Source organism: Micrasema longulum, unplaced genomic scaffold (assembly GCF_059751315.1).
Source record: "Micrasema longulum isolate JH-2025_06_02 unplaced genomic scaffold, ASM5975131v1 h1tg000260l, whole genome shotgun sequence".
Lineage (NCBI taxonomy): Eukaryota > Metazoa > Arthropoda > Insecta > Trichoptera > Brachycentridae > Micrasema > Micrasema longulum.
In genome coordinates, this window is record NW_028277464.1 from 178,241 (window position 1) to 250,329 (window position 72,089).

The following is a 72,089-nucleotide window of genomic DNA, read 5'->3' on the forward strand; positions in this document are numbered from 1 at the left end:
CGAAGTAATTTAAAAAATCTAAAACTTTAAAAAATCATAGCGCTGATAATACGATTCATTAAAATTAAAAAAGAAAACATTTCGGCTTAGATTAGTAGTCTATTAACAAATAATAAAAATAAAAAAAAACACTAAACTTCCATATTAAAGTGGTTAGTATTTTTTTACATCATTAAAAAAGGATGCTTTTTGTATGAAAATTTGAGATTTTAAGTTAATAAATACACAATCAAAGCGCTACGACTGCCGGTTTGCATACATTTTTAACAGGTTCAAATGGATTAAAATTATATAATTACTACAACTAGATCCTAGGTATTTAAAAACTTCGGACGCAAAGCGCTTCTATGGGGCGTAGAGTAGTTTAAGTTGGATGCAAAATGAGTTAGAATATTTTGTCGAGTTCTCAACTCATCTGCAGACCAGAATAGAGAAGTACCACTAACTAATTGAGATGTTGATTGTGAGAAAATTTACAGGTAATTTTAAGCTAGATGACTTAATTATTAAGAGATATAGAGATATTATTTTTATTTTGAATCTTGAAATAGGGCACACATTACTATATTTTTATGTGTGCTCTAATAATAACAATGTACATATTTTGAGTTTGTCCAAATTTTTGTAGACAAGGACTGGATTCAACTTCCTGGGGAGCTGTTTATATTAACACAATACAACAGAGATGAAGAACATTTAAGATAAGGTAATATAGAAGTCTAGGTATCTACAGGGTTTTACATCTACTGGTCCATGAAAAAGTATAGAAATTGAAAAAATAACATTTTCAGGCGTTGCCTAGTATGTAGGTGAAATAATTAAATTAGATGAATCTCACCCGCATAAATAAAGGTTTCAGCTCTTTAACTTCACAAACATCAACAGATGAAAGAATTGAAGGAATACATATGTTCAAATATGGGCAGAATGGCGAATGTTACACAGTGTGTAAAGTGGTCACTTAAACCAGCAAATGATAGGTCGTAAGCCCTGTAAATGCCTAAACTTCCATATTCCCTTCCCAATAATGTTTTCCCTCTCTGTTGCAATAAATTTAAATATGAATAACTCCCTAGGGAAGAAATCCAGCCAGTCTGCAAGCATTTGGACATACTCAAACATTTTTATTCTAATTTGCCAGCAGTTCAACTTACGAAAATCAAATCCCATCAAAAAAAGACCTAGAAAACTCACCTTAGAATGTCCCTGGGCGGCCAGATGGTCTTTATGTCGCACAGTAAATCATGATCTACTGTGTAACTACTCGTAAGTTATTAGAAGCATTTCTCAGGCTACTCACATATCAACTTTATTCTAAATATTTATTTACCGTGTACTAGAATGAGCCACTGTTAATTTATTAGTGATCCACTGTACCCGACCTAGAGTACGCATTAGATCATTTACCATTTTCTGATAAAAGCGTTTTAATTCTTTATAATGTAGGAAAATCGTAAACCTAAATAAATACAATTTAGTTCGAAAACAAGATAACTAAGCTACCGGCTACAGTGATACCTAAGTTTAGCTTTCGTGTTCAAACCATTACAAAATTACAGCCCTTCAAAAAAGGGTGATCCACTGTTGGCACTCTGACCCCCGTAAAAAAAGAACAATGCAGGATAAACTTCCTTGTATAAAAAATAATTTGGGATAAAACATTTAAGTTTGTAAGTGAAAATTCTTAATGGAAGTTCATTGTAATTTATTATATAAATAAAACACGAGTGATACTTTAAACTCATTAGTTAACCCAAAGAAAATTTGTTGATAATGATCCTTAAGATAAAAATAACTTTATTTAATTTACTTACAAATAACTTTTCGTATAAATACATTTTGTATAAATACATTTAACTCTTTAATAAAATAAAAAGATACCAGTCTCGAAGATGTCGCGAAAGCGATGCAACCGGTCACTGGATATTCCAAATTTGTGGATTAAAGTATCACTCATGTTTTATTTATTTAATAAAACATTTAATTGTTTACTATTTGTTGAATCACAATTGTTTTCTTAAATATATAATACGACTTTAAAATACATCGTTACAAAGAGTAAAAGAGCGACGTAGGGCACTCCAATATCGAATAGTATAATTATTTATACTAGCTGGCAACAGGTTACATGCTAGGTAATTCGGCCCTTCGGGCCTCGCTTGTGACCGTGTTATTTCGAAACCTTGTAAAACAAGGTTCCAGTGTATTTAATTTTTACTGAAGCATACGGACTTAAGTAGGTTCTAAATCCGATATATCTACAGTAAACAATGATGATATATTTTTTATTCAGTTACAATAATTTTGCCATGATTCGTGGTATAGTAATATTGAACACTTGAATTTCTAAAACAGACTGTAAACATTTATTATTATTATTTTTCGGCCTCATGGTGTAATGGTCTGCGTGTTTGCCTACCACGTGAGAGGTCTCGGGTTCGATTCACGACATGGTTGATTTGAAATATTTATTTAAAATGTGTTTTCACACTAGAACATTTCATAGTCCCTAGACCGGTACCTGAAGCGTAAGACTGATCATCTTACCTTCATGTAACAAAAAAAGATCAATATATCATGAGTTGGGGAATGGGAATAATGGTGATGATGATGATGATACATTTTTACATTGAATAATTAAAATTATTAATTAATTACATTGTACATACCCAGTAATTAAATAAAATTAATAACGATAATATTTTAGGACATCATGAATAATATACACATACATAAATATTAAGCAGTAAAATCAAGTAAACATGAATGAAATTATGTGAATAAAGAAATAATAAAAAATAAAAAAAACAATCAATGAAAGAACAGGAAGAGGAAGAATTTCGTTTTTTTTTAATTAAGAAACTAAGAGACTACACATAATAAAAAAGTGAAAATAGCGAAAAATTAAACTTTTAAAACCAATTAAATAAAAATACTGTAAAACATATCAATGAAATTCAAATGATACAATATGAGCTTTGGAGATGAAATTCTTTAGAGTAAAAAAATATATATTATTATACACTCGTATATGTACAGAAGCTTTTGCGGCAAAATTTCTAAAGTTAATTCATCGTAAAGTTTAGTGGAGAGCAGTAAAAATAATAGTGGCACTATTGCCAAACGGTGTCGAGTTAGTGAAGCAGACAGTTATTAAACTGACACCTTCTATCCTCTTATGGGTACGGGAATATGGGCTTACCCAGTTATGGCGTATTATGGACGGTTATACTTATTCGTATAAACTGAGGGTGTTCGGATATTAAAACTTTTCAAAAATACGTGTTTGTATTTTTATTTTATTTTATTCAGAAAGCATGGTCTTACACATTTTATGCTAAAACAAAGATTTACAAATATAAAAATGACCCATTAGGTTTCCATAGATTAAGTAAATAATGAAAATATTATGTGTCTAATAAATAAAATGAATAAAATTATCGTATCAGTTTTTATGGAGGTAATTATTAAGAATAAACAAAAATATCGAAAGCACACAGTTCTCTATACATATACATACATAATATCGTCTTTAGCTAACAAATCAGGTTAAATCAATTTTATTCTTTTCACATGATGACGAAAAAACAGCTTATTTATTGAAAACTTAAATAAATTACGCATTTAAATGCATTGAAATGAAATATTTATCCATAAACTGTCGCCTATGAAATACTCTTTAATTCTTCTTCAATAAGGAAGTTCAGTGCTACGCTAAATTGGATCTAAATTGAAGTTTCGCAGGTCTAAATTAAAGTTTCTACTGCAAAGGAGGTCACGCATCTTGAAAAAGCAGTCTCGCGCCCACGTTTGTATGGATAGAATCTTTCAAAAACAGAGATCTGCTTTTTCGATCGGGAATTCGGAATTTGTTGTTATATTTAAAAGGGTACAAACATAAATAAATAAATTTGTTTGTACACACAACGTAAATGTGTATTAAAATTTATATGAAATAAATATGAAACAAAATATTTGCGTAGCGAAAATAAATAACATTCTATCACATATTATATATTTTGTTATTTCTCTTTCTGGGATTTCATTATTTGTGTTTACATCAACGGAGAGCGGATAACATCATGAAACACATCAAAGCACCTATGCGAAGATTAGATTCTTCCCCCTGACCACAAAATAACATTTCATAACGTAGACTACTCAAATACGAGTACATATATCGTACATTCACGGAGACTGGACCGCTGTGCACGTGCAAACCACGAGCCCACTGCCTGTGATATCGCATGATTCGCCCATTTCACCGCACGGCAAAAATCTACACGGCATAATAAAATACAATGCGGTGGATCGATATTTATTGTTTTACAATGATTTATTTATTTATTGCTTTGCAAACGCAATAACCAGTACACCACGAGACCGACTTATTTCCAGTCGATTTCCTTTTGTAGGATGTTTATTTGAGAGCACTCGCTAAATTTAAATAATGTTTTTGATTTAATTATCATTAAAACCTTATTTGCTAAGTTTTACTATATTATTTGAATCGAGTTGTGGTCCCGTGGTGTTGCAGTTACAGACTCAGGGATCAGATGTCCAAGGTGCGAACCCTACTCTACCCCAACTTGATTTCCCTTTTCTAAAAGTGAGTTAATTACAACTCGTTGAAAATGGTCACCAAAATTTAAATAATTAGGAAAGTTATAAAAACGCTAATATTTATTTAAAAAAATAAATAATATATTAACCGAGGCGTTTTCATTGATATTTTGATTAAAGTTTTTAACTATGTAGTTTTATTAAAAAAAATAAAAAAATATGCATATTATCAAATTGAAATAGGTACCAACGAATCTAATAAATCTCATTCCACTATAATTTTACCGTGCCGTTTAGATTCAGTTCAATTCAGTGCTGAATAAATCAGCGTTTATTGTAAAGCACAGTATTAATATGATCTGTTTGTAAAACAGTAAAAAAGGTAAAAAATAAACAAATAAGCAAAATTAAAGTATATTATTGGGCACTGTCTATTCTCACTAAGTATAGTAAATGCCTGTTTTGTTCAAGCGGCTGGTTTGTTTATTTGGAAATTCTTGTAATAATGAACAGACTTTAGTACTAAGGTACGGGGGAAAGAAGATCAAGGGATGATTGAAAAATAAATTAAAACAACAAAATTGACGGTGTGAAATCCGGTACAGTGAAAATTAGGTTATATTCCTGTGGCTAGTGTCTAGGACTCACGGATCAAAGGTCTGTGGTTCGAATCCCACTCTACCCCAACTTGATTCCCATTTTCTAATAGTGAGTTATTTACAACTCGTAAAAAATGGTCCTCAAAATGAAATATTTGGGTAAATCATAAGATCGCAAATATTAAAACAATTAATTTTTTTTTAAATGTGGAAAACACTATAATAACTTTTTTTTAGAACAACCGGCCAAACATCTATTTTCATTTTGTCAGCAAAAGGGAAAAAGAAAGTTAAAAATAAAATGTGGAAATAAGTTATGAAAAATACACCACAACACTTAGACCAATAGGGAAACATGTCGTTTAAACTCATAATTCGACCAGATAAATCTCTTCACAACAATAAAGGTTTCAGCTAGTTAACTTCACTTAAATCAACAGATGGAAGAATTGAAGAAATATGAATGTTCAAACATAGGCAACACAGTGAATGTTACACAGTGTATAAAGTGGCCACTTAAACCAGCCATTGACAGGTCATAAGCCCTGTAAATTCCTAGACTTCTATATTACCTTCTCTTAAATGTTCTTTATCTCTGTTGTAATTGGTTAATAAAATACATTGTTCATTTATTTGGCCATTCAAAATAACACACGTTTAGAGATTCATGAGCTTATTAAGGCTTTTTAGGCTGTGCCAGTGTTAATTTACAATAATAATAAAAAATACACTGTAAAATAAGTTAAATTATAATAACATGTTATGCAATAGAACAACAACAGGTCTTTTCACATTTGTTTGTAATTTTTATTTTTCAATGAGTAAAAAATTACAATAGTGACGGAATTAATACTTTTTACGTACGACGTCAGATAAATTTTAAACTAAGTACCGTTACGCGTCCTGTAAGACAAACGGCACGTATGATGTTTTAGCGCCAAACTTGTACGCAATGTTTATATGAAGGGAAGTCGGCGGGCAAGACGCGTGACGTCAAAATGACGTGATGCCAACTGCGAGCCGTTTCGTATGTGCTCATTTTCAAACTCGAAATTTTAAAATTTAAACTTGTTTTAAACGCATTGACAGTTACGTCATTATAATCGTAAAAATTCGCTCTCAATATATACGAGTATTATATTTTTACGTTATTCCTGACTTGTGAAAGTACCCTATATTTATAAATATAATTCTTCTGTACGTGAAATGTCACTGAACTCCTAAACAGCTTAACTGATTTACGTGCGGTTTTCAGCGAAACGTAGATCTTTGCGCTGCGCGTGTTAGTAGATATGTTAAAACCTTTAATCTTATCTGTAAAAAAACAAGTAATGAGCATAAATATTTGATTAATTATTACTTACATTATAGTGTGTAAAAAAAGTTTGTTTTTGAATGTTTACAAACAGCATCCGCTTTTTATGGATACCAATCAGATTCTTTCCTTACACTCCCTATAATTTCTACCGATTTATCTCTTTTAAATGGATTTTCACTAATTATAAAAATAATATTAGATGACATTTAATACATTTTTGATAATTGCATTCCTACCTAAAATACACCCTCTATAGTAAAAAAGTATAGTTTGACATTTGCAAAAAGAATTCTATATTTGAAAACGATTTTTTTTATGTTTTAGAATCAAATCATAAACAAGTACCTAGGTACCCACTTATCAACGAAAACGCTTTTTACTTTTATCCAAACAGTTTTTGTACGCATTCACGACACAATCAGTAATTTTTCTTTTCATTTCTTTTGGTTTCGAATTAAATGTCAAGCTCACGCAAAACCCGGCTGGTGGTTAAATAATGACGCGTTAAATTCGCGTTGGGAATGAGTTGAGTGTCATAATTTTAGAGGGCTTAAAGTTAAACGCGGTCTGACCTTTCTTCATTAACACGTATTTCCGTATTTTCCCCCTTGATTATGGCACTAGAGCAGTAATTTTTGCACGATTTTGATTTAAGCACAACGAGGACTCTAAACTAATCACATGAGGGGGTAAAACGAAAAAAACACCCTTATTACGCATATATAAAAAGCTCAAAAAAGGCAAAAATAAATTACGCGTGTTTGTGCTTATCTGGTTCTAAGGATTTTTTTAATGTTTTATTATAATTTTTTTAAGGTTTTAATGAATTTTTTGTGTATTTGAGTGTCCCTAGATGGAATGACTCGGTAGGTGTTCGAATAAAGAAAAAACGTTTGCGGAACCAGCAGAATAGCAGGTAAGCCGCCGTTCGGGCAGGACAACGTCTGTCGGGTCCGCTAGTTAGTTATATAATGTTTTCTGGTGGAATACTAAGCAAATATTCTGATAAATAAATAAAAATTGATCTTTCATTCCCCACTCCATATCTTGTTTATCTTTTTTTGTTCTCAGTCTTTGAATCCTCTGTAACAATACCTCTGCAAAAAAGGTTTGTACTTTCTGTATCTACGAGCATCTTTTTGTGTAATTATTATGAAAAGAAGTTCTGGGAAAATCTCGAAGGCAAAACCACTAACAATCAGTACATAAACGTATACATATACAAAAAGTGTAATGCGACAATAAAAGCGAATTTTCGGTTCTGGAAATATTTTTAAATCATCATCATTCGCTTTTCGCACTCAGTATTGCATAGGGCTCTGTATCAGTGGCGAGCGATAATTTTATTGACAGGTAAGCTAAAAGAAAATATAATATACTTGTACCTACATAGTCGGTTCATAATTTAATGTAAATATATTACTGCTCTAGTACCATAATCAATAGAGAAAATACGGGAATACGTGTTAATGAAGAAAATTTAGACCACGTTTTACCTTGAGCCCTCTAAAATTATGACACTCAACTCATGCTCAACGCGTTTAGTTCATTTATCATTTAGTTATTCTTTAACCGCCTGCCGGGTTTTGCGTAATCTTGACTTTTAATTCGAAACCAAAAAAAATGAAAAGAAAAATGACCTATTTTGTCGTGAAAGCGTGCAAAAACTGTTCGGTTAAAAGGAAAAAGTCTTTTCATCGGTAAGTGGGTACCTAAGTACTTTTATATGATTTAATTCCAAAACTGAAAAGGATTAATATTCAAATACTGAACTTTTATATATATATATATACTATAAATTGCTAATTTATTTGTGGTTCTGTGTGATACAACAACTTTCATCTATGAAATCAACTCAAACGACGTAACTTCGTGATATATAATACTGTGTAGCTATATTACCCATTAATTTAACACATAACTTATATAAAAGTTAATAAAAAATAGCACAATGAATTCAGTCATTAAAAGGTATTTTCATTACGATTTAAATGTGTCAACTAGCCAATTTGTTCTAGTAATGAATAATGCCAAAAACGGCCGCGTCGAGCACCACATGTATTGCAAGTCATTTGTCAAAAGTATCATCCCAAGGAAAAATAGTCCTTAAGAAATGATGTTTAAAATGCTGTTTTCCAAATCGAGAATCTTCAAAGAATTTGTGTAATCTGTAAGTTTACTCTAGAAAAAAAATCCCAGCACTGGGTTTAAGATGTTCAAAATATAGTACCTAAACTTACCTGTATTTGTACGAACAAATAAGCTTGTGTAATTAGCTAGTTTCTTAGCTCATTGCTGGCGTTGGAAGCTCTTTATTAATGTTCTTATTCATATTTGGAGAAAAATACAAATGCTGGCAATGATTTATAAGAAAAAGTAATTATTTGTTTGTTTTTCTGTCAATAAAGTTACCGTAAAACATTATTATAGATAGTAAAATATAATGGTAAGCTGCGCATAATCGCTTTTACACAGGGTTCGCCCCTGATCTGTATTTGTAAATCAAATGCACCGTATTTTGATTGTCTTACATGAAGGTACTGTTATCAGTCTTACGCTTCAGGTGCCAGTCCAGGAATGATGAAATATTGCAATTTAAACAACCGTCAAAAACAATCTTTTGTAAATGTACCCTACCAGAAATTGAATCCAGGACCTCAAAAATCAGGCAAACGTTTTAACCACTACAAAACGAACTGGACAGATCTCCACTCGATTTCCTTATTTAGGATTTTTACCTGTGAGCGGCCATCGCATCGATTCAAAAATACTCGTCCAGGGATCTGTTTTTTTTTATAAATACAAAATTGTATTCTTCATCCGCCTGAACAATGAAAATATCTTGAAACACCTTATTGTAATTTGAGACAGGTTGCGCTTCGCGAGTAGCGTCATGGACTCCGAATCTGGAGGTCTCAGGTTCGATTCCTGCCCTACCACAACTTTTTTTCTATTTTATAAGATGTATTTTTACGAATAGAGGAAAACTACCAGAAAATTGAAATATCCGAGTAAATTATAAAACCGTAAATATTTCTTAAAAACAATAATCCTAGATTTTTACTATCGTTCGGATGATGTACGCTGTAATATGATTCGAACCGTCAGAATACTGCGATAGTGACCCAGAAAACTTTGACCCAAAAAACTTTGTTGTGTACTATAATATTGTGGTTGTAATTTTTTATTTATATTTTTTAAATAACAGCGAGCTAAATTATTGAAAAAATTGAATAAAAACACGAAAAATTATCTAAATTAAAGTACTATTATTTTTGTAACATTTATCTTTAATAATATAGTCAAATAAAATCTATTATAAACATACGGTACTTTTATGTTTACTTATGTGTGCGCAGTAAAATTTTTTCATATAAATCATTCAAATGAATTATTATGTATTTTTTTGTTCTAGCGTTAATTGTCTTTATTTGCATTTTATTTCAATTGTGCCTGTATGTATTATAAGGATATGTGTTTACCATTTTTTAATGGACTAAGCTTGTTAATAAATAAATTAATGTGCGTGCTTACGTAAAACAATAATGCATGTTTACTTGTTCACCGACAAATACTAACACATTAACAAAGATTTATTAAACATTCGAACGCACTGTACTCACTGTTCTCCTAAAGTGCGGATATAAAAAAAAAAACAGTCCTCGTCTCTGAATAAATTTTGGTGTCCATTTTCCGTGATGTTCCGGAAATGAACGATTCAGTAGATTATTTCTTTCATTTACTAATTACTAAATGAATTAATTTATTGTATCTTTTTTTGATTCCTTCCTTCCTTACGCTTATCCTTATTTTCGCTTTGTGTATTTTTATGGTTGGACAGAGTAGATTCAATTAAATATTTGGGAATTTAAGATGAACTAATCAAATTGATTATACTAAAAATAAATTGAAAAATCAAATTTACTTTTTTAAAACTATAAGAAATATAATAATACATTACACAATACGGATGGAGATGTGCAAATGACACACTGATCAAGCAAATAATAATTGCACAAAAAGCTTTAGTAAAAATTATCTTAAGAGTCCAAATCAGAACTAGCTCCCTCGGTATATTTGAAAATCTTAATGTCAAATCCATAAAACAACTTTATGTAAAAACTTTGTTACTATACGCACGTAAACATTATTCTCTACCTTCCGTTACAAATACAAGAGTTACTAGATACTCCACCCTGATGCAGCAAAAAAATAAGAAAATAAATACAACCTTCGGTCAAAGAGGATTGACCTACTACTTGGTTAAAGTGTACAATCTAGTTCCATTATCCACAAGGACAATTAGTAAGTTCTCACAATATAAAATTGCGATTGAGAAATGGATAGTGGAGGTGGGTTGCGCACGGATCGATGAGGGGATCAAGCCAAATAGGTAAAATGTATGCACTGTTTATGAAATTTTTTTAATTGGTCTATATAAATTGGTTATGTTTTTTATGAATATTTTTTTTTTTTATTGTTTATTATGTTAATTATAATTAGGTTAATTGGATTAATTAGATTTTTTATTGTTATTATTATGTTAACTTTGTTAAATAGCTAATCTTAGGCATGTTTCACATTTTGTAAAAAGTTTCCCTCGGCACGGGACACCCCAGTGAGGGAAAATTATTCTGTATATAAAAAAATAATACAAACCGTGTAAAAGTATAAATAAATAAATGTTTCGTTTTATTTTTTATTATCATTTAAATCGTTATTATTTTGTATTATTAATGTCTTTCATTTATATTTTATATACCATATTTGAATTATTACAACAATTACGCTTTTGTAGTATATTCAATTAATTTTAATGACATTATTATTTTGTATACTGGCTTACGTTTGTAATATCATATGTATGATATATGTTTTATTTGTTTTATAAATTTTTAACGTCATTTCTTTCATTTGGATTGTTATTTTTAATATTGTATCATATATAATTATTAATCGAAGTATTGAATGTTTTTCTTGTATTTGGATTACAATTTGTATAATGCATTATATGTAATTATGAATTATTTTAATTAACGTTATATTTAAAAATTAAATTAAAAATGAAAAAAATAATATGGCAAAAACCCATGTACTGTATAACAAATGCTTTTTGTTATTTTGTTAATAAGCTATGATTATTGTTTTTATTATTATTAATAATAAATGACAGATTTGTCAATTTTTTAAAAACGTTTAAAATCTATCATGTGCTAAAAATTAGAGCACAATTCTTGCTTTTGGCTTTATGACACACTTTTATGAATAGATTATTTCAACACGGCCGTTTTCAAACAGTGTCATACTTTAACTATTTCATTATGATAATCGAGATTTTCTTTAAAAAAATGATTTAATTTTTTTTAGACGAATTTGAATATATATGACACATTGGCAACGCTTTAAAGTGTAAAAAGAAAAAGAAAAACACTAAGTACGTTTTTAAAAGTTACTACATAGCTGTATAAAACCACTTACCGACTTTTCTATAATAGTCAGTATTTAAGTACATAAGTGGAAATAATATTAAAATGAAAAAACTTACTAAAAGTAATTAAAAAGTAACAAGTGAGAATTTTATTCAATATTAATTCATGTATGTAATACTGTATTATACACCACATTTTTGCGGTAGCTGCTTGTATAAAAGGCCTGGCTGGATTATTATTTTACTCAATGTTATTTTAGTTTTTAGGTTCTCCCGGAAATCCATTTTTTTAAGTTCTGTTTTATCGGATGTGCGACATGCTCTTTTCCTAATTGGGTCAAACATGTTTTAAAGCAGACATTTATTTATTTTATTAGATATTTCAGTCACATGTGAATTTATACTCGACCTTTTCCGTATATGAAGCACACGGGAAATATTTTTAAAGTGCGGATTTTTGTAATTTGAAAACCTCACCAATGACGCTTGAATTCATTTCATTTCGATATACGGATCTTTGAAATTTGTCGAGGGCAGATGGAGCTGGAGTTATTTGAGCTTTTGGTCATCATTACGTGGTACGCGTAGGTAGGGTACCACGCCCCGCGGTGTTCATCTGTTTGTGACGTGAAATAAATTCCCCTTTCAGGCGCGATATTCGATTTCAGCTGCCGGACACTCGGCCCTCGGACAGGAGAGGGAGAGGACGGAGGAGGGGGCAGGTGTACCGGTGATAGAAATTATTGCCTTCTCATAAAATTAAATAAGCATGCTAATCGGAATAGCATCGCAAAAGGATCTTCAATTTGATAGATCATGTGACAAAGACGACGCCTCTTTTTTATTATATTAAAATAACGTGTGAAATTACAATATTTGAGTTTGTCCAAATGTTCGTGGACAAAAGACTGGATTTCACCCCCTCGGGAGTCATTAAGATTAACAAATTACAACAGGGATGGAGAATACCTTAAATAAGGGAATATGGAAGTCTAGGCATTTACAGGGCTTATGACCTATCATTGGCTGGTTTAAGTGGCCGCTTTACACACTGATGTCACTTCCTGAATATTTGAAGTTTTTGTTCTCCTACCTCTTTCCTTTCCTCTTTTTAATCAATCCTTTGCTACTTAGTTATTGCATTGATAAATGTCCTTTGCTATATTTTAAATATATAATTATTTGTATGTATTTTTAACTTTTTTATTTTGGTTATTATTCATTATTTTTTAAATTTACACTTTGTAACAACTAAATTTCGTACATTTGAATTATCTACTTCCATTGTATCTTTTTAAATCTTGTGTGGCTGTGATGTCACTCTAGTCGACATAAGACTTGATATATCTCTCTTATTAAAAAAAATAATGAACCCGTATTTTTTGTAATCTTCATAGACATTTTCACACCGGATTTGTAATGTAAAATTTATATGACTATACTGGATGTTAATACAAAAAATATTTATCGTTGCTACTCGAAGAATGAATGTCCGCTAATTTAGCAACACATCTGTATAAAAGAGAGCACGAAGATAGAACTCATAATAAGAAAGACCGATACGCTGTTCTGAGGCGGTGTTGTATAAAACAGATTCAGTCTTCAGTCGGTTCATGACAGTGATGGGGGATGCACGCGCGTAATATGAGCGTCGTATTTATGATTTTTAATTTATTATGTCATAACAGGGCTAAATTATATGTTTATTTGCATGAATTATGAAAATATATGATGAAACAGTATGTCTTCATGTTTTTTTTTCAAATGTCTGAACGTTAAAAGCCCTTTGGGTGTTTAACAACATATTCCGTAAGAGCAACAGTAGTCACACAGTTACATACAAGTAGTCCGTACACATATGAGTAACGTCCAAAAGTACATTAAATTTGCTCTCGCCATAGAGACATAAAGATCAAAGAAATGCGGCCTATAAAAAGACCAAAGGGCGTGGTAACGTCAGTCAGTCCATTCAAGTCAGCTCCAACCCCAACAACTATCAAAATCCTAGATTTATGTGATAAGAATTTGTTTAGTCTCCCACCAGTATGACGATGTCAGTCACGACGAAATCCGTGAAAATTGAATTTCATTACAATTTTTTTTATGATAAATAATGTGGATGTATGAATTAGTGTATAGTAATAGAAATAATAGTAAATATTGTTAATAAACTATTATAATATTAACTAAATAAATAAATGAAAGGAACGTGGATTTCCAAATATTGGCAGGACGGTGTAAGTTACAGGTGTGTAAAATTTCTATTAAAATCAGCCAATGACAAAGCTATTTTTTTTCAATCTTTATGTATCGTGTTATCAGCGCTACGATTATTTAAAGTTTTGTATTTCTGAAATAACTCCTCGTGTGACGTCAGAGATTCTTTTTCGCTTATTTTCATTCAGTTCTTCCCATTGGTCCATCCACGGCAAGTAAACCGGAAATCTTCCATAGCTCTTATATCATAGGTTGATTCATATGAACCACTGACGTCATTCAAAGTAGTCCGTTTTTATTAAAATGTTCCTTATAATTTTTTTCGTACTTTTTCAGGAAACTTTGCCGTACAATTTCATGCTCCAATTTTCAGCGCGCATAAGAAAACATTTATGGTATCCAATTTCCCGTAGGGCTAAAGTTCCCCATTCAACCTTTTGTATTACTCAAATTAATTATTTGAGCTACACTCTTAGCATATATAATTTATGAAAGATGGTTAAGTTCTAAAATGAAAAATAAAGAATGATACCAATGCTTATTAACAAATTATGTATCCTTGAATAAAATAAAATAAAATAGAGATTCTCCATCTAAGTTGAAAATGTTTGTCAAACTTGATAAACTCCCTGGCGGATTATTATAATTAACAGAATAATAGCATTTCACGTATTCACATAATTAACTTAGCGTGCTAATTAAATGAAATGTTGATAGATGATTGACAGCACTATGTATCTACCTCAGGTATTTATTTTATCATTGGTTCTTCACTAAAAATATCCGGAAATGGAAATGTATATGCCGGTGAAACTTTATCACTATTTTGACGAATTTTAATCCGACCAAACGGCGCGGCGATTCGTAATAATTATTTGCTGAAAAGGATGGTCCCACAAAGAACACAAACCAAAAAGTAGTTTCACGTGAATACTAGGAAAAAACGAATCGTCAACTGGTTGGCAAATATAGAAATATGTTTTTTTGCCGCGTTTCTAAAAAATCACAATTTATACGAAACTTTCATGTGTTTTGATGTGGTTTTGATATTCGAAAAATATTTTTTGCCTTCACATGTCATGTCGGGTCCCCCTGACGTTGATGACCACTTGGGAGGAAGGTTCCCTATCCTGAGCAGTGCAAAACAGCTGCTCCACAGTTCTAATCCTGGTCCATGCTCGGATGTTTCGAAGCCAGGAAAGCTGTTTCCATCCGACCCTTCTTCGTTGCTCGAACTTCCCCTTCATGACAAGATGAAGTATGGCATATTTATCACCTCTCAACATATGGCCGAAATATGATATCTTACGGGGCTTAGCGGTGGTGAATAGTCCTTTATTTGTATTGGCTCTACGTAATACTTTATTGTTGGTTATTACATCGGTCCAAAATATTATTACCATTTTACGGTGGATCCACATTTCAAATGCTCCAAAGCGGTCAACTCCTCTACACTACACTACACAGTAAGACATATTATTTATAACATAAGACCATTCGTTGTATCAGCTCAACGTTTATATTATCGTCACAAAGAACATTTTTCATTTCGTTAATTAGTGTTCGGGCTTCTTCCATTCTGCATTTTTTCTCAGTGTCAGGGTCTAGATTTTCAGTGATGATACTGCCCAAGTAACTTAACTGTTTCATTCTCTCAATATTGATACCCTTGAGTTGGAGATTTACATTAAGACGACTCTCTCAGCTAAAAACCATAAGTTTAGTTTTGTTTCCATAACATTTAAACCAAAACGTTCACCGACGTAGTCAACCTCATCAAACCGTTCTTGAAGGTTTTATATATTGTCCGCAATTAGACTAATACAAATTTATTTAAAGCGGTGTTCTTTATTCTGGGGGTCGTGCCTCTGACAAGGCAAAGCCTTGCTTGGGGTGTCGCGGTCGCAAACACAGAAAAAGTAAGGGCTCCGACACTACAACAAAAATAGAATATTTTAGTAAGAAGCCTGTTAGCCTGTTAATTTGTTTACAGTTTGTAGAATCATGGTTTTATTTTTAAGACGCAAAACCAAGTATGATTTGACGAATGGCACTAATTAAATTTCAAAGCTCCCCTTGCCTGTTTTGGGTATTCTTTTTTTTTCTTCATCCAAATTTTCTTTATTTAATTGATTTATTTTCAAATACAGGAATTTAGTTACATTTGGTGTCATATATTTTAACTCTTTAGGTAAAAACCTGTGTTGAGCTGAAATGCTTTAGAAAATTTAAATATGATACAATATTAAACTTTATCAGAAACTTTGGATAACAATACAATGAATATATGTTTTTAAAAGTATGGCTTAGTTTATAAAACATATGTATAAATTATACAAAAGAAAAACAACAAGTATTTTTCAAATAAATTGCTCGTAAAAATAATACAATTAAAAAAAAAAATAGAAACAAATTTTAATAACAACGATAACACAAAATTAAGAAATAAAAAGTAAGTAAGCTGTGAGGCTCAAAAGGATGAAATTTCAGTATCCAAGATTCGAATAATTCAAATGAGGCCCAAAAAGCCGATCAACTAAGGCCCGCAGGGCCGATAAAGCGAAGTTCGAAGGGCCGAATTTCCTAGCATGTAAAATTCGACGATAGCCGACTGTTGCCTGCTAGTGATAGATTATTACGTAAAAAAATATTTTTCCTCTTAAAAAAACCTTTTTTGAAATTTTTTCTTTATATCGTTAACAAAGAAATAAACTAACCTCCCTTTCCTTTAGCCAAGCGGAGAGATTGGTTTTGAGGCGCTGAAGAAGACTTGCCTTCACCCCTACAGTTAATGCTGCATTGCCCGGAGGTCGCCGCAACAAGGCCGACATCAGGATTTGCAGGATGGGGTTTGAAAACAGGCTAGAGTTTCTTCCTAGGCAGTTATTTAGATCTCAATTTGTTGAAAATGAGAGGAAAAACATTTTTAAGAAGGGAATATGGAAGCCAAGACATTGACAGGGCTTTTAATCTGTCATTGGCTGGTTTAAGCTTAATCTCACCTGCATGATAAAGGTTTCTGCTCTTTAATTTCATAAAAAACATCAGATGGAAGAGTTAAGGAAATGTAGATGTTTAAACATGGGCAGAAAAGTGAATGTTACAGTGTGTAAAGTGGTCACTTAAACCAACTAATGATAAGCATAAGTCCTGTGAATCCCTAAACTTTGTTGACCGTATTGTCTTCTCAAAAATGTTTTTCCTCTCTGTTGCAACAAATTTAGATTAAAACATTTTTAACTTGTTTTTTAAATAAGAATACGGGAGCTGAACAGTCCTGAAAATGTCTTACTAGGCGAAAGCGCTCATTGGTCAAATAAAAGTAACCAAAAAAAAATATTGATATTTTTATTTAAATCATTAACTGTCGAGTATTACCAAGAAACATTTACGAGTACAAAAAACACAAATTTTCTAAAAGTTGTGTAAAGCAATTGGTCAAAATTTTATTTCTGGTCACATAATTGTTTTTACCCACCAGGAAGCGTCTGAAATTACTTTTATAATTATATTTATGGTTAGTTTCACTGCGTTGCGTCTCATAAAACGAAACAATACTGATAAAAATGGACACCAAGTCATTGAAACAATAGGTATTATCCCTCTGTAACTACACACATATGCATATACTATCTTCCAAGTATTATCAAGCAAGCAGTAGGCCACATGGCGGCGATATCTACTTACAATCTACAAAAGCTACTCCTCTGACATCTGTCTTTATTTTGTTACCCATAATGTTAAAAGAGTGCTTTATTTATTTAGTTTTTTATTGCGTACTTATTGGCATGAACACTTGACCAATTTACTACTATGTTTAAGTTTTTTTTAGTACATTTATTGATATCATTTTAAGTTGCTAGAATTCCACTTGTTTATGCGCTTTGCAGCTGCACGCCGATTGGTAATCTAGCATCTTATATGTAAATGTTATCAACAGTTAAGGACTAGGAAAAGGACAATAGACCTTGTAAAGTGTATACCTAAAACTGGGACCCTTCGAGATCGAGTATCGTCTATCATCTTGATATCCTTAATAATAAGTTAAGGAATGCTATCTTTGTTTAGTTTTTTATCGTTTACTTTTTGTGCTGTTTCGTGTTTACTAAATAGCCATACTTACTAATAGTTCTTTGCATTGTAATTATTATTGTGTTGTTATTTTTATTGTAAACTTTTTAAAACCATTCTTATATTGCTGAAATTCTACTCGTCGATACGTTTTGTAGCTGCAAGACTTTTTGTAATGTTAGCTATTATATTATATAAATCATATTATGTAAATGTTATCAACTATCAAATATCTAAATTTAGTAAATGAGGTCTAGAATTTCAACCGTCAATGCGCTCAGTAGCTGCAAGACTTGTTGTAATCTAACTTCTATTTTTATAAATTTGTTTTTTATTTCGTTACTTTATAATGACTTTAACTTTAAACTTCATTGTCAAATATAATTAAATAAAAATAGAGGCAAGATTTTTTACTGTCTGTAATCTAGCTCCTATATATCATAATTGTTATATATCCTAATTGGAGACGAGGAACTAGAATCCCAACCGTCCATGCGCTCTGTAGCTGCAAGACGTGCTGGGATATTTATTTATTCTACAGCGCCTTTGAGGTGATTTTTACAAAAAATGGCGCTATATAAATTATCCAAACACATATATATATATATAACTATAAAATACCTAAATTTTGTAAATCATGCGCTTAGTAACTGCTAACTCTTACTCATTTTTATTATTATTTCTAATTTAATTTGTAAATTTCATTAATACACTAAACTTCATTGTCAAACAAATAAAATGTGTACATGGGGGCTAGATTACTTACCGACCATGCGCTTTGTAGCTGCAAGACGTACTGTAATAAAGCTCCTATCTGATATAGTTGAAACAGTTTCTAATTGGAAACGAGGAACTAGAATCCCAACCGTCCATGCGCTCTGTAGTTGCAAGACGTGCTGGGATATTTATTTATTGTACGGCCTCTTGAGGTTATTTAAAAAAACGGTGCTTCATAAATTATCCAACTATATTTAAATATATTTATGAGTAAAACATTTTTTAATAATTTACGTGTTTTTATTAAAATTAAGCAGTATTTGTTATTTTAGCTTACAAGGAACATATTTTGTCCATTTTGATGTTACATTTATTTTTTAACCATGCACATTTTTTTACATATCTTTTTTTTATACAACTGACACGTAGACAAGTATATAAATAATCACAATCGATAAAATGTCATGTTGTGATTTTAGTTTGCAGTAAAAAAGCGTTACTATGATAAATAACAATTTACATGATATTAAATTTCGTATTTTAGAGGGAACTTTGTTAAAAAGAATAAAATAGAATAAATCGTACGTAATGTGGGTATTTTTTTTATTTATAAACCATACAAATATGGCAGGTTTATAATATTTGAATATGAAAATATTGCTCAAAAACATTCCACTCGGTTTTTCCATCGCTTTTACTTGATTGTGAAATTGTAGGAATATGGTAAAATTTGGTAAAAAGACTCGAAAGGAATATGGTATCCTTTTTAGATGATGAGGTTTTGTTTTGGTAGTCTTAGAAGCAACCTTCAAAGGAACATTGCGAATAAAATGTATAAATTATTACATTTTCCAATACGATTTCTCGAAATTCTACGACACACAAACATTACAATAACTTATTTTTGTTGTATTTACCTCATCTACTAGGAAATTTGAAACATCAAAGAATTCGTTTTGAATCGACAGAATCAAATTAATATTACTCAAATAATAAATTCAAATGAATTCCTCGCAATAAGTTATTTATTTGATCATTTTATTTTATTTTATTTTAATTCATTACTTTTAAGTTGGTTTAAACTTTAATGTGCTAAATGATAAACTGTATCCAATAAACAAACACAAAAATTCAAAAATAAATTCAATTATATCAATCAAATCACAAAAATAATAATGGGGATCAAACAGAAAATGGCAAAATGACCAAAAAAATATTCAACTTTTAATGGGCAAACAAAAATTTCTTAACACTAAATGCCAAGAAATGCAATATAAAACATTTCGAAACACAAAAGAAGAACTATAACATGAACATAAAAATAAACAACAAAACACTTAAAGAACTAGAACATGTGACTTACCTAGGACTCACAATGGACAGAAAATTAAAATGGACAAAACACATAGACGGACTCACTAAAGTAATGGCATCACTACATAGCCTCTTCTACAAAATTAAAGATTTTATACCAAGAAAGGAAAAAATTATGATGTACGAAGTCTATGTCAAAAGTAAATTGAGTTACATGATCGCCTTCTGGGGAACTGGTAACAAGACAGACATAACAAGAATACAAAGACAACAAAATAAAATTCTTAAACTAACATACAACCTACCCTACCTGACCTCTACGACTGAACTGTACAAAAAAACACACCAGTTTAACATAAACTACTAGACTAAAATTGAGACCTTAAAAATTTTGCACAAAATAACACTGGGAAACATTCCAGACGACGACATAATATTAGCCAAAAATGCTGACATACACAAATATAACACCAGACAACAACAACACTATCATATTGAAAAAGCAAAGACAAACACAGGACAGTCAAAAATACTACATAATGGACTTAAACACTACAACGACTTACCTTACTACTTGAAAACTTTTACTGGGGACAAATTTAAAATCAATCTGAAAAAGCACATGATGACTGAACTAACTAGACTAGACGAGAGATAAAATGACTAGACAATATAAAATTTCTAATGTAACCCTAACGGGTTTTTTAAAATTGTAAAAAAAAAAAAAAACTAAAGCCATTCTTTTAATTTGATATTGAACTGCTAAATGTATCAATCGAGCTTAATTTATGGCCAAGTTTCAATAATTCTTCATGTTATAATTCTTGTTAATTATAATCCATTTTTTAAACGAAGTATTGCACATTGAAATCGTCTGGAACATAGTTATGTAACATAAAATGTCATTAAAATATAAAAAATAACAAACAACATAAAATACATACTAAATACTTTTTATTCAACAATGTTTGAGTATGTCCAAATGCTTGCAGACTGGCTGGATTTCCTCCCTAGGGAGTTATTCATATTCAAATTTATTTCAACAGAGAGAGATTTCCTTTTTTAATTACTATAAAATAAAAAAGTACCTCCTGATATTTTACCGAAAATTTTTTTTTCTTTCGTATATTGTAAAAAAATATAACATCTGTCTATAATTAATAGGAGCAAAAAATTCATTAACATTTCTTGTATACCCACGAACAGGCCATGCCTTTGTGGGATTTTTTATTTACTATTCTTACTGTTAATATCTATTTCATTGCTATGTAATTATTGTTTTTTGTTAATACTCTGTTTTACCTCTTATTTTCCATCTTATCAAAATACAAAAAGATATAATAATAAATAATAAAATTTAAAAAAAATGAAAAAAAAACAAAAAGTAAAGCAACAGGAAAAACGTATTTTCGAAAAAGTGTTACATTAGTAATTTAACAAAATATTTTTAAAAAACGCACAAATGTCATTATTTTAAGCAAAAAGTAAAACAATAAAAAAAACTAAATTAAAAACAGTGCTCGTAATATATCGATTAAAATATTTTGTCATTATTACTTCCGACGTTTAATTTTTAATTTTAATAGTTATAATTTATCATTAATATAAGATTAATTTTGTTAATATTTTGATTATTTTGTTGTATTTTTTTTAGTTATTAAGTTCTATCTTCCTTCTAATTTTACTGTAAGTTTCTATTTTCTGTTAAATAGGCACTATCAGGTTTTGGTGGGTTTTTCTGTTAGTGCCTATTTCAATTTATGTTGAAATTTTTATTGGTTTGGATATGTGTTTATTATTACAATTGATATTTTGATGTTTTTCTTGTCTTTTGATTGTATGTTTATTGTTATTCCTGTCTGTTTATGTTTTTCTTATGTTTATAAATGTAACTTGTTTTTGGCCGATGTTATCAAGTTTTGGTAGTAGGCCCTAATAAAGAAAAAAAAAATTGCCGCCCGAACACTTAATATAGCAGCATGACAGCAAAATATATAAATAAATTTAGTTCTACTAGAATTTCAAATTTGAAATAGTGTTCCGAATTTCAGACAGTATTTCACATAAGAATATATATCGCCCAGATATTCCATATTTGGTACAGGGTCAATACAAACAGTTATGTTCACAGAAAAAAATAAAGGTACTTTAATTTAATTTCACAATATTAGGACTATAATATTCTCGTTTAGTAAAATATTTATAATTTTAAGGAAAAAAATTTTTTGAAAATATTACAGTGAAACTTAAGTAAATATCAAATTGAAAAGTCGCAAAAACGTAATTTAATTCAATTCAATTTATTTATTTAAAAAATAACATAAACATTACAAATTTAAATTCAAGACGTACGTATTATATAAAAAATACGTAAAAGAGACTCGTGTCAAAGTAGTAGAGAATTCTTCTTCGGAAAACTAATTCGGATACAAAGAACAGATCAACATCCAGAGCAATGTTGTTCAGCAGAGTAATTAAGTAATTATATTTTTCTTCAGTCCAGACGGAATACAGAATACAGGTTTGTTTATGAATTAATGTGCTTATTGATTTTGATCATCCGTTAAATTTGAATTAAAAATAATTTTTGGGTGCACAAAAAAAAAACCGATTGAATGTCAAATGTAATTACTCGTACACCAATTCTGTGTATTTGAAGATGCACGTATGCGAGTGGGATTGTATGGAATATCTTTAAGTTTCATAGTTTATTTTTTTAATTTATTCATTTTTTTTTTCTGTTTTTTTTTACAGTATACATAAGAGGTAAAACAGAGTAGGTATTAAAAATAAAGGATAATTACATAGAAATAAAATACATACTAACAGTAAAAATAGTAAACAAAAAATCCCACAAAGGCATGGCCTGTTCGTGGGTATACAAGAAATGTCAATGAATTTTTTCTCCTATAATAAATAGACAGTTTTAATATTTTTCTGTAACTTAAAGAGAAAAGAAAATAGTCTGTACAAAAGATTCTAAGGTATTTTTTTCTAGTTATTAAAAAAGGAAATAAAAATTAAAAAAAAACAAAAATATTCCTTATCATTAAAGGGCAACAAAATATATCATAGAAAAAAGAGTTCATATCTTTAAGTTGAATCCAGGAAAGTGCGTGTTTTAAAAAAAAAGGAAAACTTGGAATGTTTAGGATCAATGAAATATTATCAGTAAAAAAGGAATAAAAATTTTTTGGGCCTATTAAATATGCATGTCTCTGTGCTAGCCTCGTTTTACAATGTGGTATTTCTAACACACGATTCCTTCAATGTATGATTCAGTTTTGATGTCTTTGTTGAATTACCTGATAAAATAAAATAAATAAACAAAATTTTTCCCACCTTTTTTTACTTTTGTGAAGTGAAATAATTGAAATCTTTATTAATGTGGGTAAGATTTATTTGGGTGAAATTTACTGCCTATTAGGCAAGGCCTAAAATTATTTTTCTATTTTCATATTTAAGTCATTAGATTTTTTAAAACTAAAATCTTAACCATTATATGAGTACCAATGTACCCAACATTAATTTAATTTTCAAGGAACGCAATCTGCAGGTAAAAAAAATAAAACTTCTTTGTATATTTTTTATCAACAATACCTTATCTAATGTTTTTTACTCAATTTTCTGATGACGCCATATTGAAAAAAAACCGCGTTTTGAAATGGCAAAATCATATGGTTTCCTTACTTTTTATCAGACTATAGCCTTAACTAGATTATTTTAGCAAGATAAAATTGTATACATGCTTTTACCTACCTAGAGATAAAATCTTGGACGCATGTTGGTAAAATATTTTTTTCTACTGTTATGTCCGTTCAAGAACATAAACAGATAACGATGTATCTTGTAAAGAAATAAGTGGGAAATATTAGGCTGATGGCGATACGTTTTCTTTATGATTGAATGGAACACGTAGTGCGAGCCCAAACTAATGCACCACGCCAGTAGGCCGGGAATATTTCAGATCGTCAATTGACCGTTGAACTTTCGTTATATCTGGAGAGATGTGGTTCAAATATATGCAGGTAATATAAAAAAAAGAAAGTTAAATCAAATTTATAATATAGCAAGAGAGTCAACGTTTATTTTTTGGTTTCTTTTGTAACTAATATTTTTTAATTTTAATTTACCTCTATGATCCTCTTTATTTTATTGTATTGCATTAATCTTCCTTTGTAGGATGCAATAAAAGAAAGAAAAAAATGTGCTTAAACAAAAAAGAGAGCTGTGTTCGGATGAATTAGGTATACAATTTTGGGTGTGAATTAGAACCAGAATCCTGGAATGCTTTAGACTCTATGGTAAAAATCCTAATAAAGGAAACAGGAAGATCGATATACGCTTCATTTAGTGTACTAATGTAGTGCCCTATGGACTACTGGGTGGTGACAGGAGTATAATGATGATGACGATGGAGCTTAAAAATGTTTGAATCAAGTGTTTTATAAACATGATAAATTAATTTTTTAACCGTTTTCATGGTATATTATTTTTTACCTAAGTTATGAAATTTTATTGGTCTTCTTTATTTTTTTTTTCCATAAACGTATTATCACTGTATGTTTTCTAAATAATGATAAACAAAATCAAAAACGTTTATTGTATTTTAATGTGAAACGATAACAAATATTTATATATAAATATATATATATAGGTACAGCTAAAAGCGTTTAAAAATAAAACAAAAATCTGCCAAAAATTGTAGAGATGAAAACCAAATATGTATTCACAGAATTGTAAAGGTTACATAATAAGTAAAGTGATAAAATAAACACTAACCAATTACAGTTGACTGGCACCGTGGCGCAGTTGGTTAAACGGCCAACTGTGAAACTAGAGTCGCGGGTTCGATTCTCCCCAGTTGCAAGAAGAAAATCCAAGAAAGATTTTTTCTCAATTGGTCTGGGTGTTGTGGTGTATTTTTCATTACCTCCTTCCATATCTCCTCTATCCCACCTAGAGGCTTAGCGGTTTTTTCCTTTAATGAAAAAAAATATAAAAAAAAACAGTAAATGCCTAACAATTCCAAATTTGTCCTAATTATATTCGTCTATAAATAACATCATCATTCCCTTTCCGCACCTAATGGTGCATAAGGCATTGCATTGATACACCAATCGCAGCGTATCTTGATAATTTTTTATACATTTAGGTAAGATGATCAGTCTTACGCTTCAGGTACCAGTCCAGGGACTATAAACTATTCTAGTGTGAAAACACCCTTTTAAATAAATATTGCATATCAATCATGTCGGGAGTCGAACCCGAGACCTCTTGCATGGTAGGCAAACACACTGACCATTACACCACAAGGCCAAATAACACTGGGAAACAATTTTTAACAAAATTTCTGTTGTGTTTAATTTTTCATTAGTTAAAAATCAATATGCTGATTTCAAAAATAAATTTAGTTTTCTTCCATCACGTCAACTTTTTAAGTTCCAGGGTACCCTCTTTTTGTCCCAAAAGTTGTACAAAATGTGCACAAAAGAGAATAAATGAAAGAAAACTAAATATACTGTTCACAGAGAATAATTTACACATAAAAGCAATACATATATAGTTATTTTAAGTCACGATTTAATTTACAATAAATAGTTAAGTTCGTTTATCAAACGAAAAACAAACATGTTAGGGTAAAACATTCCGCTTATTGCTCCACTTTGAGCTGACGAAGAACGGTTGCTATTCAGTTGTGTTATAGGCTAGAATTCTAACTACTCTTGATAGAATTTGACTTGATGAATGGTTTGATAACCATTCATTTTAACAACGTAGTCATTTTTTTATTCAGAACCCAAAAGTTAGTCAAAAACAAATGTCAAATCTATGTCAACGAAAATCGTGTTCCCCAGTGGAATAATGGCAGCGAACCTTTTTTAAGGATTACGAAAAACGCTTACGATGCGAACGATTGACAATATCTCATTATGCCAGACATAACTACCTGAGCACAGTACAACAGAACGTGCGCTTATCAGATAAAACATCTGAACATCCGAAGATAAGCTGTTAGACGAAGGAGAAAACATGTGGGGAATAATGACGTCATTATCTTTATGGTACAATTTATTTGCTTCATAGACGGAGCAGGTGAGGCCATCAGGACTTATCCGAGTTTTTCCTGCGAGACTTTATCCCAGGAGAGATAATAAAATATTCACATTCAGCTTATAGCAGTCTTTACAGTGGCGCCATTATCACGATTGATGGTGATTATACATATAAGAAACATCCCGTATAATGTATCTCGCGTATTTTTTCCAACTGATTAAGTTACCTCAACCATAATTCACCTGAAGCTCAAGCTAAATTTATACCTTTTTAATAATGGCATTGATTTAATAAAGTATTTCACTAAATGGCAAATTATTTTTACACTTTCTTCGGACATATATATTATGTACATAACACTATTTCTTATGTGGATATCGCAGCCGGATTGTCAAATCAAATTAAAAAACGGTTTCAAAAACTTTTTTATTTTTAACAAATTAAAACAGGGATGGAGAATACCTTAAATAAGGGAATATGGAAGTCTTGGCATTTACAGGGCTTATGACCTGTCATTGGCAGGTTTAAGTGGTCACTTTACAAACTGTCGAACATTCTCCATTCTGCCTATGTTTGAACATCCATATTTCTTAAATTCTTCCATTTGGTGATTTTAGTGAAGTTAAAGAGCTGAAACCTTTATTGTCGTGAAGAGATTCATCTGACTGAATTGTTTCACATACTAGGCAACGCCTGAGAACGTTTGTATTTGTTTTCTTTTCCATACATTTATTATTTACATAGAAATATAATGACAAAAATACACTTAAGAAAAATACATCTCACAATAAATAACCTATAACATAAATTGGAAAAAATGCTCATAAAGACTTCAGCGTCCAAGCGTGGGCCATTCCTTTTTTAATAATTAAAAAGTTTATAGCATATAAATACGGTATGACATGAAAAGAAAAGAAAAGAAAAATAAAAGAAAAACCAAATTAAAATATGCTGACATTACAAAAACATGATTTATTTGCAGTATGCATGTATTTTTTTTTCTTCAAGAATGTGTATCTGTTCCTTTCATGCTATTCCAAAATCTCAAACTTACTTTAAATTGTACCTGTGATTTAATGTTTTGTAGTTTCTTAGTTAGAAGATTGAAGGATCTTGGACCAACATGTAAGGAGTGCCTCTGTGCAAACTTAGTTCTGCATCCTGGAACTAACAGTACTCTATCGGATATATTAATAACACGATTTAAATTATAACTAAACAATTCCCTATTCAAGTAAACATATTTCAGGCACTGAAATAAATATAATTTTCTAAAACTAAGGAGTCCACTGTCTACGTATAATTTATTACTAGGAAAAATGTTTTTGTAAATTATTTTAATTACAATTTCTATTGAGCGAATATGCGCGTCTAAGACGCCTTTAATTGTATCCCTATCGAAATTGAACAAATAAGAGATAAAAATAAATTTGAAACAAAATTGAATAAACATATTAAAAAAATCAACTAGATAATAAATACTGGGTTTATCAATATGGCATCAGTAAAACGACATTAACTCTTGTAAAGAGAATATATGATCTGGGTTTCACCTTTGATGATCAATTAACTTTTGTTACCCATATAAATGGGGTGGTTATTAGAGCCACGAAAACCCTTGGCTTTGTTATCAGAACAACAAGAGAGTTTAATTCTGTTGATGCATTATTATACATGACCCTAGTAACACCGAATAAAAATATTATACATGACCCTAGTAAGAAGTCAGTTAGAATAAGGGTCCTTTGTTTGGTCTCCACAATATGTTACCCGTATAAACAGTGTGGAGAAGGTCCAACACAAGTTTTTAAGATTCATGAATTTCAAATTAAACATTCCAATTGAAGAGCTAAACTATAAATGTTTAATGAAGCAGTTAAAATTAATATGTAATAGTGATAAAAGGGAAATTTCAGATTTAGTGCTGCTTTTCAAGTATATTAAATAATGTTCTTGACAGTCCCGAACTTTCAAATTGTGTGAATTTTCGTGTGAGACAGCGTAGGACGAAACAAAATACTACAATTTCTGTTGATTAGCATATTTCAAAATATGCTAAATACTCACTTATTCCACGGCTCTACATGTAAGCAAACAAGCATGGAAACTTAGATTTATTTCATTTATCTTTATACAAATTAAAATCATTACTTTTTAATCACTTCTTTTCTTAATTAAAAAAAAATATACTAAGTGTTATACTTGTTTTACTGTTTATACTTTATACGATACATCGCTTCTGTTACTTCAATACTTTTTATATTTAAACTCTTTATTGTTAATTTACTGCATATCTATGTTATAACTTCTTGTTTTATTTTCATTTGTTATTTCTTTATTTTCTGCTTATTTTATTTTATGTACTACTACTATTTTATTTACTTCACTTGTACAGGTGTTTTGTATTTTGTTTTATTTTAATTGTTTATTATATTATTTTCTACTTTGTCAAAGGCGTAAGCCGTCGAAATAAATAAATAAAGAATAATAGAAAAATTACAATATTTCGTACTTTTTTAATATATAAATTCTTTTGACACTCACCATTGATAATTCAATTTAAGTTCGTCTCAAGTATAAGTATATTCATCACCAATTATTTCTTAGTTGTCAACAATACCTTGAGTTTGTCTAAACTTTTGTCGACAAGAACTGGATTCAACCCTCTCGAAAGCCATTAACATTAATATATCATTAATAGGGAGTCAGAAAAGTTGATGCATGCCACGGATTGGAGAACCTTACTGGATGTCAAAAATAAAATATAAAAAATAAAGAATAATTTAAAAAATATATATTTATAGATGACAACCATGAAGTTTCGCATAAATAAATTGTCTATGTTTTTATGAATGTATGTATGTGTATGCGCATGCGTGTATGAACGTGTGTGTGTATGTACATATGTATATATGTGTATATTTATATATACATGTGTGTATATATGTGTATGTCTGTATGTATATGAATCAAAATGTGTATCCAAATAAGTTTATACTTTGTTTGTCTGTGCTCTATATTAATTTGTTAAGTATTATAATATATTAAAATGTAATTGCCTAGCTTGGAACGGGGTATGTACCCTTGTTAGCTGGGCAAAGTGAATATGGAATTGTATTTTGATAATAAGTGTGAATAAATAAATAAATAAATAAATAAATATCACAACAGAAATTAAGAACATTTTATTAAAAGAAATATACATGTAATAAAATAAATATATATAATGATCCAAGTCGGCAATTGAGATCGTACACTACCTTTTATCTTCCATTCTTCAATTATAAAATGGCGCATCTTAATGCATTATCACGTAAGTCAAAATTGTATGACAATCTAGAAAGTAATGCTGATATTGATATATTTAACGAAACGTTAAATAATTAAAGGATGTAATGCAATTTATAAAATCATATGGTCACTTTTGATAGTAAGATAAACTAATTTGTGATAACCTGTCAGTAAAAATTGATTGTAATAACATTCATAACAATCATAGAATAAGTTAGGCAATTTGAAAAAGTCAACCATAAACTCAAAGTATTGTTGATCAAAAACATGTTCACTAGCTTAAAATATATCTGACAAAATGTCGTTCGAACATAGACAATAAAAGATTATTGTCACAGTATTTTCTCATATTCGCTGCCAGTTAGAAAAACGCGTGTCGGTTAGTTCGCTCGATTATTTTATAATGTTCCTAACATTGCAATAAGCACAATAGTTTCCTGTTGAAAAATATTTTGTGAAAAGTTTTATTGTGAAGTTGAACTCCACGTTCGTTTGGTTGATGAAATATAAAGCGATTGTTTTGACGTGTTAGTTAAGTGATGTGCAAAATCTACATATAGTAATTTTATATGAACTCCTTCTGTTTACAATTTTGTAACATTAAATACGAGTAAGTAATTAATAATTTTCTCCTAATTTCGCAAACTTTTCATACATTTATAACGTGGTGTATTGCAATTACGCAACATTATTACTTCTTATAATTTCTTGTGGTCTTGTGCCCGTTTTGATGAGAAGGCGAATAAAAATCTTGTGGTTTATTCTCGGTGTCAAGTAAGATTTTGCCGCGAGCAATATTTGTGTACTTTAAAAATCAGGAGATTAAAAAAATAGAATTAATGTCGATTATATATTAGATATTTCTGATAAATAATATATGCCTAAAATCATTGAGATATAATGTAAAGAGATACCACTCCATACAAATCTGAGCTAAAAAATCGTCCCCAAAGAAAAGGAATGACCAGGGAAGGGTGCAAGTATCGTCATGTCATATCTCGTCGACTTTAACAAGCAAAACAAGTAGTACAGTAAAAAGCACGGACTGTTTACATCGGTGTACTGTAAGTTCTATTCAGTATGTTACTCCCTTCCGCATACGCGTCACCTTTGTTTATCGTTTCACTATACGCCCGACTAACTGAGCAGAACAGAGACATGAGATAGCTGGCAATACATAATTAAAACGTTTTTTAACATTAAATAGCTATTTAAAACAAGTGCTGATTGAGATAAAAACATTACTTACTGGTGACAGGTTATAACATCGCTTTTCCAGATCGATTTGTGCAGTATCTCAGCGTACATATAGGCATTTTAGTAATTGCGAGGAGAAAAGTAACCAGTGAACGCTCACAACAGACTTACGCCCGTTCTATCGAACATATGCCAATTGCCCGCAAGTTGAGGGAACATATATCAAACGCACATGTTTACTCTAGTTATATACCTCAATTCTTAAAATATAATTACTTTTCGACCGGTAGATTACGCCTCTTGAAATACAAACTGGACCTAGATTATATTGCTACTCATATAAAGACTCGTATGAAATATGCATCACAAATTTGGAATCCTATGTACAATGTGCAGATATCACGCATTAAAAATATTCAAATGAAATTCTTAAAGTACATGTGTTCCTGGTTGAAACTTTAGTTTAATTCTTAATTTAGTTTAATTTTATTGTATCAATATCGTTACATACGAAGCACGATATTGATATAATAAAATAGGATAGACTTCATTACTTAAGTATACCTTGATAAAAAAGCTTGTATAGCTTTGAAATCGGTCGGTAGAAAAAGAAAATAAGTGTTTAAAAACAAAGTTGATTTATTTATTTTATTTTATTAAACTAAAATCCATTTGAGGTTTAAAAATAAACATATCACTTATGCAGCTTTATTGAAATGTTTATTGTAGTCACGTTAAAAAAAAACCACCAAAGAAGATGCTCAGGTTGAATATATTATATAGAGATAAGGATTTATGCAAATCTAGGCAAATGTAAAAATGTATTTATTTAAACGAACGGTACTGTAAATTTAAATATGTTAAAACAGAGGCAAATATAGATTTTTATTTTATTTAAAACCATAACTTTAGCATCCATAACAAAATAACCAAAAATGTTATTTGCCGAAAATATTGATCAGGACTTCGTGATAAAACCACCCATCATAGGCACCAAATTAATTTATCTCTTACAAAATAATCTCTTCTGCGAACCCTTCATTTTAAAAGTACCCTAAAATAGCGTAGACAAAAGGCCGCTTTCGTCGTGTTGGCGCACCCAACGGCGACGTCACTTCTCGTATCCCGCCGTGGGCCAGGACGTCCACGCCACGCCACCTAGCGTCGGTCACGCCGCGCTTAGGGCTGGCATTTTGAACGGAATTGCTCGCAAAGAGATCGCTCTGTCAGCGTGTATTAAGAACGTAAATACGCGTTAAAAAATACAGAAAACCACTTAAGGTCGCGCCGCCTGAGCGGTACTCCGCACCATTTGTCGCAGCTGGACGCCGCGCCGCCGTGCCGTCCAAGCCACCCCGCCGTAGACCGGATGCTGCCACTCTAAGAATAAAAATTAACTTTTTAACATATTGAACATTGGTGGCAAGAAATTATCATTTTACTATTTACATTTAAAGCATTAACTTTGTGGTCAAACATTTTACTATATGTCATTAAATATTTGTATATAACCTCTTACCGACTTTTCTATGTCTACCGGTATCGAGACGTACCCGCCTCTTTCTCATTACTCAAATTACACCAGAATGCAAAACCCACTATACACTGTAGACTTTAAAAGTCGGTAAGTGGTCATATATCCTAATATTTATTAACATTTAGTATTTTTTTACTCATTGAACACCTCCACCTTCTTTAATTAGACTTAATGCAAATTTGAAACTAGTTATTTTCTAATAAATAGCTGGCGCTTAACAAAACCCGTAACATTACATTCAATTTATGTGGAAAACTTAAGTGGCTTTATTTTACGTTTTTCTCATAATGTTGTGTATATTTTTTCTGTATTGCTGCTGTTTTCCTTAATTAACAAAATATATATATTTTTTAAATCGGGTTGTGGTCTCGTGGCTAGTGTTGTTAACTCACGGATCAGAGGTCCAAGGTTCAAATCCTACATCACCCTAACTTGATTTCCATTTTCTAATAGTGAGTTATTTACTACTCGTTGAAAATGGCCACCAAAATTGAAATATTTTGGTAAATTATAAGAACGCTAATATTTTTTTTATTTAAAAAAAAACACAAAAAGTACGCTTATTTAATTTTATGACACTATATAATTCTTTTGAATTTATTTTTATATTTTTTAAGGTATAAATATTTTTTTTTGTAATTCAAAGTTTTTGAGTGACAGAGAAAATGCATAATTATGTGTTCATTAATACAATGGTAATCGGTGCCAGAGACAGCACCTACAACACATAGTTTATAATTACAGTTCGGAAAATAAATGCTAAAAAGATTCGATTATACAGATAAATGAAATAAATCTACATCGCCATGTTTGCTTGATCACTTGGAGCCGTTAATAATATATATCCAAATTAATAACACATTGAGGATACTAATTATTGCAATTATGCTACAATTTTATTATTAGGTAATTAGAAAGTAAAATCATCTGTGTTGTAATATGTTAATATTAAGTAAAAGTAAAAAACTTGAATTTAAAACTTTTCATTGAAGATTTATATACAATTTTTAAATCCATACCGCTCGCGCTCTATGTAAAACAATACTTCGTGTAAAATATTAAACCCTTTTCCGCCGGTAGAGGGGTGTAGCCAAGGTTAACAAACACCTTTTTAATTGCGAGCTACCGGCCGGACAAGGGCGTATCTGGGGAAAGCGAAATATATTATTACAATATATAATAACACAATATAATACGTAATGTGATATGAGATAATATATTATCAAGACGGAGCCAGGATTACGCTGGGTAATGGAATCTACTATAACAGCCCCTAGGCCACAGCGGACATATGATTTAAACCCATTTCGTATAACATTATACCGTAGACAATTCTCGACGGAACTTGTAAGAAGCGGTGTTATACAATAACATTGGAATTAAATCGTCTGGGAGAAATAATAACGAATTATTCGATTACATTCTTTTCCGGTTTTGTATTTATTTTTTATCTTATAATTGCGATATCATTTACTAATTTTTTTGCTTTTTTTTACATTTTTCAAATTTTTTTTTGAAAACATAAATTACGCGTACTTTTTTTTTCGCTCCTTATATTAAAGTTAGTCGTCATTATTTTTATACAACTATGTAGTGTTATCATATGTTTTAATGTAAAGGATCTTTACCGACAAGCCATATTAATTGGCTTGGTGAGTCCTATATATAAAAAAAAAATGTTTTAAAAATAATAAAAATGTAATATTCTATGTAAATAATAAATAAGTTAAAAAAAAACAGGGAGCCGAAGATAACGTTATTAACTGTGGCCGTATTTTTTACACAGTAATTCAATAAGTAAAGTTGAAATTTGGTGCAACAGAGAGGGAAAACATCATTGAAGATGGAGTTTGAAAATTTTGGAAAATAACTAGGCATTTACAGTGTTTATGACTACATTTACAGTGTTTAAGTGGCCACTTTATACACTGCGTAACATTCATAATTCTGCCCGTGTTTAAACATCCACATTTCCTCAACCCTTTTATCTGTTGACTTTTGTGAAGTAAAGGAGCTGAAACCTTTATCATATGGGTGAGATTTATCCGGCTGAACCAATTCACCTACTAGGCAACGCCTAAAAACAATTTTCCAATTTGTATGCTTTTTTGTACATCAGTTAATTAATTTAACAATATTTTGAGTATGTCCAAATGCTTGCAGACAGGCTGGATTTCCAATTTTTTTCAAATATACTTGATTACAGTTTATATATTAAAAAAGTGATTGTGTTTCAAACATTCTATGAACAAATAAAAATACATATCCTATTTACGTATTTATTTAGTTTAATTATCGATAATAAGTTTGATGACATTTAAATAAGCTAAAAAGATTCTCATGTGATATAATTTGATTGTTTGCGGCCATCTTTGCCACAAGTGCTGTGTATATTGCCTACTACAGGCGCAACTCCAATAAATCTTATATAAAATTAATATTTAATCAAAAATCAACCATTAAAATGTCAGTTGATGAATCTCTTATGGATAGTGCCGTTGATTACATCAACAGTATATCCTCTAAAATTCATAGTGCACTGGCCGTACTCACTGAGCCATCTTGTCGAGCCACAAAAGACCACAAAGAAAATAAAATATTAAAAAAAAAATGGTTGCCTACTTCTGCAGTGGAGAAGTGAGGGAAGCGCGGCGCAGTATTAGACTACCCCTTCACTCTCCTTGTTTCTGCCCTGCAGAAGTAAGCAACCATTTGCTTTTTTTGATATTTTATTTTTTTAAATTTTATTAGTTGTAAAAAATTATTTTAATGTGCCAATATGTCTTCTTTCTCATACTGATCATCGTGGTTTCGGATGTGACAGGATTTAATAAACACCCTGTATTTAAAATATTTTTAAATATAGGTGCAAGATGTTTATTAAAATTGTGGGAGAAATAATGCGGAGAAATAATAAAAAAGCCGTTAATGTGATTATCTCGAAACTTGTTTTTATGACTCAATGCATTTTGTCAGTAAAGCCTCGATATGTTATTTATAAGTCAAGGTATTAGTATGTGTATGGCAAAAATAATTTCAAAAACAATGCATTGTAATAAAATCCAGACGCATTCCGATGACACTATCTACCTATATGGATGTTTGTTTTTAATAAAAGTCATCGCCATCCCTCGAAACGAAAATTAAAACAAAAATCCTAATGCAAAATAAAATGGGTATTAGGTCAAGGTTTATCTAGTGGTACTGCAAGTAAACGGATTTAATTATTAATTACAAGTGCCAAATAGAGAAAAAGATATAATCAGTAGAATTTTGGATTAAAACTCACATAAACATATACAGGTGATCAAATACTTAACGAAAAAAAATGTTCAGGGTTGAACACCCCAAGGGCTGTAAAAAAAGCAAATACATTCAGTAAATTGTGTACCGTTTCTGAGACATTTACTGTTTTTTTGAGTTGATTTCGCCCCTGTCGTATCTGATAAGAATTTTTTGGGGATAGACATGAACTTTAAAAAAAAATTTTTTTCTTCATTTGTTGAATGTTGAGTGTGTTATTGAAGAAAAAAAATAATACATGTCGTTCAATCGGAAGTATTATATATATTATTATTGCCTATACCGTAATTTTAAGAGACCGCATCTCAGATCTTTGATTGAAAAAAGAAAAAAAAAATCTTGGAAAGTGGCTATATATTCTCAACACCAAGACAACTTAAACAAATACAAGAGATTTTGAGTATTATGCTATTAAAATCTATAACCAACAATAAATGAGAACTACTACTACTACTACTACCATCACGCCATTTCCCCGTAGGGGTAGGCAGAGAGAATGGACCGCCACACACGTCTATCCTGGCATACACTTCTAGCCTCTTCCACATTCATACATCTTGTCATACATGCCCTTCGGTTCTGTCTGCTTTTGACATGACCAGACTTAAGATTTTGGTTTATCTGATCATGCCACGTCTTCCTTGGTCGTCTTCGTCTAACGTTGCCGTTATAAATGAGAAAATATAAATATAAAATGAGAGAATAAATGAGAAAATGTTCAAAAAGGCTATAAAAAATGGTTAGTGGAGCTAGGTAGAAGTGAAATGGATTGCCTCATCCGCCCAAACCAATTTTGAATCAACTACTCTACAAATGTATAGTTTGTGTTATATTTTTGTTCTTTTATTGTACGTTTTACAATATAAATAATAACGCTGTACATGAATAAAATATTAACCTATATACGTAGTGTTAAAAAACTGTCTGAACATTTTGTTAATTATCTCTGTATATTAAGTCTTCTTTGTTTATTCTCACATGTAAAAATAATAAAAATAAGTATATTGTTAAGTGTTCTCGGCACGGGTAACCCCAGTGAGGTCACATTATTTTTATTATTAATCTTTGTTTATAATGGAAAAAAATGAATAAATAAATGGAATTTAAAAAATTACAATCGACGAATTTGTGGGTTGTACGAGTACTACAAATTGTATCAAACCAGGAACCCTTCAGCAATAGTTCGACATTATTAAACATAGTTTCTGATGCGAAAGATGTCGAACTCTAAAGTGATAATGTTGAGTAACGTTAGTAGACGCTACACTGGGACGATTTTGTGGCGTCACGAAATAGAACAGTGCTTATTAATAACGAACGCCCGAGTGATTCTGAAACATCCCAAATGGTAGAAGTATTTCTGAGTGATCCCGAAGCATCGAATCGATAAAACGAATTGAATATTTACGAATACACGAACAAAATGATATGAGATTCGAAATCATTTGTAATTTATTTTTAATGAGCGAATTACGAAAATATGTCTGCATACGGTTTGACGATTTCACACGCGTTCTAAGCCTTGACTTATGAAGATTCTTGAGGTATTTGTTTGGAGGTGGTCGAGTGTTTCAACTCGCGGTGATAACCGTTTCAAAACGGTGGGGCGGGAGCAAGTACGATACCCGGGGGCTGCAGACACAAAGGGATGTTTTTCCTTCGACATTCCACCCTGTACACTTTCTACAGTGCTTGAATAGTTCGGCTGCGGTAAGGGCTGCTAGCTGCTACCCTCGACTGGGGAAGGTGGGCGAGTGATTAAAAATTGTAGAGAGAAGAATGGAACTCACCCCTCGGGGAGTCCCGCGAAGATAATTGAATTTTGAAACAAAGCGCGGTTGACAGCAATGAAAATATTTTTTGTAAATATTTTTCAACGACGCGTGTAACCAATGTCTTTTATGATTTTGTTGCCTCCGTTTCTCATTTTACAATATAGTGTTGTTTTATTCTATTTATTTATTTATTGTGTGTAGAGAAACCTGTCAAGGTTTATATTAAATATTAAATTACCGTTTGGAGATATTGATTTTATTGAAGAGCATATTTTAAGTAAATTTTACAATATCATACTTGTTTTTAAAAAAATGAGAAGAAATCGTGTGTGTACTTATACCTATGCAGGTAAATAATAGGGCATATGACTTGTTAATGACTGATTTGTTATTTCCTAAATATTATTAGATAATTATATTTTAACCACTTATCGACTTTTATTTGTCTACCGGATTCAAGACGTACCCGTCTCTTCATCAGGACACCAATTAAATCAACATGCAAAACCCACTATACACCTTTAGCATAGTTGTTGCACACAAATATAAAAACCAGCACGACATGCATTTTAATAAGCACATGCACTGATTAGGACAAACATGCACTTATTTGGTTATGAAAATATTTTATTTTGTAGGAGAAATAGTTGTAAAAAAACGGAGGGGATGAAGAAACAGGTGTGATAGATATCGAAACTGGTAGACATAGAAAAGTTGGTAAGTCGTTATATACAAATATTAAATAACATTTACTAACGTGATAAGTCTTTACGACTTATTGCTGTTCAGACTTCATCAGGCCTCTAGCTGCATTCGCTCTGAGCTGAAAATATGACAATGCGTCAAAAAATGAGGGACATATTAGATAAATGTAAACTTCATATAAATACAGGCCCAAACCACGAGAATGATAGGCGACAAGACCGCGCATACCACTAAACGACGAGGCGGACTTATTTATTTTTTATTTTTATTTTTTATACACCTTTACTCGTTTGCGAGTGATCTTCACTTGATTTCCTTATTAATGATTTTTACCTGTGCGAGTTTAGATACTTGGACTAATGTAATGAAATCCCCAGAGTGACATATGTTATTGTTGCTAGTAAATATACCTACACTTCTTACAACTTACTTATTTTGTTATCAATTTAAACAGTTTCCCAATTAAAAACACTCCAAAAAAACTGAAGATAACAATCAAGATAAAAATTTCAACTATAATGATGTTTTGCATTACGTTATTTTATACCGGATGTTCAGAATGTTTAGTAAAAGGCGTTATTTTAATTTATGGCTGTTTCGTGTGAAAAGGCTGATGATGAGGATCATCTTCTCGGGCGGTCTGGGCCCCATACTCCGTGTGAAATAGAATTAGCATCTAGCAAAGTTTATACATGGACTAGAGTGTACTCACTAGAAACATGGCCATTTTGTTTTAGAATTTCAAGCGTTAATTGACACCTACCTCCCGAAAAACAATCAAACAATGGTGACATTTCAATGTGTAGGTTGGCTATTGTTATTTTATGTTAAGCAGTTCTAAATTAGGATTTGAAGCTGCAATGGAACCACTCTAATGTTTTTAAGGAGATACAGCTTCATCTCGTAACATAGCGTTTTCCTTCATCTTTTTCCTGTATAAGTATTTCTTTTTCTTCCGGTATTAAGGTTGTATGTAGTCTGGTAAAACGCACGCAAAATGAGGAAATCATACGATTTTGCCATTTCAAAACGAATGTTTTTTTAAAAATCAAAATAGAAAAAAAATAAATTATACGAGCAAAGTAGGGTAAACATTTTTAGTACCCTGGCAACACTGACGAAATTTCCATTTTGTTTCTTCGACAATCTGACAGATGGAAAAATAATTCAATTTTTACGTAATGCATTTGTGACAAACACATTCATTTGAAAATTACACATGAAATGTGATTGCATCCTGTTTCTTTAAGATCCTTGCAGTATTTCTACACTTTAAAAGAACACAACATAGCATGGTTAAATTCGAATCAGGAGTTGCGTACTGAGCGACGTCTACAAAGAAATTAATGGGTCAAAGCGTAAACCTACTCATTTATGAGTAGTTGAGTCGCCTTCTGTTGGATGTGCGAATGCGGTTTCTGGACTATTCTTAATTCTATGCCCATATGCTTAATGTACCTACACTTATCTATGGATAGATGTGTGAAAATATATTTTATCTTAAGTTACGAGTAGTGCATAGTTTGTAGGTAAATTAGTTGGATAGTTAGCTGCAAAGGATTAGTACGAATTAGCTAATATTATCTTATCTTCAGGGTGCACAGTAAATATATATTATGTAAAATTAATAATCCCCGCGCTGCGCACTCCGAGTAAAAAGGGAGGGGCGGTAAGTAAACATTTCCAAAGTAAAAGCATAACAAAGTTAAAGTTTAGTCTGAGGCCGCCAGGGATTATAATGCTACCGGTGTGAGATTCTCATCGAATAGTTTCCAGATCCGTGTGGTTAGAGAGGAACTTTGAGGAGGTATAATCTGTCTACAGATGGGAGCGGTTCCTGCTCAGAGAGTGAGTTACTTTATATCATAAAATGGACAACCCATGGAGATGTACTTATTTATTTATTCATTCAAAATTACACTAGTTTAAATATTAATGAACTTATTAAGGCTTTCTAGGCTATGCCCGTGTCAAGCCATAATAAAAAACAATAAAAATACATAGTGAAAGTTATTAGATTTTTTTTTTTTTTTTTTAATTATATATTTGGACCCCTGTATTTAGTAGCCTTACGTGTCATGTACAAGGCTAAGGTACCCGGAAAAAAAAAAGTTTTTGTTTGTCTTGGAAATGGGATGTTCGATCACTGATTTTGGTTTAAAACCTTTATGAGTCCAATAACCATTGTTGCAAAGTTCAAGAACAATGGCACGTGAAAACTACTTTTAACTACAGTGTGGATATCTGTTAAGGATATTCCATCTTTCCTGCATTCTGCTTCAAGATTATGGCGTTGCAAACTGAAAAATGGGCACTGAAATAACAGATGTTCTATACTCTGTGAAGAAATATCATCGCATGGACAATAGTCATCATTCCTTAATTTAAACCTATATAGATAACTTCTCATAGCTCCGTGTCCGGTAAAAATTTGGGTCGTTTCGAAAGTACTTTGGTGATGGTGACGGAAGTTTGCTGCATCAGCCAGCGTTGGGATTTTTTTTTTAGTGATTTTACCTGTAGAAGAAACGCGGTAATGATCCTCCCAACGCTGCTGCGTATTTTGTTTTATACAGCGTTTAGCAAAGCTAAGGGGAAATTCTGAGAAGAAAGGTGCCGTTCTTTTACAAGTTGCGGCTCTTGCTCGTTCATCCGCTCTCTCATTTCCAATTTAATTAGATTAAATTATAGTGACATGTGGTGCAATATAATAACAATCTAGAATTAAAGGTACAAGTAATAAATAATAAAATTCCAAAGAATACAATGCAAAAAAAATAATCAGAAATAATTTTTGAAATAAATTATACAAATTAAGAATCACACATAATCAAATATACAAAATAATGGTTTCATTAAAATCAACAAAATAATATTAATAGAAAGCAAAAGAAGAGTATTATTGAAATCAATAAAAAAATAATACATATATATATATAAACATAATTGAAATGATAATTGAGATATGTTTTCTAGAAACTCACTCAATACTATAGTAAGAAATATAAGAAATAGGAGCAATAAATCATATGCCAAATAATAGTACGTACTGAATTAAATAATACAAAAATATTTATAAATACACAATGTTTTAGGCATCCCCGATTGGGCGTTGAACACTTTCGCAAGTAGACCCATTAACTCAGATGAATCCATCTAAATACAGGATGAAATTTTTGAATTATCCAGACATCAGGAGCTGAGACCAAACAGAAGAACAGAGCAAACAAAAGAAGTGTTGGAAGGCCGCAGAAAAGATGGGTCGATGACATGGCCCCTAGCCGGTAAAACATGGATGATGAAGCGGGTGATAGGAAAGAAGGGAGACATTTGAAAGAGGCCGCCATCTAGCAGTGGGAAGAACAAGGCTAAAGAAGAAGAAGCTGAGACCGATGTTTGAACAAGGATACAACTGATTCTGGTTACAAAAACTAACACCAATTTTATTATCAAAAGTGGGATAGTTTATATACCGCTATTTTTGTGAAAATCACCTCAAGGGCGCTGCTGAGCGCATGGACGATTTGGATTCTAGTTCCTCGTTTTCAATCATGATCTATTTACATTAAAACAGATAGGAGCTAGATTGCATCACGTCTTGCAGTTACAGAACGCATGGACGGTAAGAAATCTAGCTCCTATATACATTATGAAGTATTCAGTCTGATAGTATAATCTGTTGAGATACTAAATTTCAAGTTTGAACAAGTTGTGGCTTGTCAGTCGACTTCCAGGACCAAAAAAGCGAGGTCGTGTTTACCTTGTCTGTTTAACATGATGGATTTCAAACAAAGCGTTAACCATTTTAACATATTTCAGCAGAGATGAGTTGAATCCATTTCTTGTCTACAAAAATTTGGACAAACTCAAAATATTGTTAACAATTTCGTTGCAAAAAAGTACCTTAGAAGCTCATGAAATGTTAAAATCAGTTTATGGCGATAATGCGGTGACTCTGAAGACTTTTTATAAGTGGTATGAGTCAATTGAAGACGAGCAACGGTCGAGATGACATTAAACCTCAAAACCAGACAAAGACGTGCAAAAAGTGACAAAAATAATTTGTTCAAACAAGCGATCGAGTATTCGAGAGCTCACCAAAAAACTCAACATATCGTACAGGTCCTTGTATAGAATTTCAACCGATAATGCTAAATAAAAGGTTGATGTTCATATATATCCACCTTGTTCTTCAAATTTAGCACCACGTGACTTATGGCTCTTCACAATAATAAAAACCGTGCTAAAAACAAAAGTTTTTGACATCAAACCCGACATTTAAAGCGCCCTGACGGAACAACTAACGGCTCTTCAAAAAGAAGACATCCATAAATATTTCTAACCGTAGATTCAGCGTTGGAATAAGTGCATCGCTAGCCAAGGAGAGCACTATGAAGCCGATTAATTCTTATTTAATGTAAAATAAATATAAATATTTGTAAATAGCCACTTACTGACTTTTCTAGGTCTACCGGTTTCGAGACGTACCCGTCTCTTCGTCAGGATACCAATTAAACCAACATGCAAACCAACATGCAAAACCCACTATACACCTTGACCATAGTTGTTGCACAAAAATTTAAAACCAACACGACATGCATTTTTATAAGCACATGCACTGATAAGAACAAACATGCACTGATTAAATTATGAAAATATTATTTTTTTGGAGAATTAACGAAAAAAGTAGAGGGGATGGAGGTAGGAGGTAAGCTAAATAGGTTTAATAGGGTGACCATAACAGTGGAATATCGTAAACCGGTAGACATAGAAAAGTCGGTAGTGGTTATACCCAAATATTTAATAACATCGTCAATACAGGATCTTGGCATTACTTTAGATAGTAAACTCTCCTATCGTAAACACATTGATAATATTGTACAGAAATCTCTCAAACTTCTTGCTTTTATCAATAAAATGAAGACGGACTTCAAAAATATTAATACCATCAAAACTCTTTATTGCTCACTAGTTTGACCCCATCTAGAATACGCTTCTCCTATTTGGTCTCCATTCTACAGGACTCATATTGACCATATCGAGTCTGTCCAACACCATTTTCTAAGAAATGTGGCATGGTTGCTCGGATTACAAAGGGGTAATCATTTTTAAAAAGAGCAATCTCTTAATCTGTCTTCATTTGAGAGACGTAGTACTGAGATGGACCTTATATGCATTTTCAAAATACTTAATGCTATAAGTGATGTCCTATCTCTGTTGCAATCAATTTCTTTTCATGTTCCCAACCATGTCACCAGAAGTCAAAATCTGCTATTTATAAAATCTTCCAAGAGCAACTTTTGTTTTTATGCCCCAATGTCCAGAATGTGTAGATAAGTCAATTCACCACACGACTTGGAATTCTTTGGGATAGATCTTCCGGCTTTTCGTAGATCTCTTCGCGACTAAACAGTGTGGGATGAAGTTCGATTGGCATGGTATGGCTCAAAGTCTTTCGTTTTTATGAATAAATTGTAAACCATTATTGTTTTACCCTTGTTTGTCTTTGCTACATGGTTTTATGTTCTTTTTGTTCAGTTTCTTTTCCATTTATGTTTCTTCATGTAACTGTTGTAATTGGCTTAGGCCGTACATATAATAAATAAATTTATGAAAATGTTTGACCTCAAAGTTAATGCTTTAAATATTATTAAACTTATTACTTTGATCGAAATAAAGTTATTGACCGTATTTTTTTATCAGAAGAGTATGTAGTCTAGACTAAAGTTTCGTGATCTAGGGTTAATCATTTATAGTTTAACTAGCCACTTTGTAAAAGTACGGCTCTGCTCAGTACTAAGTTCAGTTCACTAATAGTTCGATCACTCTGGGTTGAAAACCACAAGCAGGAGAGAATTACCGAGAAAGATTTCTGAAGTACCGGAAGTGTGTACGACTACACTCCGTACCCTCACAACTTATATACTAGCAAGCAGCTGTTGCTTTCAACTGTTAACTACTACGCCTTTAGCAATAACTCACAATGGTATTTACTGAAACTGCATTATACTTTCTGTTCAATTTCTACAATAAGAACGGATACCTTAAATAAACATCAATGCAAATCAAGTTACTCAAAAATAAAATGAGGTTTTCATACAATCACAACAAATTAGCAGCAAAACTTTTAAATCATTATTTTTTTCAACAATGTTTGAGTATGTCCAAATACTTTCAGACTGGCTGGATTTTGAATTAACGCATTGTTGAATTAACTACCTGGTAAAAGAAGAAGTATGAAAATTGGATTATTGTTTTCAAGCGTTGCCTAGTGGGTGATTTGGTTCAGCCGGATGAATCTCACCCACGTGATAAAGGTTTCAGCTCTTTTACTTCACAAAAGTCAACAGATAGAAGAGTTGAGAAAATGTGGATATTCAAACATGGTGAGTCAGAATGATGAGTGTTATACAGTGTGTAAAGTGGCCACCAATGACAGGTCATCAGCCCTGTAACTGTAAATAGACTTCCATATTCCCTTCTCAAAAATGTTTTCCCTCTCTGTTGAAAGAAATTTAAACATAATTTTTTCAATTGATTTTATACGTATTTTTGCCTTTTTCTAAAATACCAAATAAAACTTTAATATCTTCATGATGTAATAACTTATATTTCCATATAAGTTATTAATTTAAAAAATACTTGGTACACTTCCACTTATTTATTTTGACCAATTAGCGCTTTCAACCTCTAATGAGCATCTTCAAACTGATGAATATCATACAGTGTAAGAGTAATTTATATAAAACTAAATATTATCTTAAGTGTAGGTACATTTAAAAATAAGTTGAAAAAGATACAATACGCAATATTGCAATGGAACAGAGTGAGACAAATCATTGAAACATGTGTTGGCGGCGGTGTACTTTAAGAAAATATTATATTATATAAAATATATTTACCGTTAAAATTTATTACTTATTAAAATGTACAGGGTCTAACTAAGGGGGCTAATAAGGGTGAGTTTTTAAATAGAATTTTAAGAAATCAGCAGATAGAATTTATGATTTGATTTATGTTAACTTATTTTGAGAAATTTCTCTTTTGTAACCCCAAGAGTGTTCAATGTTCTGGATGAACATATTACGTTCTCTAAAACTATTTTCAGGAAGAGTGTACAAATCCGAATTTTATCTAAAGGAAGAGACCATTGCAGGAGACTGCTGCGAGATATTTATTTATTTATTTAATTAAATTTTTATTCCAGTAAAATGGCTATAAAGTGCAGAGCCAATTCTACCATATAAACATATAAACATGAACATAAATATAAACAAAAATATAACAATAAACATAAATATAAACATAAAATATTTTTTTTTATTGCAGCACCTATGGTGGTCTTAACATATCGCGCTATCGCTTGAACAACGGTGATTGGATCCACTCTGCAATGGCTTGGAGAATTTCGTTATTAGACTTTTTTAGGCGTTCCCATAGGCTCCAGGCTCTTTGGCGAAGCAGGGCAGCGAAGGTGTTTATTCGTCCAGCTGTAAACATTTCAGAGGCACTGCAGTACCTAGGTAATCCGAATAATTGTCGGTATGAGTTGTTATACGTGATCCTTAATTTATTCCACGCTCCTTGCGTATAGTTGTTCCAAAGTTCCGCTGTATACATGGACGTCAAATACGAAGTAAATATGATTTTCTTCACTTCGTTACTGCATTGAAAGAAGCGTCTCGCTAGCATAGAGGCCCTGACATTAATGGCTCTTCTCTGTCTCTCTATGTCCTGATCGTCTTTACAATTATCAGTCAGTATGTGCCCTAGATATTTGACTTTTGCAGTTACCGTTAAACTGTTGTTGTCTAGGAATACAGGTGGTGATGGGTGCACGAACTCAGAAAGTGACGTCTTGTGTTTAAATATAAGTACGGCAGATTTTTTTGCATTGTATATCATATTGTGGTCAATTGCATATTTGCATAGATTAATATATGGAACCATTAAGCGTGTTGTCCAGATGTTTATAAAAAAATATGTTTACGTTATAATTTTTATTTGTAGTGTTCTTTAATAATATGCATGCTTTCACTTTCTATTATATTGTATCCCAACTCAACACAGGGCTCTTGGCCTCGTAGAGTTAGAGATACATTTAAAAAAAAAATGTATCTTTAAATGTATCAATGAAATTAAATAAATAAATTAAGCGGCATTTTTTTTTCCATTTAAAATCACCTTAACGGCGTGTAAAATATAAATTTCGTTGAGCCAAATGAATGATACTATTTATGATTTTTCTTTTGTTATTTTATGAAGAAATCGAAATGATATTGAATGATGTGAATCTAACCGTATTATTCAATAAAAACGCCTCGGAAAATAATAAAAACGTAGGAAATACCGCATTAAAAGAAAGTATCTATAAAGCGAGACAAACGTTCAATTATTCATTGCGCCATAACCAGAAACTCGCAAAAACGCAATAAAAACATGTTAATAATAAAACGCGTGCAATAAAGCCTCATAATTGATAATAAAAGCAAAAGGCACCACGTGTTTCCCACACATGGGAAAAGGGAAGGATAGAACACTATCACGTATAGTTTTTCATCGCTAAAAGCTCATAGGATATATAAGGAGCTTCACGTAGACAGGATTCATATGGGACCATGAATGAAAGCCCGAAACCCGAATCATTCTAATTAAACCCGTATTCGACATTTAAACGTATTTTTTGTTTATCATACTTTTATTTTATAAATCTAAGGTTAAGTGAAAATCGATTGATGAATTTTACCGTTTGTTGTTTACTCGGGACTATATTCTAGACAATAAAATAAAATTACTTTGGTTTAAATGTTTTTTTTAATTGCATGAATATTTCTAACTTATCTCTTACTTATCTCTACTCGGTTTTATTATTCAGGATTTTCTTTCAGTGTCCAAGGGGTTGAATAATATAGTTCTGTATGTAAAATAGAACCGGAACCCTCGACTGGTGTTTTCGACTCGATGGCTGCTCTCAGATAAAAGTCCTGCATAAGGAAATCGAGTTGAGATAAATCCGCCTCCTTGTGTAGTGATTGACGTGTTTACCTGCCATTGTTGAGGTTCTGGGTTTAATTCTTAGCAGGGTTCACACAAAGTATTTACTTTAAAGGTTTTTTAATGCAATTTTTCATTTTTCATGGACTGGCACCTGAAACGTAAAACTGGTCACTTTATGATGATCGAAGTAAGCTGTATTTGGTTTACCGGAACAGTGCCGTATGCACCTCTGGGTGGTGAAAAAAGGGGGATGATAATGATTGTGTTGATTAGTCTTTCTTCTTTGACATTCTTTAACGTATGATTTTCTTAATTTTATTACAAAATAAGCCCACCTGACATGGTCTACTTTGGTGAAGTGACATATTAAAACACTTTGAGCACCGGCCGAGTACACATAGAATTTACCCTGTGTCGGGCCCATTTTTGTGAAATTTCAAGCTTTGTGAAAGGTTTTTTAAAAGTGTCATAATTAAAACAATACTAGGTTTAATCAATTAGACTTCTCAGATTTATTTGAAACAATTTAATAAGCCATTTTTGTATGATAGTTTTGTCAACATTGGCTTTTATGGAGAGCCACATTGCGCATTGCAATGTTCGCACATATACAGGGCCTCACTCTTTTTTTGTGCTTTGTATCCTGGAGCCGTGTAAACACGTGATTATAATAACCACGCGTTGTGTCCCGGTCCCGTGTTTTTACGTGGTTTACCAGCAGCGAAAAAGTACTAATAAAAGTCACTAGATGTCAATAATATGCACTTTTTTAGACAGCTGGTAAACCACGTGAAAACACGGGACCGGGACACAACGCGTGGTTATATAATCACGTGTTTACACGGTGTTGGAACACAAAGTGTTAAAGTTTTTTTATTATTTAAAAAGAAAAAATAAAATTTCCTTTACATTTTTCGTTAACATACATTAATTGAACTTTCAACAAAATCTTGTGGTTCATCAATATTTAGAGAAATTTCAAGAGAGCCTCTTTAAGGAGGGAATATCATGATCATGTTCAGGCACAAGGCCTTAAGACGATTTTTGTCTGTCAATATATTTATAGTTTCATCATATTCAAATCAAATTCTATTTATGTAATTATTTTTTTATTGTGAAACTGTCACCGCGAATTCGATTCCCGCCAGTGGCAAGAAAAAAATCCAAGAAAGGTTTTTTCTCAATTGGTCTGGGTGTTGTGGTGTATTTTTCATTACTTCCTGCTGAAGCCTCTAATAGTTTTTTCCTCTAAAAAAAATAATCAGGTTATAACTTTTTAGACGGCTAAAATATTTTTTTTACAAAATTGTACTATAAAACTTACAATTACAACAGTGAATAATACAAAATGATAAAACAAAATGTACATTATATATAATATTTAATGAATAAGTCAAATTAAACTTTAAAATAAAAAACGATGAAAAATGAATAAAGTTAAAAGACACAGTCAAAATAAACAAGGAAAAATGACATTTGAAAAAAATACGTTTAAATACATGTATAATGATGTTACTACAAATTTAAAAAACGTTTAAAAAATAGTCATCATTCGACTAACGATTATAGTTATGTATAAGTTATAAATAAAATTTATTGACGTTTTTACCTTCTAAACGGCATTTTCAGACTAGTATAAAGGGTTGAAATCATTTATACACAACAAAATATTATCTTCACCCTCTGAAACCTGAATAATATCTGGCAGTTGTAAAAATATTTCATATGAGCGAATTATTTGAAAAATTTGATTGTTTTTTTTTTTTTTTTTAATAGTTTAGAAGTAATTGCTATAAATGTAGATTTTTAACATACCTAAGGTTGTTTTTTTAACATACCTAAGGTTGTTTCAAAGGGTGTTTTTTTATTAGTATTGGAAATAAATACCAGCTGCAAATACAAACTAAAATTAATTTTAATAAATAACAATTGAAACGTTAATGTAAATATATGTATTATATTTATTGAAAATTTTTATTTAATAATTTTGTATGCTTAAATTTTTTATTCGAATAAACAAAAAAATAAATAAAAAGAAATGATAAGATACACAAATTTAAACATATTACCACAAGCCAGTTGGACTTTGACCTAAAATAATGCAAATAATAACAGAAGGAATCAGGTGTTCTTATGGGAATCAAACAGCCATTTTAGGTGGATTTACGGATTACAATAAAGGGGACAAAAATAGACGCCATAGAACTAACTTAAACCTGACATTAATATTTAAATTATAATGGGTAAAAAAACCCGCAAACTTAGCGTTCTTAAAATACACATATTTTGCGATTTTAAAATACACATATTTTAAAATATACATTTTTCAATATATATTTTTATACCTGCTACGTTGTATTTTCATTCCAATATTCGTGAATATCACAATCTTTTTAAAAAAAACAAAGCCTTCAAAATAAAAACGATTTGGGACTTGGTCAAGTTGTAGGTATTCTTACTAAAAATTGAAGTTTTGTTTGGTTCTATGCTGAAATACGGCGTTTATTGGAAAAAAAAATATTTAAGCGTATACTTAAAAAATAAAGTAAGTGCCTAAGTGAGTTTTTTCAAAAATAATTTTATTTTTAAAACAGTCATATATTTTCTAAACTATAATAATATTTTAAATATGACTTATTTTCTTTCATATAAATCAGAATTTTTTCCTTAAATATTAAAATTATTCAGTTGCAAATAATCACTACTAGAAAATGGGAATCAAGTTGGGGTAGAGTGAGATTCGAACCACGGACCTTTGATCCGCGTGTCCGAGACACTAGCCACAGGACCACAATCCGATTTTATTGATCACAGAAAAAAGCTTTTAAGTGGAATATATCAGAAATGGTTTTATGTGACATGGTCTACTTGTATTTCCAGGCCTCCATTTAACAAAAACAAGTCGAAAGCGATATAATAATATTTCCGGGCTAAAAAAGGGACACATATTATATGGATAAGCTGGATTTCATTCTCTAAAAATATTTATTGTTTCATTGTCATCATGTACAGAGTCAAACTAAGGGGAGTTTTAAAAATTCTGTAGATACTTTTTTTCATAGAATTAAGAATAGTCCAGAAGGAGCGTAGAATCATGTTTGAATACATCGGACTGTGTCCAAAAATCCTCCCCCTATGCCCCCCCTTTGCCACGCGCATTCATGATGTCACCGCGTAATGTTGCATGACGGGAAAAATTATAACCATAACACAAATGTAAGGTAAAAAACAAGCAATCTGTTAATTTCTCTAAAATTTTATTGTGCAGGCGGAAATATTGATTGACACAACAGAGTAGATAAGAAAAGGGTCAATTAATAAGAGTAATTGAATTAATGAATTTTGGACTTAAAATATAAAATAAATTTCATTTTACATAAAATGGATATTTTTATATCATGTTAAATAATATTGGATGATTTAAAGATAATGCCAGTCAAATGTCCACCACAGAGTTTAATCCAAGGTCCAATTTTCATAAATTCTCTCATAAGATGAGCAAAGTAGGATAAAGCAATTTACTACCCTGGCAAAACTAACGAAATGTCCATTTTGATTTCTTTAACAAACTGACAGATGGAAAAATAATTCAATTTTTAAGTAATGTTTGCTACTTACACATTCATTTGCTACTTACACATAGAATGTAATCCCGTCCTGTTTCTTTAAGATCCTAGCAGTATTTATACACTTTAAAAATACACAACACGGCATAGTTGAATCCAAATCAGGAGTTGCGTACTGAGCGACGTCTACAAAGAAACTAATGGGTCAAAACGTAAAACTACTAATTTATGAGTAGTTTAGTCGCATTCTGTTTGATGCTCGGTTTCTGGACTATTTTAACTCTATGCTTTTTTTGTTATATCTATTTCTGATATTTCTAATCATAATTTTCAAGATTTAATTTTTTTATTTTAATTCATATTTTTTTCAAAATAAATTTTATTGATATTTAAATTGACGAGTTTTCCTTAAAAAAGATAAAACAAAATATTTTCCTACTAAGCAATAAAAAAACGTTTTTATGAATAACTTTTTCACGTGTTATTGAATGGAATATTGATGTAAAAAAACAAAATTCCATTGAATAAAATAATAACTTATATTTATATTTAAGTTAGTAATAAAAATACTTTGAACGCTTTCACTGGTTTATTAGATCAATTAGCGCTTTCACCTTCTAATGGGCATCTTCAGACTGGTAAATATTATACAGTGTAAGGATAATTTATATAAAACTAAATATTAAAATATAACTGTAGATACAATTAAGAATTAGTTGAAAGATATACAATACGTAATATTTCAATGAAACAGAGTGGGACAAATTATTGAAAACCTGTGTTGGCGTTGTACTGTGAGAGAGGATTCTATTCTACGAAAATATTTATTGTTTTATTGCAATGTGAGTGGTGAGTTTTTTAATTAAATCTGCTGATTTACTAAAATTCTATCGCTTTTTTAAAAAATAATATTTATTTCTAAAATTTAAAAAAAATATATTTTTTTAAAGTTTTATGACTTGTGATTCGTCAAAATTATGTTTCAATTCCTTTAAATGTGATGCGTAGTTAGATATTTCGTCATTTAATATATGTGAAGCTAAATGTTATTTCAGTCTATCTTTAATTGATCTCCCACTTTGTCCTATATATAAACAGGGACAATGACATGCTAATTAATTTATTCCACTTCTTTTTTCAAGTTTGTTGACATGATCTGCACAATTTATTTATGTTTGGCCCAAAGATTTTTAATTAAAAAACGAAACCAAAATATTTTTTTTTGTAACACTTGTTTTATTTTATTTATAGTATTTCCATGACAATTTAATTTTACCTATTTTTTATCTTACGTATGTAAGTCCTAAATAACTTAAAAAAAAATTCCATTTCATAAAAATTCGACATTAAAAATAAGTAGGAACACCAAAAATAAAATATGTTAAGAATAGGGGCTTGAATGACAATCTATACAGCAGAAAAACAGATATTAGCAATATAGCAACGCGAAGGGAATATTTTACATACATTTTGTACAAATTATTACGCATTTTTAGCACTCGACCTTGTTTATCGGACGGAATGCGGTACCGTGCGACACATTAGTGCTAGTCAGTAACGGGGGCTTATCTCTGTAAAGCGTTTGGGGTAGTATCATTTTATTTGAATAGAAGGATTAATTCTCGATGACGCTTAATTTTTCGAGGTTTTATTTTGCTCCATAATTTTAATACGAGGGTCGAGAATGGGTTCCGAATTATTAAACATTATCCTTTAAACATAATCCTTAGTTATAAAGCGGCTATATTCGCAAAAAGCAGATTTATGAAACGTTATTTATATTGAAATAATAAATAAGCTTTGCATTATTAACATAAATATTTATTTCTATTCAGTCTGCGGGTAAAATAAAATAATATTTTTAAGCTTCTTTACATATTCTTATGAAATATAAAATAATAATTTAAATAAAAAGTTTGTTTTAATTTTAAGACTTTTCTGAATAATAAATTAACTATTTGTATCCTTTGTAATTTTCATTGATTGATTGAGGGAAACTTTTCAATTTATTTGTTTATTGACGGTTCAATAAACCTTTTAAAAAATTACGATAACAGCGGCGGAAAGCAAATTATAACTAAAAAAATATTTTTAAGAAAAGTGTGCGTGAATAACTAATAGTTAAATACACATTTTTTGAGACACAAGTCCGAGCTCCATAGAAAAAGTCCTGTGTTGAGATGGGATGAAAAATTAGTTAATTCAGACATGGAGGAAATTTGCAAGCAGAGTTTAAAAAACAATTATTGAGAAACACAATTTGAAGAAAATATCTTAAAGGTAGGATTACATTGTTCTCGTGTGTTGTGTAGTGGTGTGTTAGGGAGCCATCTGGCGCGTATCGCTTATATGGATATTGTATGGCTACTCACACAATAGGGAAATAAGACTTTTTTTTGGCAATTTTAAATTCATAAGGAGCTATGAAATACTGCCGAGGATTTTTTTTTTTACTAATTAGAAGCATTAAAAATGACTTGGTAAAAGTATGTTAAAATTTAATACCAAACTAATCATAGGAGCATTCTGATAAATGTGAAATGAGTAATGACAGATAAAAACTATTTACAAAATTGCACTGGAAAACATAATAGTTTTTTTAATATGCTAATATAATATCTGACACCAACACTACCACATTAAAAGCATAGATAAATTCAGGATTATAAAAATAGTACACAATGTCAACACCACAGAGACACTTCCTGACTACTTGAAAAATTATATAAGAAACATTAAAAAGCTTACGATTAATATACCAACCAGAGACATAACATGACTTGACCGAATATATGTTTTGAAATATAAATAAATAAGATTGTTCAATTATATTATTTATGTATATGTTCAAGTACAATTCTATTGTAATGGCTAGTGGGGAACAGAACCCTGAATCACTAGAGGTTACCGGTGACCACAGCCTCCGTGAATACCGAGGGAGCACAATCGTTCTGAAATACATAACTTGGTTTAAACCAATTAGATAAACTAAATACACTAAATTTGAATTGGTTTTGGAAACCGCCGTATCTTGAGAACAACGCCAGCTATTACAATAAACGGATTTTAGTTTCAATCAAAGTATCAGGTTTAATTGTACATGCGAGTTTTTGATTTCCCATGATAACGTTTTATTAACAAATGTTCGAGTCGTTTTGATGAAATAAAAAAAATAAAGTCCCAAAATTTCCAAAGTCTGCAGAGTTAAAATCTCGGTCGAAGGAATGAAGTTCAGTGAAGTTCATGAAGTTCAGTGCTACGGAAAATTTGATAAAAAATATTTTCATTCACGCTGTAAAAATTAGAGCATTTAATTGTATTTTGAAGTTTCTCGAAAATAGATGAAATTTTTTATTAAAATGCCTTTTTTTTATACATATATTTTTTGAAATTTTTTTATTCCAGTAAAATGGCTATAAAGTGCAGAGACAATTCTACCATATAAACATGAACTTAATTATAAATATAAACAAAAATATAACAATAAATATAACAAAAATATAAACATAAAATAAAATTTTATCTTGCAGCACTTATGGTGGTCTTAACATATCGCGCCATCGCTCGAACAACGGTGAATGTATCCACCCTGCAGTGGCTTGGAGAATTTCGTTATTAGAGTTTTTTTGGCGTTCCCATAGGCTCCAGGCTCTTTGGCGAAGCAGGGCAGTGAAGGTGTTTATTCGTCCAGCTGTAAACATTTCAGAGGCACTGCAGTACCTAGGCAATCCGAATAATTGTCTGTATGAGTTGTTAAACGTGATCCTTAATTTATTCCACGCTCCTTGCGTACAAATGTTCCAAAGTTCCGCTGTATACATGGACGTTAAATACGAAGTAAATATGATTTTCTTCACTTCGTTACTGCATTGAAAGAAGCGTCTCGCTAGCATAGAGGCCCTGACATTGATGGCTCTTCTCTGTCTGATAAAAATGAATTACTTCAAAATATCGTAGGCCAACAGCTGCTGCATCAGCAGAATAGGCTATCGATTATGTGTTGTGATAAATATTCGGGTTTTTGGAAACTATTTTTCACACGTACGCAGTAATCTTTTTAAATGCCAGCTTAACTCACCGACGACACCTCGTGACGTCACGATAGGGAAATATCACGTACTACGAATACCGATGAAAATATATTAAATGGATGAAGAATAATTTATTGTATTTTCAAAACCAATATGGATATTGGGGAGGAACGTTTTCATGTATAACTTTAAAAAAGAAAAAATCATATCACTAGAAAAACGCGACATGTTTGGCATCGATAGTTATGACGTCAAGATTTGTGACGATGTTCTAAAAAAACTCGAATGGTTTGGAACAAAGATAAAAGTTAACATGAATCGTGACGTAATAGGCGCGTTGCCAGTGCCGTTTTTCCGGAAATTCATAATTAGAAATTTTAAAATATTTTTTAAGCTTTTAATAGGTGAAAAAACTTTTTCTTTACTGGACAGTATTTCATACATCCTTTTTACTTTTAAAAATCTAAAAAAAGCGATATTTCCCTCTAACAAAACTTATCTCTGATTTATCATATTTTTTACTACTACTACTACTACTACCATCACACCATTTCCCCGTAGGGGTAGGCAGAGAGAATGGACCGCCACACACGTCTATCCTGGCATACAATCCTAGCCTCTTCCACATTCATACATCTTGTCATACATGCCCTTCGGTTCTGTCTGCTTTTGACATGACCAGACTTAAGATTTTGGTATATCTGATCATGACACGTCTTCCTTGGTCGTCCTCGTCTAACGTTGCCGTTCATTTTTGCCAAATATACTTGTTCTACCATTTTCTCGTCGTCCATTCGTTCTACGTGACCAAACCATCTCAGAGACCCTTTCTTAATCTTATCAATTATACTTGTCTCAGATTAACACTCTCGCCTGATTTCATCATTCGTAACCCTGTCATACATTGATTTCCCACACATTCGTCTAAGAGATCGCATTTCAACCGCGTTCACTCGGCTTTCATCCTTCCTCTGCCAGTTCCATGTTTCACTTTCATACATAAGTGTTGGGACTATTTTTTAAATATTTTATTTGTTAATAGTCAGTAAACTGATCCAATTTAAAAAAAATAAAATTATGTATCGTATTAACGTATGTATCGTTGAAACGATTTTAAAAAAATGGATTAGTGGACAGACTTTCAACAAATAATATATTTAAAAAATCACTGAAATTACTGATTGAGATTATAAAATAAAGTTACTAGATTTTTGTCAAAATAGAGCTTTTTTTGTATGCATCGGAAAGACGTTATCAAAGATGAAACAGTTTTCGGCTATGTAAAAGTTAGTTAACTTAAACTTACACTTAAACTTACTTAAATTATCGCTAATTCATTACGTTTTGATTTAATTTTTACTTTTATACAATATAAAGGTATTCTTAAGTTAATCAAAGTTTTTTTTTAAATTTTATTTTATTGCTCTAAAAAACGGATAATTTTTTAAGTACTTTATTTTTATTTTATTTTATTTCATTGGAAAGCCAACAGACATTTAAACATTTATAAGTATCAATTATACCATACATACATATCATAAGGTCCAATTAGAGGCTTCCACATAATATTGTTATTGTAAATGTTGTCACATAAAAATTATACATTACATAAAATAACTAATCATACAAAACTTATAATATTACTAGAAATGTAAATGAATATTGGTCACACAGTTGCACATTATAATAAATAATACAACTATAGTTGACCATACAGTGTTCATTTATGTGCCTACATACAGAACTGCACATAACCTGCATAATATAGGCTGCGGATTCAAGGTACTAATGTTGTATGAATTTTTTATAATTATTATATAGTTATTCTCATATTTACTGTGTTATATTTATATATTGAAAATGAGATTTTCTCATGGTTATTGTTATCTTTTATTTAGAGATGTTATGTTTTTTTTTTTTACTTTTTCGGTTTTTGTATTATATGTTCACTAAATTGTCTAGTTTTAATTATTCTTTTATTTCATATTATGTACTACATGATTATTGTGCACTGTTGTGATTATTTCTAAAAACATATTTTTACTAAAAGGTTCTTTGAACCTTTGATGTATAAATAAAATAAATAAATATACAAATTATCTTTCAATCATCCAAAAAAAATCAATTTTGAAGGATTACTTTATTGTTTACCAACTTCTCTCACTCATCATCGTTATTCCCTTTCCGTACCTAATAGTGCAAAGGGCACTTAATTAGTACCCCAATCGCAGCGTATCTTGATCATTTTTGTTACATGAAGGTAGGATGATCAGTCTTACACTTCAAATACCCGCCCAGCGACTATGAAATATTCTAGTGTGAACACACCTCTTTTAATAAATATTTCGTATCAACCATGTGGAAAATCGAACCCGAGACCTCTTGCATGGTAGGCAAACGCGCTGACCATTACACTAAGAGACCGACCATACAAGACGAGGAAACTCACATACAAGACCCTTATCCAAGTGAACAAAATTATTCCTTAAATAATGCTAATAACACAGTTTATTTCAAAGTCACAAACTCCTTTCATTTAATGATGTAATAACTTATTTTATTATATCTTATTTTTGTCATAAAAACAAAACACATAATAAAATTTGAATAATGGTTTAATTATGTCCCATGTCGGTAGAAATGTATTTATAAAATGTGTCTCAATTACATCATGAGGATAACTTTTATTATAACTTTAATACATACATATAAGTTATTCATTAAAAATACTTACATACTTCCACTTATTTGTCTCGCCAGTCACTCACACCAGTCTGGAGATGCCTATTAGAGGGTGAAAGCGCTAATGGGTCTAACAAATAAGTGAAAGTGTACCAATTATTTTTAATTAACAACTTATGTGTAAATATAAGTATATAAGTTATTACCATGGAATTCCATCAAGAATCGTCGATAAATAATTTTATTCAAATCCTTTAATTTAATCTTTTTGCAAAAGATGGATACTGTAACGCTGTTCAAAACGTTAACAATAAAAAAACACAAATATCTAAAATATCTCAAAAACCAACGGAACTTGGTTTTTAAAAGATGATTATTATCGTTTTTAGGATTTTCCGAAAATTCTTTTTTTTTAAACATGGTGTTAGAAAATGGGAAACAAGTTGAGATAGAGCAGAGATCGAACCTCGGACCTCCTAATCCACTGTCTTCGACACTATTCTACCCACGGGTCTACAACGTAAGAGCGATATTTTTTAAAAGTAATTTCTTAATTTCTTGATTGTTTTTCACACAATTTATGAGATTAAAAAAACCCTAATGCGTCTTCTTCTTCTCTTAGTGTCCTGTCAGGTTTCCCCAATGTTGGCAAAAGTCTCCCTGTCCTGTGCTGCCTGAAAAATCTGCTCTACAGTCCTGAAGCCAGTCCAGTCTCGTATATTTCGCAGCCAGGACATCTGTCTTCTTCCAGCCCCTCTGTAACCCCAATCTTGCCTTTCAAAATTAAATGAAGCAAGTGGTACTATTCTCCACACATTATATGCCAGATATGTTTTTACGAACTTTTATGGTGGTTAAGAGTTCTTTGCCCGTTCTAGCTCGACTTAAGACTTCGGAGTTCGTTATCAGGTCTGTCCAAGATATCTTAAGCATTCTGTGATGCAACCACATCTCAAAAGCCTCCAGCCTATTCATAGTGTTCACTTTCAGAATCCAAGTCTCACAGCCATACAACAATACAGACCACACATAACATTTTACCAATCTTAGCCTTATTTTCAAGCTGAGATTAGCATTGCAGAAGAGGGATTTCATTTTATTAAAAGCAGCTCTTGCTGTCTCAATTTTGCATTTAATCTCTATATCTGGGTCGAGGGTCTCTGTTAGAATTCTGCCGAGCCTAATGCATAAACTTCCAAACTTTTGTCTCTAAAATATTATATCTAGATATTTCACTAACCAACAAAACTGTAGTTTCTAAGAATTTTACAAAGGTTGATGGTTGTTGCGTAAAAATATAAGCTGCGGTATATGTGACTATTATTCTCTTCAGTCGGAAGATTATCACCGGAGTTATTAGATTGGATTGCTCTTACGTGTGTTGACTACAGCTAACTAGTTTTAGCAAGCAAAATCCAGGCATTTCATAAAAATATATATTGGAACAGTCAAAACAAAACATAAACGAATCTTTTAATTCGAGTAGGGGGCGATACTGAACGCGCTGGCAGGTTTTCTTAGCTGAATATAAGACGTCTATCCAACGATGCATATTTTGAGAAAATTGCACAGGAAAATCGTGACCCGATAGGTGAAATCACTTGAGAATATTACATTTTGTACATTTTTATTTATTTTACAATGTCCGGGAAAATAAAACATACCAAGCGAGTGTTTTTGAATAGGTAAATCAGGGAGAAATTCTGAAAAAATAAATCGAGTCAGTCCGCATTGTACTGTAATGGTTAGTGTTTTCACCTACGATGATTAAGGATCCCTGTTTGATTTCTGACAAAGTATTTGATATTTTATCAGGTATAAAAACTGATATGTAGGTTACAAAAACTTGTACATAGAGAGAAACAAATAAGAATACATAATAATGAATGAAACAAATAAAACGAAAAAAAGGAACAAACGAATAAAATTAATAATATTAAAACAAATAGATTCGTTCATTTAAATTTCACCACATTGAGCAGTGTTTTTCAACTTTTTTGAACACGCGCCCACCTTGCGGGTAATAGAGCAATGATTTAAACGATAAAAAAAACAACAGAATAAACGATATAAATAGCATTTTTGATAATAAATGTAAAGCTAGATAGGTAGGAAAAAATTTCCCAAAGCCAATATACCCGCCCTTGTATGTATATAAAATGTAATATATATTAAGTGTTTAAATAAATAAGCAATAGAAAATAAATGCCGGCAAAACAAGAAGGTAGTGGTAAGGAAAAAAAAAATAACAAAGAGTGGAAGAGGATGAATAAAGGAAAACGGGAGTAGAAAATTTCATTTTACTAACGAAAATAGTAAAAATAATGACGACATGGAATAAAAAATAGAAGTTTCTTATGCAAGGTTATAGAAATTTGGCGGCCTCCGTGGTGTAGTGGTCAAGACGCTTGACTCACGCACGGAAGGTTCCGGGTTCGATTCCCGGTGAGAACGCAAAAAATTTAAATGTGATTTTTCTCAAGCCTGGGTGCTCTGTGATGTAATTCACCACTGTAATTAGGCCTCCTGGCCTGTTGTGGTGCAAAAAAAAAATGTAAAAAATGTAATGTAATGTAATGTAAAGAAAATGGCAGCTTCCAAAAGGAACTGAAAGGCTAGGAGTAGCGGGCGCCGCATTCAAAAGTATGAAAGCTGTTTGGAGATCGGATATTTACTCAGTGAAACCCAAATGCTGCCTATTTAACGCCTGCATACCATCTATTCTTTTCTACGGATGCAAATCGCGGCACCACACTAGGGCTTAAAACAGCGATCAACTGAGTTTAATGGGAATAGAATAGGAATAGGAGGAGACAGAAGATCCTCGTGAGAGACGAAGTAATAAGAGAACGGACATAGTAAACTTTGGAGATAGCTCTCACCAAGCGGAGGCCAGACGGTTAACTAGGCCATATACTGCGGATGCCACCTGAGAACCTTAACCACGCCTGCCTACTTTACAAGGAATCAGATTTTCGACGTTCTGAACGGCCGCTGTTGATTGTTCGTCAGCAGTTTATGTCAAAACTACAGGACGTGAACCTGACTTGAGAGGACGCACATGAGCTGGCAGCTGATAGATATGGATAAAGGTTCTTTGTGGACACCATATGCTGCTTCTAGGGAGCGAACATGGAATGATAATAATGATGAACTGCTAGACTTGTCAAATTACTTTCCTTTAGTAGATGATCAAGATGTGTCGCATTTCGTGTACTAACGCGGTACCCTATGCATCATTGGGTGCAATAATGATGATACCTACGATAATTTTTTTTTTTCGTTTTTTCAATTCGATGTTGAAGAATAACTTCCACTATGATTCCTTCAGCTCAAAAATACATGGTATGTTAAACTAAATTGTATTTTCCCAACCCGCCCTGTTCAGAGCACCCGCACCGTAGAACTTTGTAACTGAAACATTAGTTTTGATTGTCCGCACATGTTTGGTAAAGGAATATGGCTCTGGGGAGTTACAACTAAATTAAAAATTTACCACAAGTTACCAAAACTTATTACTTGTATACGACAGGCGCTGACAAGCTTTAAAAAGTTAGGATTTAATATTCTATCATCCCTTTTTAAAAATGTAACGAATTTTCGTCTTGCTGGAAATGGAACAGAATGTCCAATTTAAAAAAAGCCAGAGTGCAATAATTTTACCAGTTTTGGGTTAGAAACACTGGTGTGTATAAATTGCACGTATGATACGCTATTATAATATTTTTTTATAACAATTATTACAACTTTTTTTTTTTAGAAAAAAGAAATATTTGCGTTCTTATCATTAACCCAAATATTTAATTTTGAGGGCCATTTTCAACAAGTTGTAAATAACTCACTATTAGAAAATGGAATCAAATTGGGGTAGAGTGGGATTCGAACCACAAACCTGAGTTTGAGACACTAGCCACAGGACCACAACGCGATTTCTTATTTAATTTTTTATTTCAATAAGATTTCCAGATAGGAATTTTAACGAAGATGGAAGCTTTATTTCATAATGAAATTATGTTTTAAAGCAATAAGTAATTTCATTGCCTTTAGCTCAAAAAGTAATTCAATTATTATTTATGTTTTAAGCATTAACTTTGTGGAAAAACACTTTCACTAATTGTTTCGAATTCATATGTATTTTGTTCCAAGTTTTAAACCATCATATCCTTTGGTATCCGGTGCCCCTTGTTTTGATTTCCACCGTCTCTGACGTCACTTCCTTCCTGGCCCAAAGTAAAAAAAAATCAGTACTTCTTGTAACATCGTAACGAACAACATACGAAAAACCGCATCTTAAAAATCGATCTAAGATAACGTGCCCGGATCAATAAAGTAACGTGAAGTGCTAATAAAACGATCAATTGCCATCCTGAAACAAACGCCAAAGATAGGAAAACGTAAATCCTTGTCCTTTTCATGTAATTCTTGGATTAATACACTGAAAATAAAACGAACATACCCAATTTTCTTTGAACACATTTCGGGAAAGGTAGCCCTAGTTTACAGTCCCAAATAGTCCCATAAAATAAAAGCAGAATGGTGAATGTTACACAGTGTGTAAAGTGGCCACTTAAACCAGCCATTGACATGTCATAAGCCCTCTAGATGCCCAGACTTCTATATTACGTTCTCTTAAATGTTCTTCATCCCTGTTGTAATATGTTAATATTTAAAGTTGATTGGTAAGTCAGTAACTTAACTCAAATCTGATTTGAAAAATACCCCTTTTCATATTAGAGCGAATGCAACCAGAGGCGCGATGTAGAAGTATGGATGAGGACCTGCGCTGCTATTCTGAATGCTCTTACGGCCGCAGAAAACACCTTTACAGCGCGTATTTAGTATGTAAATACGAGCAATAAAAACATTTTCTACGGCCGCAAAAGCGTTTGGAAAAGCAGCCCTGGGGTGATATTTTACATAAAAATACGCGAGATGAAAGTGTTTTTTACTGCCGCGAGAGCAGTTTAGAATAACACCGCTGGAGTGGTATTCTGAATCTTCTCTACCCTCTAGAGAGTGATTGATTTAGGGGTGTTTTTTGCATGAATTACTGGTTTGTTACACTGATGATTAAATGTAAAAAAAAGTTCGAAAACGTGAAATAAAACATGACGATTTTTATTCAGAACATCATTGCGACCTTAAACATTACCCATAACAATTGATAAGGTCAAATTGAACGAAAGGTGTTTGTATTTTCAATTTTTTAAAACATTTTATGCATCATTCGACGTTTAATAATATAATCAGTGTGGGCATAATATGAAGCAAAGTTTCGTTGCACTAAAAAAACCGAACCCAAATTAACCGATCTCTACGGGGTAGAGAAGATTCAGAATACCAGCTCTGGGAGATGTCATAGCCGTAATAATGACTTATCACGTGAGCATTACGATATCATAAATGGTAAAAAAAGTAAAAATTATCGAAATAAATTAAAATAGAATTCAAAATGCCGAACACTGTCAAAGTGGAACGTACTCGTATAGTCTGTTGATAACCGTCTATAGACCGGTTTCTCACAAATTTGTTTTCTGTGATTTCCTTTTCAATAACCCAATGCAGGAAGTTCCTTAAGGACAGAGATAGAATTAAGAATAGTCCAGAAGGAGCGTAGAGTCATATTCGAATACATCGGACTGTGTCCAATATTCCCCCCACTATGCCCCACTTTCACTGCGCGCATTTGTGATGTCGCCGCGTAATGTTGCATTATGAGAAAAAAAATAATCATAACACAAATGTAAGGTAAAAAAATCTATCTTTTAATTCCTTTAAATTTTATTTTGCATGAGGAAATATTGATCGACACAACAGTAATTAAATTAATGAACTTCAAACATAAATTATAAAACAAATGCTATTTTACATAAAACTGATATTTTTATATCATATAAAATAATATTTGACGTTTTGAAGATAATGTTGGTCAAATATCCACCACAGAGTGTTTGAATCTGAGGTCTAATTTTCATTAGATGAGCATAGTAGCGTAAAAAAAATTACTACCCAGGCAACGCTAACGAAATTTCCATTTTCTTTCTTCGACAATCTGACAGACGGAAAAATAATTCAATTTTTAAGTAATGCATTTGCTACTTAAACATTCGTTTGCTAATTACACATGAAATGTGATACCATCCTGTTACTTTAAGATCCTAGTAGTATTTCTACACTTTAAAAAGACACAACACGCCCTAGTTGAATTTAAATCAGGAGTTGCGTACTGAACGACGTCTACAAAGAAACTTATGGGTCAAAACGTAAATCTACTCATTTATGAGTAGTTTAGTCGCCATTTGTTTGATGTGCGTATGCGGTTTCTGGACTATTCTTAATTCTATGGGCACAGACTATCCCGCCAGATCTTTTTACATAATAGTCGGAGCAGTAAGAAAGGAGATACATATTCCGTTAAATAAATGCCTTTACATAATAAGCGATTAATAAAATAAGCTACTCCCATAAAAACTAAAAAAATGTAGGTAAGCTTTTAATATTATTTATAGTCTAATAAAATTGCCTCGCTCGAAAAACTAGGGAAATATTTTGATACTTTATGAAGTACGAGCATATATTATGTATGTTATTATTTGTAGGTGCTTGGTACACCTTGGCAATCAGATCTAGAAGTATTTTCGGATAAATAGTGTCTTTTAGACGAAAATTGTCCTAATTTATTTCTTCGGCGCCATCTTATGGCGGGAAATCAGAAATGTATTGACAAGAAGCGGGCGGGATTACTGAACTTGGCTGAAGTTTCTGGAAGATAAAGTTCTGGCACTCGGAGGAAATCAACTCGTATCGACGCCAGTTTCATATATTACAGCAGTCGATAGTCGCGAGACACGCTAGGAAGCGCTGAAATATATCGCCGGATCAATGCGAAAATCACAAATCTGCAAAAACATGTTTTAATTATTAAATTACACAATTATTTGTTCATACGCCAATTCTAGTTTTGAGGTCGTTATTTTTTTTTGGCCAGCTTTTTTTTGGAGTATTTTCTTTTAATAATATTCTTGGATAAAAATTTAATGTATTTTTTGTGAAATAGTCCGTAAATAAATAAAAAGTGCTTAAGATTACAATAAAAAAACATCAAATTGTATCAGGCACATGAGAGAGACGTAAATGCTTAAGACTAGATTTTTTGGAATGTGCTTTTCTTTATTCAGTTTTTATTTATTATTTCATTTTTTATTTGAGCATTTTCTATCTTGTACATAATTTCGATAAGTATACGATAAACTTTTTCGTGTTATATAAATATAAATATGCCTTATCATATTTTTCTAATGTAAATAATACATAAATGTATATAAAATAAATAAATTGACAAAAATAAATAAATTCATGTAATTATATACCGACCCAATTTTATGCCATATTTTATTTTTACTCAGGTACATAATATTTTTAAAGTTTAATTTAAATTAATTGAATCAAATTCATTTATATAAAATAACATATACCATATATTACACACTGAAATTCAAGACAAACACATAATAAAAAGAAAAAAATACACAAAGAAACTCTTGTCAAAATAGTAGGAGAACTCGGCTCCTGGAAACCACTTCGGATACATGAATCAGATCAACATCCAGAGCGATGTTGTTCAGCATAGCGGTAGCCCTTTCAACATGTATATTGGATTATGAAATAATCTACGCTGACCCTATCTTAGGTAATTATCAGCAACATAAAAAACAATGCTCATCTTAATCTCAGGATAATCGACAATACCGCGCAACAATCGATAAAAATGTGTAGTCACATACACATTCCTTCTAATCTCTAAACTGTTGAAGCCAAGCACACCCTGGAGAAACTCGGTCGGGTAGAGCCAAGGATAATACCCGCACTCTCTTATGTAGAGATATCTCAGAAACTTCTTTTGAATTTTCTCTATCATAAGAAAGTACTTCAATTCATGTAACCCCCAAATCATCGAGCCACTCTTGAGTCTACTTCGCACTAAAAAATTGTAAAGAGTTTTAGTATACGGGTTTTAGTAGGCGGGTATTTTCGAAAACCCTGGCAATACCCAGAATAAATCCTAACATCCATATGTATCGAACAAAAAAAGTTGTTGTTCATTAGATAATAATGTTCGTATAATTGTTATACCATAAGACGTTGTATTTATTTTATATTATTATTAACTTTTTATACCATAAAACGCTTGAATTTAGTTTATATATCTTTAATAAAAAGTTTCCTGGGTGTATGTACACAATAAATCAATAAGATTTTAGTTATGAGCAACTACAGAGGAATTGCATGAACCTTTTTAAGGATGAGAATTTTTGTCTTTCGTGATCTATTTTTTACTAAAAATTCACCATTAATTCCACCACTGTATATTCCATTGTGGCATATTATTTATTTATTTATAAATTCATTGCAAAAAAATATATACATACTTAATAACAGGGAATCTATTTAAAACCAATCAATGTAAAATGAAAACGAAGTGTTCTCTGTTTATGATAGTCTCTATTTAACATGGCACATCCTGTTCTAAAATGGAGATTTTCTATCTTTAGAGCATAAATAGTTCAATACTAATAAAACAATAACATAAAAAAAACTAAAATTACTTAATTATAAATGCCTAGCTAATCAAATGTAAGAATTTAAAAATGGTTATTATACAAATATAAAGTATATATATTTGCCAAGAATACATGTTACATGTTATATTATATTCTTATTCTTAGAGGTAGGGGTCACTGTTTTCGCAAGCTTCTGACATCACTGCGACCCGTAAAGATCTATTATGACGGGTCCCCGTGAATACATCTCGCCTTACAAGCCCAGGTATATAATGAGCCTTGCTACTGTGTGGAAGGCGAGCGTTCTCATATTGTTCAATCTTTTCCTACAAGCCCAGATCCGTAAAGTATCGGGCTATTAGGTAGGAAGCGAGCTATTTGACATCCTCAGGTTTAACCAGTGGAACCCCGAGGATGAGACTTCTTTTATGACGTAGAGGATCACATTCACATAGAAGGTGTGTAAGTGTTTTTCCATCTGCACTGCAGAACCTACACCTAGAAGTTTCGGAAAGGTTAACTAAGAGTACTAAAATTAACATAATATCTTTCGGGGTTAAAATATAGTAACCGCAACCATATTTACTTAATAACAGAAGAAATGAGGATAGTGTCTCGCGAACTTTTCTCTCGTTACCATGGGGTCTTGCTCGTACTTTAAGGGCTAATGCAAATCAGCAAAACTAGTCGAAATGCAGATACGCGACATCGGAATTGACCCGACAATATTGCGAATATCATCGTTCTTGCCGCTCGCTCCCGCGCTAAAGTCATACTTATTACTGTCGATATATTTATACGATTCCCATAATTTATACAAATAATAGTCGATAAACGGTTTATAAAATGGAAATTCTAAAGCTCAAAAAAATAGATTTCGAAACCATTTAAATGCCTAGCTTGGAAATTTTTATACAGTAAATGAGAAAATTCAAAGGAATTCTAGCTATTAATAATAAGATTAGGAAACAAATATCCTTCAAAGCAGTAAATTGGTAAATTGGTACTCCAAAACTGATTGGAAATTCTAATAATAATTTATTGGTTGGATGTTATTAATATTTTCTATCAATCAAGGATTTAAGAACGGAGTGGAATATTCATTTCAAAAGGGAATTAGTTTTTTTAAATACCGTCAAAATTTGTGAAAATATTTTTTTGTGTTTCTAGTGAAAAATATCGAATTATAACAACATTAAGAATAGGGTGGGTGGGCTTTGAGCATAACGATTTTTTAGTTATGTTGGGTTTAAAACTAACACGAATTTTAATTCATTTGGGGACAATATAATTTATAAAAAAGTCGGTAAGTGGTTAAATTAACATTCATACCATTAAATTACCATTTTCACACCTAATGGTGTATAGGACACTACATTGGTACATCAGTAGTAGCGTATCTTGATTATTTTTGTTACATGGAGGTAAGATGATAAGGTAAGTCCAGGAACTACAAAATATGATATTGTAAAAACACCTTTATAATTAAATATTTCATGTCGACCATGTCGGGAATCGAACTCGAGACCTCTTGCAGTGTAGGCAAACGCGCTGGTTTAATACAATTCGTTAACATTGAATATACTTATCAAGTTTTGATGTAGTTATTTCGTTTTGTAAAAAATCACGATATTTGAACCGCTACAACTTTGCATGTATATCGTTTTGTTAAAGTTTTATTTCACCAATCGATAAAGCTCGGATGGAAGAACCCATTTCAATAAAAAAAAGCATTTGGTTTTTTTTGTAAAAAATTCACTTTGTGAAAACGGTCCTCAATTGAGGCCCAGGTATTTTCGTGTCTCGTGAACCTGCCTCGAATATTTCCTTGCAATTTGACATGTCAAGAACTTACTGTTTTTTTTTTGCCAATTAAGGTTTTTTTAATTAACATTTTACAACAGAGATGAAGAATATTTAAGAGAAGGTAATATAGAAGTCTAGGCATCTACAGGGCTTATGACCTGTCAATGGCTGGTTTAAGTGGCCACTTTACACACTGTGTAACATTCACCATTCTACCTATATTTGAACATCTATATTCCTTCAATTCTTTCATCTGTTGATGTTTGTGAAGTTAAAGAGCTGAAACCTTTATTTATGCGGGTGAGATTCATCTAATTGAATTATTTCACCTACATACTAGGCAACGCGTGAAAATATTATTTTTTCAATTTCTATACTTCTTCATGGACCAGGTAATTTATCAACAATATTTTGAGTTTGTCCAAATTTTTGTAGACAGGTCATAAGCCCTGTAGATGCCTAGACTTCTATATTACCTTCTCTTAAATATTCTTCATCTCTGTTGTAAAATGTTAATATAAACAGCTCCCCAGGGAGTTTAATCAGTCCTTGTCTACAAAAATTTGGACAAACTCAAAATATTGTTGTAAGGTTTTTTTGTCAGTTATGTTGCCACATTTCGGCATTTAAACTAAAAATATAAGAATTCCTAATGGAAATTCTTCGTATGTGCGTTGAATGCATCGGATGCCACGCGAGTATGAAGATGTGACAGTGAACTGTGATGCGCGTGTGTAATTCTGGAAATGGAAAATGTAATAATGTGTTATTTGGATGGGATTTCAATAACAACATTCCTCGAAGCAGAACACAATTCAAAACCAGTACAAGGCAACGGGGAATACATTTGCCATGTTGACTTTCCCCCCGGCATTGCAATTGCAGGTATTCCAATAAAGTATTCATTTATTTGCTTGATATACATTTGTTTTGATCCGTTCACCCGTGAATTGTTACCCGGCCATTAGTGCTGGCGCGATAAATATGCGAATAAAACCTTTGGACTCCAATAACGATAAAGCTAAACCTTGTGCTCTGTTTGTTTTGCGTACGTGCTTACCTATTTATGTTCAAACGATATTATAAACAAAATATACAAAAACGTTTGTTTGAAAAGGAAAATATTAATTAAGTAACTATTGTATTTAGTTTTCCGAACGGAAATAACATGTTTGGTATTTTTCTTAATAAACATTATTTTTTTAATAAATAAAATATTTTTGAATCGGATAACGTTAAATAGATGCAAAAAAAATTGATTTTGGCTAGCTGAAAGAAACTAAAAAAATAAGTTAAATTTACATACATGCATAAAATTAACAAAAGTCCAGAAACCGCATACGCGCATCAAAAAGAAGGCAACTATTGAGTAGTTTTACGTTTTGACCATTAGTTTCTATGTATTGTTTCTACCATTAGTTTCTATGTATAATAAATGAAAAAAAAAATTATGTATAAATGCATGTATGTAAAAAGATTAAAAAAGGAAAATGATTTTTTAAAACATGACTTATATATTTTTTGTTGGATTTATTGAAATTAAAGTATTCATAAATAATAAATGCGCATGTAAACGATGTCTGGGAGAAATGTCCCGCAACATTGCGAGTGAGTCATTTCCAAAGGAATTGAATCAGAACTATCAGTCCGTATGAGCTTCACAGTAAGCTAGGATCGTGAAGGTTTGCAGTTTAGCAATTATTCCCCAAGGTACAATAATTCTGCTCACCGAGACAGGTGGTCAAACTGTCTTCCTTAGACAATCGCTGGAATACAATTATAGATGCAAATTAGCTATGTACATCGCATCCCGTAGAGCTTGCTTCTGGAGACTAACATGAATAGCAAATTAGTTCCCAGATGTAGGTATTCAAAGTAGAAAATTATATTTGAATACAATTATTAGATGAGTATTTGGATAGAGGCACGTTTCAGCGATATTTTCAAAAAGTTTTAAGAACACTTTACTACTAAATTAAACTTAATGAAAGTTTATTAAGATTGATTAATTTATTTTATAGTTTTTGCAATACGTTCAACAAACGTAGTGCAAGCGATTCCAAGTCTGATTCGTAACAATAAAAACAATTCTAACATTAAGGTAATGTTTTCCTATTATTTCTTAAACGGACTTACTTGATGATAATGATACTATTCCCAAAATTGATTTGTTATTTAATAAAATTAAATAATGTAATAATACAGCTCTTAAAATTATACAATACTCGTATATTATTGCTTTAGTATTTTGGTAAGTAGTATAAGTAGGGACCTTAACTACAAATCATTGAATACAAATAATCTTGATTTGATTGTAAAGCATATTCCATAGAAGTATTATGAGTTTGTAAATATATATATATAAAAGGCAATGTTTGTATATGTGTCCTTAAAGGACTGAATAACTACTGGAATGATTTACGTGCGGTTTTCTGTAAAATTATGTGCTTTGGCATGTGCACGTTTATACCTCCCAACATCTTCAATTTAATATGCAGAAAAAAGTTAGGAGCGTAAATGTTTTATTCATCCATCACTAGGGTTGCATTTGATGAGAATGCATAAACTAAAAAATTGGGAAGATGTTATTTTTTAGTACAAAAAAAATGTAGTTAAATGTTTACAAACAACATTCGCTTTTTGTGGATCCCAATCAGATTTATTCCTTGAAAAAATCGCGTTCCTACATGAAGCGCACCCCTGTTGGAAGAAGAGCAGAGTTTGACATTAGCAAAAAAATATGTTTTTGAAAATACATTATTTTAAGTTATGGAATTAAATCACAAACAAGTAGCTAGGTACCTTCTTAATAATTAAAAATTTCACCATCTTTTTTATGTTTATCCGAACGGTTTTTACACGCTTTCACGATACAATCAAGCATTTTGATTTCGAATTAAATGTCAAGATCATGTCAAAACCCGGCTGGCGGTAAAATAACGATTAAATACACGTAAGGCAAGACTGAGCGTTTGAGCACGAGTTAAGTGTCATAATTTTAGAGGGTTCCTCAAACAATAGCAAAACATTGCCGGGTTCAGCTCGCATTACAATAAAAATAAACGTTTTTTTACAGCATAAAAGAAATATCATACTTACTAACGTATGTGAGTGATTTAATATTATATTAATAGTCAACACCGTAAAATTTATAATTATCATTTGTATTCGTGGAATATTAAATTAATTTACCTAATAGAACTCAAGGCGGTATTTACCATAACATAAACCTACTTTTTTTTTCTTAGTGGAAATATTTGATTTTGAAAGGAGAAATAAATAATTGTTTTTCAAATAAAAATAAAAAAATAACAAAAAAACGTTTAAATTTGTATTTGGGTCAACAAAAAATAAAAGTTTTTCCTGTGATTTCAAATTAATATTTTTCTGTCCTTGAATGAGAAGGAAAACAAAGTTTCTACGTTTTTACATAAACAATATAAAGTGAATAACTTTTGACGTACTTTTTTTGAAATAAATATTTCATATCAACCATGTCGGGAAACATATTATTCGGAAATACCCGACGCGCTATCCATTAGATGCTTCGTTAACACTTAGAAATACGTCTTCTTTTTGGGATGATTCGGAATCACTCCGGCGTTCTTGAATTTCCTAACAACACAAAACCACTTCTGAGTAGCACCTACTAACGTCACTCAACAAAAACATCCTAATTTTTACTGTACGTGCGAGTAGTTTCTCGGTTACGTCATAATATTTTGTAAATAATTTGGTATGTTTCGGTTATTACTGTCTGTCTGTATTATGTCTGCTATTTACAAAGCCACTTTAGATGAATTCCGAAACATCCTGAACGGTTAACGCGCCGGGTATTTACAAATATGCTGCCAGAAACAGCAAAAATAGCGCGCATGGCGATTATTTATAAACATGGATACAAATCTGATTCATGCAACTATAGACCCTTCTCAAATGTTTTATAAAATTATTTGGAAAAACAAACCCGAATGAAATTTGATGCAAACTGCATGGCTTTAAACTAGTTAAGAGAAGAACTGACAAGCATATAATATTCATATAGCTATCATTTAATTGAGGTAGGTAAGGCAAAATGTACAACAGGAATGTTCTTAAATTTTATGAATGTCGTCGGCACAGTCTACCTAGAAACTTTTATCTGTAAATTGTCTAAACTTGGAATTACAAAATTATATCTAAAAATGTTTTTATGCTTTTTGAATGACGGCAAGTAATACAAAGTGGCAAACGTCTCCCCAAGCAACAAAGCAAATGTTGAGTACGGCATCCCACAAGGATCAATACTTGGCCAACTACTCTACATAATATATGCGAATGACCTAAAAGGACTAGAACTAAGACGCATAATGAT